The sequence below is a fragment of the Humulus lupulus genome, chromosome 8 (assembly GCF_963169125.1).
Source record: "Humulus lupulus chromosome 8, drHumLupu1.1, whole genome shotgun sequence".
NCBI classification, from domain to species: Eukaryota; Viridiplantae; Streptophyta; class Magnoliopsida; order Rosales; family Cannabaceae; genus Humulus; species Humulus lupulus.
The window spans coordinates 19,642,594-19,714,682 of record NC_084800.1 but is presented as its reverse complement, the minus strand read 5'-3'; the positions used below and the strand labels follow the sequence as shown (position 1 = coordinate 19,714,682).

The window sequence follows — 72,089 nt, the reverse complement described above, 5'->3', positions numbered from 1 at the left end:
ATCAATCAGATTTAGGACAGTGAAACACACTAATACTTGAAACATATTAGTTACTCTATAAAGAAAGATACATTTCCTAAGTTTCCCATTAAAGTTTATACATGAATAAATAAAAGTTAAAAACTGCATTCAAGTATAATCAATCAGATTTATATAGAACTACATGTAAAACTAACTTTTCATCAAAATAAAACTAATGAAAGCATAGGGAAAACAATATCAGATATGACAAACTCCCTGAACATGAACAAAACCCCAAAACCATGAATCACAACTCAAAGCTTAAGGACAATCAAACAAATAAACTAGAATATAGCAATGAAACACATAAACCAGATTACAACAATGAAACATAACTGAAAAACTCTACACAACTCAAAGCCGAAACACACTAATCATCAAAACAGAAATTTGTCAAACCTTATCTCAATAAAACAATAAATAAAGTTTAAATCTGCAAAAGAATCATAAAAACTAGTTTCTTATATACATATATAGATAGCAAACATCAAATAAGATCACTCAAACAAAATGACTAAGGTATTTTTCAATGAAATATTTACAAGTATGTTAGAAAATATGCAAACATGACACAAATCATAAAACACACTCCAATTAGATTAAAAAATCAGATTCAAACACATAAATATCTCATACTTAAAAAACCAGATTACAAATATCATTTATGCTTAAGAAAAATACTTATAATGCAAGACTTTAAAAATAGAGCAAGTGTACTTAGACTAACTAAAACTCACTACCAAATAACAACAAAACAGAGATATATATAAGAGAAAGTGTAAAAAGTCGTCATCATCAATTCTTCATATTACAAAAGACATAAATCCACAAAACAGATTTTAAATATCTTGAAAGAAAAAAATACTTGAAATTTGAATCTTATACTAACATAGCATCACAATCACAGAGGCAAAATAAAGACTAAACCCAACCTAGAAACACATAGGTCTACAACAATGGAGATCTTTATATATTTTAGATTGTTCAACAATGAAAAAAATAAAGCTTCAAAACAATGAAACAAACCTCCAGAACAATAAAACACAACTCAAGCCTCAGAACAACAATGAAAACATAGCTCAAAGCCTCAGAAGTCAGAACAATGAAACACATAAATAGCCAAAACAGAAATGCATCAAAGTCATAAATTTGATCCCTATAAATCCCACACATTTAAATTCGGATAAAATGAATCCAACAAAAACATGTATGTGTTAAAATCAATTAATCTGAAAAATGAATCACAAAAACAAAATATAAATCTAACATTAAAACACAAACATACCGTAAAGCTAAATACACATAACATGATCATAAAGAAAACAACACAAACAACCTCAGAACAATGACTCATCATAAACCCTTCAGATTATTGGGGATTTCATCAGCATTGTCAAAAATATTACCTCAAACAACCAGCCAACCAATCTGAAAAATCTCAAACCCACCAAGGCCACAAATCCAAAAATCTGAAAGCCACAAGCCGAAACTCATATTAAAACTTAGATTTACATATTCAAACTTAACCAAAATAAACCATAATTAGGTTTGAAAACCAAGCAACGAATACAAAAACCTCAAAGCCACCAGCCAACCAATATGAAAACCTCAAACTCGTTCCAAAGCCGCACCTTAATCGCTGCAATCCAAAGCCATAACCCAGCCACTGCAATCCAAAGCCAGGCCCGAGCTCCCTGCCTCAAAAAAAAACCAAAAATGCAATCTAATAAACACATATACACATATACTCAAAACCACACAATAATTAGAATTGGATAAAACAATACCCACCACAAACATAAAGTTAAAAAAAATTAAGGACCAACCACAAATAGAGTCAAAAATCGAAGGTCGTGCAAACAGAGAAAAAATGCAGCAATGGGTGGCTCTAGAGGCGGTGATGGGTGGCTCTGGATGCTGCAATGGGTGGCTTAAGAGGCGTTTGGGATCCGACAAGAGGTTGAAGAAATGAGGTGTCTCAGAGAAGAGAAAAGAGAGGGTTGGCTGAGTGTTTGGAAGAGATGAGAGGAGGTGGCTGGGTTCGTCGATGGGGAGGTGGCGGCTGGGCCCGATGAAGAGGGAGGCGTCTGGGTTCGTCGATGGGGAGGTGGCTAGAAGGGACTGGTTCGTCGATGGGGAGGCGGCTGGGAGGGACTGGTTCGTGACTAAGAAGAGAGAAGAGAAAGAGGGATTTGAGAGATAGATAGTTTTAGGTTTAGGTTTATAAAAGTTATATTTATGTTTTTATTAAATAAAATATATTTATATAATTATATTTATGTTATTTTTTATATATATAAATGTATATGATTATGATTTTATGAAGAAAAAATGAATATTATAATGTTAATGTTGTCCACATCAGCATTAATTTTAATTAAAAAAAAATTAAAACTTTAAATAAAATTGGTGGGAAAAATGAGCTCCAAAAGCTAAAAAAATTTCCCTCCAATATATTCATAGAAAAAACCAGTTACCTACCAATATTATTGGTACAGAAAATATAATTCTGGAAAATTTTAATATTTATCTACCAATAGTGCGTACCATTAAATTTTGGGTAGGTAAAAGTAACTTTACCTACCAATATATATAGGTAGGTAAGAAATTGGTAGGTAAATATCAGATTTCTTGTAGTGAGTGTGAATCAACGTTAACATTCTTTGTCCTCAACTAGACTCTTGTAGGAAGGCAATTAGACACTGCTCGCCACAACACATTTTTGAATTTAGGCGGAATCTTTAGTTTGCACAAATCACGCCACAAGCCAGAATTTCCTTCTTGGGTCTACCGCCCCTACATAACTTGAAGCAATTTGTAAGCACTTTTGACTGTGTACAGACCCGACTCCTCCTTACTCCAATACCAATGATATTTATCCATTCTCTCACTATTAGGGGTTTGAAGAACCAACTGTGTATATGTACTGTCCATCATGTCATTTAGTTTCTACAAGTCCAACTCCCTACGATCAAGAAACATCAATGAGTTAACTGATTTGTTGACCAAAGCATGATGCCTACTAGTAACAAAAGGATTTTCCTCATCAAACAAATGTGGGTCCAACAGTACAGAAGTATCTCAACCAGCTCCAATTGTAACGCCCTGGGTAGCCAAGATCATTATACTGTGTGTTAATAAAGATGCAAGACTTGCTAACCAAGTCATTTAATTAGAAATGTGTTATTGAAACTATAATTGAACTAGGGTTAAAAGAGTTTGGACATAAAAGATGCATTTCATTTAATTAAACATTTCGTACATGGGATCCCAAAAGAAATAAAGTTTAAAGGATAGTTTACAAAAATTCTAGGTTATAAACAAGTACTGGCCACTCTAAGGGAAAACACAGACATTTAGGCTTCTCCTGTCCTGTACCACTCCTCGGTCGTGGCGGCCGATTAGCTGACCATGTACATTCAGCCTGAAAGCTCTCAAACTCAGGATTGGTCCACCTTGCTCTTGCCTTTACCTGCACCACGTAGCACCTGTGAGCCGAGGCCCAGCAAGAAAGCCATAATACAGAGTATAAACACTAAAAAATAGTCAGATATTTCATAAATCACAAACCAGATATACAACAAGTCATACAGCTTACATAAACAGTGATATCAATCTACAAGCCAATAATCAGTTATTCAGATAACAAACTCGTCACAGTCATCAATTAAACAACATTAAACATATCATGCCAAAATCCAGGGTCGGCGCCCTTAGGCCGCACCCTCTGATTATCCCACTGACTCCGGCTCGCTTAGACCGAACTCAGTGATTATGTACTTAACCTCAGCTACCAATGGTCGAGCCGCGCCCTGTGCGCAAATATTGATTCCAGCACTCTTAGGTCGTTTATCACATGTCCCCATGGCATAATACCATCTCATAACATTTCATACAAATATAGGGAGCTCTTAGTCCCAACATAATCACATAACCAGGTGCATTTTCTTACCTTTGATTCTGATAACTTTGATTAGTGAAATCGACCTTCAAGCACGATCCCGTCCGAGCCCTAGCATACACCTAGTCACAACCACAAATTAGAACCATCTCTAAACTTCAATTCCATAACCTAACCTTGAGACCAACCCCGAGCCCTCAGGAAGCCCTAATTCCACCAAACGGGGTGGTGGAATCAAACCCTGAGCCCATGGGCAAAAACCCTAAGAAAACACCAAAAAAATCCACTTCCGAAGGCAGGGTAGCGGTACAGTGCCACAAGGTGGGTGCTACGGCGCTACAAACAGAAGAAAAATCCCCTAGAAAACCCAAGCCTAGCGTTGTAACACCCTAAAGCTAGCGCTACAACACTACTTACAACACCTTTAGCACTCTGAGTTTCACCTTCGAATTTCCTCGAGCCAAAACCCCTCCAAACCTCAACCACACACCAAATTGAGCCTGCCATCCTCTACATCTCATCCCACATAGCCCAACAACATAAAACTTAGCCACATGCACCATCAAACAAAGAAAACAAGACTTGACCTCAAAATTCAGGAACTCATTAGAAAAATCCATAAATAACCCAGCAAGTCAGATGATCAAGCTCAGAATACATTACCTTTAGTGGAGAGTCCAATCCTAGGTTGCCCTTAGTATCCTTCCAGCCTTAAGCTCCTCAATTCTTCAAGCTTAATTCCCTTAACTTCCATCCAAAACTTAAGTTTAGAAATCCATTCCAACAAAACTCAGAAACCTAAGAACAACCTTTAAACTTTACCTTAGTTGGGTGACTAACTCCTGCCAAATCCTCTAGCTTCACCAAGGATCCCAGCCTCAAGCTCCAGCCTAAGCTTTCTCTGAGACTCCAACTCCAAAACTCACAAGAAATGGTGAGGAATAGAGCAAACCGAGTGGAGAAGAAATGGGGGAGATAGATGTTATGTTTTCTCTTCTTTCCTTGTTCTTTTCTTTTCTTTCAGCTTCTACTTCTTTCTAAACATTCCACTAAGTCTATAAAGGCAGAATATCACTTATCCCTTTTTTAAATCAAATGACCATTTTTCCCTCCCGTTAAAACCTAAGCCTTTAAATATTCTAAGGGTATTTTGGTCATTTGTTCCCAATTCCCACTAAATCCTCGAGTGTCCCTAATAATTACCGCTTACATCCCGACACCTAACTAATCACCAATTATTTTCCTCAATGTCAAATAGTCTCCAATACATTTCCCAAATTCCCATAAATACCCCTAGGCTCACCCCGAGCCGGGTATAAATCCCCACCGTGACTTTTTCGCTAAACCACTCACTAGGATCGCCTTGAGTCACAAGCTGCAAATATATCCACATAATAATGTGGTCTCAACATTTTATCACAATTAATTACTTTTATGCCCTCAACGGGCCAAGAATACGAATATGCCATTCTAATCTAATCAGGGCCTACATGCATACTAATACTCATAATCATGCATCTCATATATCCAAATAATCATATAAACATGCTTATCACATAATCATGCATTTAATAATTTAAATAACATATAATCCAGTTATGTCCTCCCGGCATACTAATCAAGGCCCTTAAGCCTTATTAGTGATTTTGGGTCGTTACACCAATGCTCCTGCGTAGACCAAAATTTTGAAGGCCTTTTGCTTAGGGACAAAAAAACCCGGTCAATCGGGGGGGGGGGGGGGGGGGTCGAAGCACCGACCCGACAGGGCGACCTATGATCCAGATATAAGCAGGGCGAAACCGGGGCGGGTCGAGATCCGACCCAAACCGCTAGCAATTGAAGCGGGTCGGATCACGACCCGACCCGGTTGTGATTGTTTTTTTGTTTGTTTGTAATAAAGAATTTTTTTAAAAAACTAATTACTACAACTATTTAGGGTGATCCACGATCCAAATTTTTATATATATATATATATAAAAGGCAAAGTATATTTAAGAGAGATAGAGGAGAAAATTGATGTTTTGCTTTAAAGTATATTAAATTTTATTTTATTTTAGTATGCAAGACCATTTATAAAAAAAAATTTAGGCAACTCATTTATGTATAGTATGACATATTTTTTTTCCATTTATTTTTATATTGTCACATTTAAAAAAAAATAGTCTTTCTTTTATTAAAGAAAAAGAAAAAAAAAACCTTATCGGGTCGGGTCTAACCAGCTCCATCACATTCGGGGCGGGTCTGACCCAACCCGTATCAAAAGCCTTAACGGGGCGGGTTTGGTCGGGGCAGAAGCTTAGCGAGGCGGGGCTGACCTGCCCCATTTACATCCCTACTTTTGCTTCCAATATGCTTCGGCAAACAAAAGCTCGAGTTACTCTCCAACTCAACATCCAAAAATGATCCAACCTTTAAATTTTTTTGCCACCAGTCCCTCTTCTTTCACCATCAACCTCCACCCTTATTTACTAAGCAAAGCAAGATTAAAATCTCTCAATCTCCTAAACCTCATTCCTCTACTCCATTTGTGCTTACTAAAGCTTACTCCAACTCAACCAATGGATTCCTCTATTATTTAATTTAAATTTAAATGTATATATTTTAAACATTTTATAGATTTAATTCTTTTAAGTTATAGCCTCTTTACAGTAATAAAAAGGGGTAAGTAACTATTTGATACCCGTGTTTTTGCAAAGTATCATCTTGGAACCTTGTGTGTACAAATAATGCTCATTTGGTACCCTACATTTTGAAATCGTACATATTTGATACCTTGCATTTTAAAATCGTACATATTTGATACTTTGCATTTTAAAATCGTACATATTTGATACCCAGTATGTAACGACCCAAAATTACTAATAAGGCTTAAGGACCTTGATTAGTGTGTCGGGAGGGCATAATTGGAGGTTATGTGAATCAATAGTGTGAGAATGCATGTTTATGAGTATTGGGTGAGCATGCGGGCCCTGTTCGACTGGTAAGGGCTTAATCATAATTTTGGCCCGTTAGGGCATAAACGTAATTGTGTGTGATAAATTGTTGAGACCACATTATTATGTGGATAGGTAGATATATATATATATATATGTATGTGAAATATGTGAGGACCACATTATTATGTGGATAAATATGCAGCTGGTGACTTGGGGCGATCCTAGGGAGCTAGATAGCAGGAAAGTCACAACGGGGCTTAATGCTGGACTTTGGGCAAGTCAGGGGTACTTTATGTATCGTGTGGTGATTTGGATTATCGGGTGATGAAAATAAATATATGGAGATATATTTAAAGTTAGAATGTTTAGGCGGGAGTACTGGGGAATTTTACTATTTTGCCCTCGGGGACGTTTCCGGTACCCCAAGCTTTGGGATTAGTCTAACAACTTAAGGATATACTTGGAAGACTTAGAAAATACTAGATAGAAATGTAAACTGACCTTTCAGTCTTCTCTTCCTTCTCTCTCTTTCCTCTCCCTCTTAAGGAAGAAAAAACTCTGATTTTGTAGAAGGAAACCAACCAATTTCTGGGAATTGAAGGGGATAAGCCAGAGGATTAGCTCAGGAACTAATCAAGGACTGGAGTAGAGCCAAGGTAAGCATTGATTTTTGCTCTGTGGTTGGGAACTTTAAGAAAAATGGCTGAGTTTTGAATATTTGTGGTTTTGGCATTTAGGGTGGAATTTGAGGCTGGAACTTTGAAGCTAGGTCAGGGAAACTTGAGGAGAGGTGGTTCTGAAGCTAAGGTAAGTTTCAATTTAAAGTTTAATGGTTGAATTCTGGAAATTCCATGGCTGGTTTTGAGTTTGTGGGTTTGAAAATTCAGAAGTTGGAATTGGGATTTTGGTAAGTCTTAGGCTGGATTTTTGGTTGGGTTGTGTTGTCTAAATCATTCTAATGTTGTTATTATTAATTGGTTTTGAGTTGGGGGTTTTGGGATGGTTTAAGGTGAGGTTTAGAGATTGAAAATGGTGGTTTTTTCTGGGTTCGAAGGGTCGGGCCGCGGCATGGTTCTTGGTGAGCCGCGGCCCTTCGAGGTTGTGACATGCTGAGGAAGGAGGGCGGGCCGCGGCATGGTCCAAGCAATGCCGCGGCCCTTACCTGTTTTTGTGCCCATGGAGGGTTCTGTCAGGGGCCATGCCGCGGCATGGATGGCCCATGCCGCGGCGCTTAAGGGATTTTGGGATTTTGAGAATTTAGGCATGGGAATTTAACCTAGGGTGCTCGGGGTTGAGTCTTTTACCATATTTGGTCAAGTTCAATGTTCCGAGGACTAGAACTTGGTTTAGAAGCTCATTTAAGATTGTTAATGGTATCCTTTATCTTGGTTGTGACTAGGTGGTAAGCTAGGGCTCGGGGACTGGATCGCGCTCAAAGAGCATCGCTTATAACTAGCTCGTTTGAAAGCCAAAGGTAAGAAAGCTGCACCTGAGTATGTGGTCAGGTTGGGACTAAGTGTTCCCTATGTTTGTATGCATTGTTATGTGAATGTGATTAACCATGTGGACACGATGGGACTAAGAGCTCCCAACATTTGTATATCATGTCGTGAGATGGTGTCATTATGCCATGGGACATGCGATTACCGGCCTAAGGGTGTCGGAGTCAATATTTGTGCACTGGGGCGCGGCTCGGCCACTGGGAGCTGAGGCAGCTTATTTGTCACTGAGCTCGGTTAAGCTGGCCAGAGTCAGTGAGTATTACACTGGGGGCGGCCCTAATGAGCCGAAGACAGTGTGTTAAATAGAGGGTGGGACTAAGGGCGCCAACCCTGAATGTTATTTGGTGGATATGATAACTTACTGATTATACATATGAATATTGTGTTATGGATATAGTTGGTTGACTGTCTGGATGGCAACTGTTATCACTATTTGGATGAATGTTATGAAATATTGAATTCTTGGTTGAGCTTTGTGAAATATTTGATAAGTGTTGCTGATCTTGCTATGTTATTATGCTTTCTTGCTGGGCCTTGGCTCACGGGTGCTACGTGGTGCAGGTAAAGGCAAGGGTAGGCTGAATCGACCATGAGTTGGAGAGCTCTGGGGGCGAGGTGTACATCGTCAGCTGCTCGGCCGCCACGGTCGAGAAATTGTACAGGAACGGAAACCTAAAATGTATATTTTGCCATTAGAGTGGCTTGAACTATTTGTAATTTCTAGAATTTATTGTAACTAAGACATCTAAACCCTATTTTGAGTCTCCAAGTATTAAACTGTCATTTTTAATGAAAATAGCCTGTTTGTGACCAAAATCTTTTTATTCCTACTCTGATAATGGTATAGAGTCTACACTTTGTCTGAATGACTTGATTAGCAAGTCTTGCACTATTTTAAACACACAGTGTAACGGTCTTGGATATCCAGGGCGTTACACAGTATTTTAAAATTGTACATATTCCGTACTCTAAACTCAAATTTAATTAATAAAATTTTACCAATTTAATGAAATTACTCTCAATCATACGAGCTACAAATTATATATAATTACTGACAGTTTGGTCATATTGACAAAATTTTATCAATTAATATACTACATATCTACGTTTTCAAAATACGCTGGTGGTTTTGAGCAAGAAGTGGCTTCAGTATGAGATGATGACTCACTTGCGTGGAGGGAGAAAGAGGATAGATTATTTTATTACCAAAGAGAACCAAGAGAAAAAGAATAGATGAATATTAGACTATTGTGTCCTACATGGAATAAGTGTAAGAATATTGAACCATTAATAAGAACATGTGTAACTCCACTAATCACCAATTGGTTTTTAGATGGAGCCTCATGACTCTTGTTATGGTATCAAGAGCCAATTCCCTAGCAACACTACAAAAAACCTTACTTTTGCTGGTGCAAATTTGTGCCGACGCAATTTTGCGTCGACAAAGGTCCACGACATACCCCCGTCGATAATGGCACTTTTGCCAACGCAAAACGTAATGCGCTGGCAATGGTATCTTTTGGCGACGAAAAAATGCTCCGGGAAAAATAACGATGCGCCAGTAAAAAAATTTGTCACGTTGTTGTGGAAAACACTTTTAGCGACGCAAAAATGCGCTGGCAAAAGATGACTCTTTTAGTGGCGCAAAATTGCACCGGTAAAAGTTGTGTCTTTTAGTGGCGCGTTTTTGTACTGGGAAAGGTGGATATATGTAGTGAAGATTGAGACTTTTGCCGACATAATTTTGCGTCGGTAAAAGTTTTTTTAAACAAAATTTTTGATAATATTACTAATTTTATTTTCAATATATTAATATTAATTAATAAATTTTGATTTTAATATATTAATAATTATTTAATTTTTTAGTAATATTATTTAATTAGAAATAAAATTAAAATTAAAATTTTATAAATAAAACAAAATTACAACTATTAATATTTATTGTCTCCACCAAACATGAAAATATAAAAGTAGTTTAGTAAATTAAATGTCTAATAAATTAAACTTTAAATAAATAAATAAAAAGCTCTACAAATGAGTCTGCCCGCCTCATCATCCCCGCCCCCGTCAGCATCATCGTCCTCGTCCGGATCCTGTTTTGGTAAGTCGACAGTAAAACCAGGAGCCAATTCACCAACCTGCTTCAACAAAGCACTGAGCAGGACATCTTGACGCCATTGACGACTCTCAAGTTTAGTTGTATACTTCTTTAGGTTCTGATTTTCTAGCATAATGTCCTGAGTTTGCTGCAAAATGGTGTCCACTTCAGGTGGCAATTTCCCGAACATTTGAGAAGTTGACGAAGATGCTGCCCTCTTTGCGTCAATTGCCTTCAACCTAGGCAAACCCCCAAACCCTTTCTTATAACGCGAGAGGGGTCCAAGGACATCCGTGACAATATCCATATCAGACGGGAACTGACCGTCGACATTATCGCCGACACAAGAAGCAGCAGATGATACAGGGGCCGTACTCTGCGATGCTCGATGCTCGGTCATCTCAGTCTGCACAATAAAAAGCACGTATCTCGAATTCCAATATAACATTATTTGAAAACCTAACTTATAAATTTTTAATATAACAACATATAAAATATAACTTTATTATTTATCTGCCAACATCCTATCATTAATGACTGCAGACCAGTGATTGAAAAAAAAATGTAATTAATTTTGTTTCTGTATTAGGGAGCAAGTGGGCTAAAGTAAATTTGGTCATGAAAATCCATATCTAAATCAAAATCATGAAGATGTTGTTGATATATACAGTAAGTGCAGTTAATTCCATTAATGGGGGAATTTACGTCTCTAAACATATACATCAACTATATTTGCATGTTTTTTATTTAGATATGGATTTTCATGACCAAATTTAATTTAGCCCACAAGCTCCCTGATACGGGGACAACATTAGTTACATTCTTTTTTTATCTTAGTCCACAATCATTAATCATAAAAATATCAAACCCAAGCCTGTCATAATCAACTTATCTCTTAAGTTGCCAATATCGCACCACTTTTCCCATCACAACATAACCATGTGATCCACGTATACCATCAATATACCCTTCTCTATAAACATACCAACAGAAGAATAACATGGCACCAATGCCAAACAGCATAACCCAAACTCAGAACTAGAAAACTAACCTGTCATCCCTGAGGAACTGGTCTCGGTCTCAGACTCTGATTGCCATGGAATAAACACTTGAGTTGGAATCCCCCTTTGCTTATGCTCTGTCCCTCGACTTGGGAAATCCCTCTTGAAATGTCCAACCATGCCACAAGCAAAACATGACCTTGCTCGACATTCTCCCAGATGATGCCTCTTGCACCGAGCGCACTCTGGGTAAGGTTTCCAGCTTTTCTTCTTGCTTGCTCCAATAAGTGGAGGTACCACTATCTGGGCTCCATGCTCTCCAGCACTCTGCTGCCCAACTACTATACTCTCAACAGCAAGAGCCTTCTCTACCACCTGAGCATAGGTAGAAACTCCATACACTGGGGAAACTCTAATGCCTTGAGCTATTCCAGAGTTCAATCCTTGAATAAACCTTTCCTTCCGGGCCACATCTGTGGGTACCATGTCTAAGGCAAACTTGGCCAACTCATCAAATTTAGTAACATACTCAATCACTGACGCATTACCCTGAGCAAGACTCAGAAACTCATTCACCTTGGCAGTCTTAGCTGCATCACAATAATACTTCTCATTAAACAGCTGCCTAAATTCTTTCCAGTCCATCACAGCTGTGTCTCGTGTCTGGGATACTACCTCCCACCATGTCCGAGCATCATCCCGCAGTACACATGTAGCACAGATCACCCTATCGTGACCCACCAACCCCATACTATCAAGAATGGAGTTGATCATGCCCATCCATTGCTCAGCTCTGAATGGATCTAGGCCTCCCTCAAAGATTGGAGGATAAAACCCCAGGAATCTTCCACAGAGAAATTCCCATCTATTCTCAACCCTAGGCTGAGCTGAAACTGATGCCACCCCTGGCATAGCAAAGGAAGAGGTACTCCCCGACAGACTCCGCTGTTGCTTCAAATACCTAATCTCTTCTTCCTGCCTCTGCAATCTTAATTGCAAATCTGTAAGCGTCCGCTGAACATTCAAAGATGCAGACGAAGAACTGATACCCTGGCTGTAACTTCCAGCCCCTGTATAACTATCACCAGGCCTCATGATCCGCCTTGACTAAACCTGCTGATTGAATCTGCAGTCAATAACTTAATCCATTAATCACAATAAGCATATCAAGGGATTCTCCCCACGGAATAAATCTTACCACACCACAACCATAAACCACTTGCAGTGCTGCAAACATGCCCATGGCATTCATACATACTCATAACTCCTGCTCTTCCAATACTCAGACCATGCTTCTAACCCCAGCATGCAATAACACAATTATGTATATTCACAGAGCAGGTAACCATATGATCACAGTCATACATACATATATATTCACGGAGCATATAATCATATAGTCAAGAGCCAGGCTCTATCAGAATCTCATGCTCCCTATTACAATGTGCAGGTAAAACATTCACATTTTATTCAAACAGCTATGCACATAGCTACAGAAATAGTTACCATTCCTTGAGTGAAGCTATCTTCAGTGATGAGTGTACATGCCCAGCTTGTCTTCAGGAACCATAAACCTTGGCTCGCTCTGATACCAAGTTGTAACGCCCCAAACTCCAGGGACCGTTACAGTGTGCCTTGTAAACAGTACTAAACTCGCTAATCGAGTCATTTGGCCAAAATCGTGAACTAAGTATGATTAGCGGTTTAGGTATTAAAAACTTTGGTTAAGATGGAACGTCTCACTAGAACGTTTGATACATATACATTGGGATCCCAAAAATATAATTTCAGAGTTTATTACAGAAAAATATTTACAACAAGCCGTTCTAAGCGGCAAAACAGGGTTCAACCCTAGTTCCACTTTAAACCTCGGCCGTGGTGTACGAGCAGCTGCATATGTACACATCATCACCTAAGCTCTCCAACTCAAAGATGGTCCAGCTTCCTCTTGCCTTTACCTGTACCACGTAGCACCCGTGAGCTGAAGCCCAGCAAGAAAACACAATAAAGCGTGACATAGTCTCAACAACGATCATAATAACCATTCAGGACTATTAGTCCAAGCAAATAGGTGACAATAGCCAAAAGTCACAATAATGAGCATCGCTCCTTCTAGCCATGTGACGATAGGGTCACCAGGGCTTAACCGACAAGTGATCCTTTTGTAAGTTTGATTAGAACAGGTGCATGGTGAATGGACACCAACATAACCTTCCTCCCGACCCTAGAGTCGTGCTATGGACAACGTCCCTTGGCCATGTGACAAACAGTCACCGGGGTCATATACCTTGGCCATAAACATCTGGTCATAGACCAGGCAACCGCTTATAATTCTCATTGACCTTCTGGTTGGTCCAGCATTAATACCCCATATGAGTCATTCAATGTCGACCTCGATTAGATCTAATCTTTATTTGGCCCGGCGTTCACAACGCACTGCCACCTCTGACCCTTGGGTCGGTAAAACACGACCAGTGCTCAGCCCGTGGTGAACTTAACTAATAAGTCACAGCTTCACAGAAGGATCTGACACTATTGTCGATTCTGACTAATAAGCCAACGCCATACACAAGTAAGCCATGCCACCAAACATATATCACATGTCCAATATCCATAAACAAGGTATTTAACATGCTTACTAACAGATACTAGTACAATTAGGACCATGCGCAACCACAGAGGCTCAAGCTCTGAACAATATCATACTCAGTATATAAAGCATGTCCTAATCACATGTTTCTTATGCGTCATATGCAATATATACAACAATCCAACATGCACCAATAACAGCCATGCATGCCACGTTTAACAATCAACCAACATGCATCAAGAACAGCCATGCATGTCATACATAATAATCAACAGACATGCATCAATAATAGCCATGCATGTCACAAATACACAGGGTGCAGTTTTCTTACCTCAAAGTCGAGCTAGAACGATTAGAGGAACGACCCTTGAGAATGATCAGCTTTTAGTCCTTTAGCGGTCACCTAGTCATAACCAAATAACCTCCAATTAATGAAAATTACCAAAGATAGGGTCTTAACCTAAACCCCACCCTCGGGACCTCGAAACATGCCCACATAGTGAGTAGATTCGATCCCGGGCCTTAAGGATTGAAACCCCAAGCCAAAAGCCCTTAAAAACACCCAAAACAGGGTTCTGAAGGAGCAGGGCAGCGCTACAGCGCTGCCCTTCTAGCGCCCCAGCGCTCAAGACAGAATCACAAACTGCCCAACTGAGCCCTGTGTAGCGCTATAGCGCCCTCTGATGGGCGCTATAGCGCTACCCCCAGACAGCACCACCCCTGAAACTTCCTTCTTCGACTTCCTCAATTCTAACTCGATTCCAATGCTTCCAAATCCCATTTTTGGTGCCAAATGAACCCAAAAACCATCCCCACATGTCCTAGGGACCACAACCCCAAGAACCCTAGCCAAAACTCCAACCAATTCCCAAGTTTCCAACCCAAAAACCAGCTGAAACTTAACTAAGAAAACAGAGCAAAACCAAGAGTTCTAGTGGCTAGAAACTCACCTTAATCTTGGCAACACACCCTCTTCAATGGTGGAGCATAACCCTAGCTTGGCTAAGCTTGGTTCCTTGGCTCGATTCCTCAAACTGAGCTCGAAAATCCAAAGAGAAAAGAGGAAGAAAATCTATCGGGAGAGAAGGAGGAGAGACTCTGTTTTTGTTACTCTTTTACAGCCTTAATGGCTGATATATATCTCTTAGGGTAAAAAGACCTAAATACCCTTAGGTCTAAAATGAAACCTTAGCAGCCACCAAGGGCAAAACCGTCCTTTCACACCTATTTCATTAATCACAATTAACACCCTCCAATTCCCGCTATTCCTAATATTCCCAAATACTAATAAATCATACTCCATTACCCTTTAATTCCCGATAATGCTCTAATCATTAAATTCACCCCGAGACTCACCCCGAGCCCCGGACTTAAACCCGTTATGACTAGACCGAACACTTACATCTCATGATCGTCTCATGTCGATAGCTCGAACCAACCCACCTTGTTATGTGGGTATATCAATTAATCACAATCATGCACCCAAGATATACAATTATGCCCACAGTGGCCAAATTACCAAAATACCCTCACAATAATAAATTCTCCCATATGCATGCACTCACCGTCATATAATAGTATAATTCACATAAATATGCGTATAACCATGAAATACTATAATAAATCAATCATGGCCCTCCCGGCCTCCTAATCAAGGTCCTAAACCTTATTAGGAAATTTGGGGCATTACAGTGTTGACTCATGCAAACCGTTCACCTATCAACATTAACATTGAAAGTTAGTTTTGGATTGATTAAGTGGGGTTTCGGAAAAGAATTGACTAATATACATACTCTTTCTTTGAACCACTGAGGAAAATCAACTTCTTGTTGAACTTCAAGATTCGAGCCCCCCCCCCCCCCCGTCTTCTTAATTCATCCATATGGTCACTACAACGGACAACAATGTTTTGATTTTTGCCTTTACTCGGTATATAAACCAGACAAATTTATTGAAAAAAGACTAGAAAACACACCTAAGGTACTCCTTAATTTCGGCACAATTGTTCAAGATATACCACTCAACCTTTTGCTTTAACTGTGGATTGAGGAGCATACTTGATTTCTTACCAAATGGATGACCAACAGCCTTATAAATAGAATATTTCTGATTTGGTTGGGATTCAACGCGATCGTCATTCCTCTCAGGTCGATTGAATCGAGTCTCAACCCCACGGAGGTACATTGAGCAAAAGGTTAAGGCCTCGTTGACCACGTAAGCTCTGCGATTGAACCTTCTGGACGTGCACGATTTCTTACATACTGTTTATAAACCGCCATCGAACGTTCAATGGGATACATCCACCTAAAGTGCACGTGACCGCCAAGAATTGCCTCTTTCGGAAGATGCAAAACCAAATGCACCATAATGTCGAAAAATGCTGGAGGAAATATCATTTCCAACTTGCATAAAATGGTGATAATGTCTGTCTCCATCTTCTCAAGGTCTTTCACATTCAAAGTTCGTGAACAAAGTTTTTTGAAAAAACCGCACAACTCAATAATTGGCTTCCGAACTTCAAGAACCAAAAACGACCTAATTGCGGCAGGCAACAACTGCTGAAACAACATGTGGCAATCGTGTGATTTCAGCCCAGTTATCTTGCCATCATTGACATTGACATTCTTCGAAAGGTTTGCAGCAAAACCGTTCGAGAATTCAACTGACTTCACAAATTCACAGAAAACTCGACGCTCCAGGACACTGGGGGTGTAACTGGTGTGCGGTTTCTTCCACTTGTTTCCCAAGACACTGTCGCAAACATTCTTCTCAATGTGCATTATGTCCAAGTTATGCCTCAACAATAATTCCTTCCAATAATCAAGCTTGAAAAATATGATCTTCTTCGACGAATTAAGTTCAATCGGAGCCCTTTTGCGTTTCACACCACCAAATTCTTTGTGTTTCCCAAGATGTCTAATCTGCAAATTCTCTAATTGCTTCAACACATCATCACCAGAGTAATCTTTCGGTGGTGGCCTGAGTTCCTTGTTATCGTCGAATAGTGCTCGTTTGCTCATTCATTCATGATCCATATCAAGAAACCTTCTATGGCCAATGTATGAAATTTTACTTCTAATCCCTACAGAGGGAGTTTCTTCATTGCATGTGGGGCACGCCTTTTACCCTTTTGTGCTTCACCCATACATCATAGCATAAGCTGGGTAGTCGTTAATGGTCCACAAGATTGCTGCACACATATTGAACAAGGTACTATTGTATGCATCTTGTCTCTCGACACCATTCACCCATAACTCCTTCAACTCGTCAAGCAAAGGTCTCATATAGACATCGATATCTTTTCCAGGTGAAGAAGGACTTGGAATTAGAATAGACAACATTAATGATTGTGGTTTCATGCACTTCCACGGCAGCAAGTTGTAAGGGACAAGTATCACAGGCCACATGCTGTAAGAGTTGCTCATGTTCCCAAAAGGATTGAAACCATCTATAGCCAACCCAAGCCTAACATTTTGAGGTTCGGCTGTGAAAGATGGGTACAACTCATCAAGATGCTTCCACGCCTTACTGTCAACGGGGTGCCTCATCACACCATCTTCCTTTGGCCTTTTAGAATAGTGCCATCTCATATCCTCTGCAGTATATCTCGAACTGTACAACATTTTCAATCCCGGCGTCAACAGAAAGTATCGCATGACCATATGAGCCACTTTCTTCCCGTTCCCACGATTATCTTGCCAGCGACACTCACCACAAACCGGACAGAATTCCAAGTTCACATTCTCCTTCCAAAACAGTGCATAGTCATGCTTGTAAGCATTGATGAACTCATATCCCAATCCAATACTCCGCAACTTTGCCTTCGCCTCATAGTTAGACTTAGGTAAAATTGTTCCGTCACGCATAGCGTCGACTAACAATTCCAGCAAACCATCAAAGTAATGATTGCTGCACTTGTTAATAACTTTCAGATGCATCAGCTTCACCAAGAAGTTCAACGCGGAATTCTTTCGGCAACCTGAGTACAGTTCACTTGACATCTCCTTAAATAAATTGTCATACTTGTCGCGATGTTGAACATCATCTTGGGGAGGATCATTATAGTTTCCAGCGGGAACGTCATCTTCAACGTAAACATCCTCCAGGATATCCGCTATCTCATCTCTATCCTGATCTCGTACCACATCTGGTGGTGGCAGTAGCGCCTCTCCATGGTAATGCCACACTTTGTAGGACTCTATGATGCCATTGTTGAATAAATGCATCGAAATTGCATTTATAGGCTGGAACTTAACATTCCCACATTTCTTGCACGGACAGCGAACCAAACCCCGATCGTTCACCTGATTTTTAGCGATCTCGAAGAACTCCTTAACATCATTTCTATACTCCAGAGACCAACGATTCCTCGCACTCATCTAGCTTCTGTCGCTCGCCATCTTTAAGCGAAATAATTCAGAAAAGATTAATAATTGTCTTAAAATGAGGGAAATGATAGTCAAAATATTTCATGACTGTTTGTCTCCCTAACTATCACTAAGTGATAATAATATCTTATCTCAGGAAAAAATAATTATTTATATTTACCAAAGAAAATATAGCTAATTATTAATTATTATAATTTTTTAAATCATTTACTTATTTATTACTTTTATTTTAAAATTAATTTAATTATACATTAATTTCATTTTGTAATTTTTTATTAAATTCTTCAATTTGAATTTGATTATTTACTTAATCAATAACAATTTTATTATATTTATATTTTACTTAATTATATTTTATTAAATCATTTATATTTTTAACTTTTTTCAATTACAAAACATCGAATATTAATGTTAAAATTAATTGTTAATTATTATGATTGGTAATTTTATTTTATTTAAATTATAATTAAAAATTAATTTTTTGATGTATTTTTTAATTATACTTAAACTTTTATTTAATTAATTATTTTACTAACCCTAACATAATTTGGGTAGCATAACGACTATAATTCAAACTATCCCAAAAATTTAAAAACCTACAAATTAAACACATATATAACCAGAATATTCCCAGATCATACAAAAAATATATATACATTAACAAATATATCAATTTACATATATACAAATATTTAACCACAAAAAAACATATACCAAAACTGATTTTTTTATTAATACAAAAAAAAATTATTAAATACATATTTACAAACATATCACATTAATATAAAAAATTTAAAAATATAACATACATTATTAATATGATTTTTTTAAGTTCATACTTTAACTAAAATACATATATCACAAAATACAATATAAGAAATATTAACAAGTAAAAATAAACAAATACATATAAAACATTAAAATAAATAAAAAATACATATTCAAATCTGTTTTTTTAATTTTACAAAAAAAAATTTAATAAATACAAAAAACATATATTATAAAAATAACTTAAAAATAGTAAATGAAAAATAAAAATATTACAGTGGGCAAAGTGGCTCCGCTCCGACTGCTCCGGCAGTGGCTCGAGGACTCCATAGAAACAAAAACAAAAAAATTCAATACATAAATAAAATACAAAACTATATTATAAAACTTACCATAGGAGGCGGCTTAGAGGAGGAGGAGGAGGAGGAGGGCGGCAGTGGTGGGCTCGCGTTGGCGTCGAGGTGGGGCTCGGGTGGGGTGGGGTGGGGTGGGGTGGCTATCGGGGTGGGGTGGGGGCTCGGGTGGGGTGGGGTGCCATCGGGGTGGGTGGGCTCGGGGTGGGCACGAGCTGTCGTCGGGGTGGGGTGGCTATCGAGGTGGGGTGGGGCTCGGGTGGGGTGGGGTGTCGTCGGGGTGGGTGGGCTCGGGGTGGGCACGGGCTGTCGTGGGGGTGGGGTGGGCTAGGGGTGCGGCTGGTGGGGGTGGTGGTGGTGCCATTGAAGAAGGGAAGAAGGGGAAGAGAAAATTGAAAATTGCAAAAATGGGGAAGAAGGCTCGGGCGGCTGTGGTATATCGTTATGACTTTTGCCGGCGCATTTTGTTGCGCTGGCAAAAGTATAAAAATGCGCCGGCAAAAGTCTATCAGAAAACCCTAATGCAAAACGACACCGTTTAAATAAGTATACTTTTGCCGGCGCATTTTGAGACTTTTGCCAGCGCAACGAAACGCACCGGCAAAAGTCTGGCCACCTACCTCCTTAAAAACGTGCATCAAATTAATATTCACGTTGACTTTTGCCAGCGCGTTAATTGAAATGCGTCGGCAAAAGTCTCTCCTTTTTAAATTACCATTTTCTGATAAACTTTTGCCGGTGCAAATGAACGCCGGCAAAGGACCTAGTTTTTGTCAGCGCATTTCACCACTTGCGCCGGTAATAGTCTTTTTTTCCAGCACAATTACGAATTGCGCCGGCAAAAGCCTATTTTCTTGTAGTGCAGGCATTCGATCTACACCGATCTAAAAGAGTGAGTCAAGCCGCACAAGATCTGCATAGTGCAAAAAGACACTTGAAATCTGAGATCCACATAGTGCAAAAAGACACTTGAGATCCAAAAAAAATAAGCGAGCTAAAAAAATGGGCCACTTGTGATCAGGTGATTCAAGATTGGTGAGTGAAAAATCGCCACCATCTTGAGGGGGGATATTAGACTATTGTATCTCACATGGAATAAGTGTAAGAATATTGAACCATTAATAAGAACATGTATAACTCGACTAATCACCAATTGATTTTTAAATGGAGCCTCATAACTCTTGTCAATGAAGATGAATGAAAAGCTCTGTTTTTCCATTAAAAAATACAATGATACAAGAATCGTATTTATATCACAAACTCAGTAAGCTGGCTAATTCTAAACTAATTATAGTTATGACAGCTAAGAATTAAAACTAGCTAACTAATTACAACAAGGTCTAACAATATATCACAGCTCAATAACTAAGATATTCAATATTTATATGAATAAATTTATATAATATTTATGTGTTTTTAGATTAGTTATATTTAGTTGGAGGAGTTTTCTTTTTCGTCAGTAGTATAAATATTTTGTCAGTGCCATAATAATCTGTACATTAATAATTGTTATTTTATTACTCTAAAAATAAAATTAATTAAATTAGTAAATTATATTTGTTAGAAAATATAATAATAAGGTAAATCATTACAACCAATTGACAATACATTAAGTGAGAGAACAAAAAAACATAGGTAAAAGAATTATTATTACATTAATATAGATTGAGTTTTTTATTGAGTAAGGTAGAAGAAGGTTTTCGAATTGTTTCTAAATTGGGTTTTCAATAAAAATTACAAACCAATCAGGGTCCCACAGATTTCAAAATTACATGCAAAAAAACATATAAAATTTGTATTGAATCTTAGGACAATTCTTTTATAGGAGCTTCACTTTAAGCCTTACCGGTAAGGCTCTCAGTGTTTCTCGACCCGTAAACAGTTTTCGACGCGACTTTTTTTTATAACCGTGTATATTGTACCTATTTAGAGCATCCTGCAAACTTTCAGAAAATTCTGAATAATTTACAGTATCGAAAACTAGGTTCAAACATGTTGTTTTCCACGCGCATAAAAAAATTAGTCACGCGTGCAACAACATGTTTGAACCTAGTTTTCGATACCGTAAACTATTCAGAATTTTCTGAAAATTTGCCGAAATGCTCTAAATAGCTACAATATATACGATCATAAAAAAAAGTCGCACCGAAAACTATTCACAGGTTGAAAACATTAAAAGCCCTACCGGCATGGCTTAAAATGAAGCTCCTATAAGAGAATTCCCCTTGAATCTTATACCAATCAAGGTCACAAGCCCTAGTTTTTTTTTTATTTAACTTTTTTAAACTAAGCATAAAATACTTTTGAGGATGTTTGTAGTTCTAGAATGCGTGTAGCTCTACTAAAGAAACGTGTCAAGTTCTAGTGCGAAATTATCTTTTGGCTTTCGCAGAGAAAATGGGTCGAGCAGCTTCGGTAATATACAGATATATCAAGTGTTACAATAATAATTCAGTCTTTGTTTTTTCTTAATAAATTTCCAAAAATATAATAAAAATTACCTCCTAAATGCCACCTTTTCCGATAATATCATATCAAAAATTAATATAGCTAAAAATTATATTTCACATGCAATCAAAAAACCTTAAAATTTTTGCTAAAGAAAAAACCTTAAAATTTGTAAAGCCATCGGTAAGGATTTAAGACCACATCAAATCACTATCAACATTACCGATTAGATATTGGCCACGAATTAGCTTATTTAAGTTGTTTTTAGTTTTTATATTAAAAAAGCACTTTTAAAAGTGTTCAAATAAAAATTAAAAAGTGTTTTTTCAATTTAAAATATCTTTTCTAAGAAGCTAGTATTCTAATTTTTTTTCAAAAATCTTTCTGAGAAGCTATTTTTTAAATTAGAATAATTTTACTATATATAAGTAAATATTTTTTAATTAATATCCAAACATTTAAAAGAATTTTTTATTAAAAAAATTTATATAATAATTATTCAAACAAAAAAATAAATCAAAACTTTAACTTATTTTATACTTTTAGTTATAATCAACCGGAGAAACTTCATCAAACCTATAAAATATTCAGAAATTTTAGTTATTAAATGGTTTCTTAAATCCACATTGAAATCGTTATGGAAATGGTAATGGAGCTATCATTATCAAAAAGCTGTTGTGCACGAGATGACAAATGTTATCTAGAAAAAGAAATATTTACAACATGTGCACGATAAAGATATATAAACCACGCAATTCATGATATAATTATCATTGTGGCATGTCTCCATCAAATACTAAATATTGGTACCATGAACGTTGAACTTATCTCGATTTTTGCCTTCCTAATATTTATGTGGCTGCCTTTTATTCTTACAAAATAATTAAATAGTTAATTTCATATATACTATATGTAATGACCCAAATTTCCTAATAAGACTTAAGGTCTTGATTAGAGGTCAGAATGGTGAATTATGAAATTATATGATATTTATGTGTATTATTATGTGATTATGTGAGTTATATCATAATATGACTTGATATGCATATTTAGGTGTATTAAATATGCATGTGGGAAAGTCACAACGCGACCAATACTTGACTTAGAGTAAGTCAATGAGTATTTTTGGGTATTTAGCACATTACCAGGAAATTGGGTAATGTGAATAAATATTTGATGATAACTTGGGAGTTAGTGAGATCAGAGAGAAATTTTGGGAATTTTGACTATTTTACCCTGGGGACGTTTTCGGGACCCCAAGCATTAGGATTTGTTTGAGGTTATTTAAGCTTGAAGTAACATGTAAGAAATAAAAAAAAATGTTCAGAACGTTCTCTCTCTCCCTTGTTCCCTTTTAGACACCGATCACATTTTCAAAGGAAACTCGAGTTTTAGGACTCGGATTCAAGCAAGGATCGAGGCATAGCGATTCTAGGAAAGATTAGAAGATTTTTAGCCGGAGGATTTAGTTGGGAAACGACTCAATCGGAGATAATCCAATTTTTAAGTTTTAAGCTTTGTATTGGATTTTATGTCTTGATGAGTTTTTGGATGAATTGAAGCTTGGGTTTTATTGGTGTTAGATAATTAGGATGTCTGGGGTTGCTCGGAAGTGCCTGAAGGGAGGAGCTACTTTGGAGCATTCCATCTCCTAGGTTCTTAAAGGTTCTCTCACCCGGAGGACTTCGCACCTAGAGGACTTCGGCCCCGGAGGACCTCTCGCCCGGAGGACCTCTCGCCTGGAGGACCTCTCCCTCGGAGGATCTCTCGCTTGGAGGACCTCTCTCCTGGAGGACCTCTCCCTCGGAGGATCTCTCGCTTGGAGGAACTCTCTCCTGGAGGACCTCGGCCTCGAAGGACCTCTCGCCTGGAGGACCTCAGGCCTGGAGGACAACCTCGGTCTTAGAGGATAACCTCAGGCCTAGAGTACCACCTCAGGCTTGGAGAACGACCTCGGGCCTGGAGAACCTCGGAACCTTTGAGCATTCCTTTTGCACGGTTCCTTCAGATCCTCTTGAGCACTCTTCTTGCTTGGCTCCTAGAGGTCCTCGAAACCTGGAGCATTCTTTTTGCTCGGTTTCGTTCCTAGAGAACCTTGGAACCTAGAGCATTTATTTTGCTTGGTTCTTAGAGGTCCTCGAAACTTGGAGCATTCTTCTTGCTTGGTTCCTAGAGGTCATTAGAACCTTGAGCATTCATTTTTCTTGGTTGCCAGAGATCCTCAGAACCTTAAGTGTTCTTCTTGCTTGGTTCCTAGAGGTCCTCGGAACCTGGACCATTCATCTTGCTCAGTTCCTTGAGGTCCTTGAAACCTTGAGCAATTTTATTGTTTGGTTCGTAGAGGCCCTCGGAACCTGGAGCATTCATCTTGCTCGGTTCTTGAAGAACCTCGGAACCTTTGAGCATTCCTCTTGCTTGGTTCCTTGAGATCCTCGGAACCTTGGCCATTCTTCTTGCTTGGATCCTAGAGGTCCTTGGAACCTTTGATCATTCCTCTTGCTCGATTCCTTGAGGTCCACGAATCTGGAGCATTCTTCTTGCTTGGTTCCTAGAGGTCTTCAGAACCTTGAGAATTCATTTTGCTTGGTTCCTAGAGGTCCTCGGAACCTTTGAGCATTCTTCTTGCTCGATTCCTGAAGAACCTCGAAACCTTTGAGCATTCATCTTGCTCGGTTCCTTGAGGTCCTCGGAACCTTGAGCATTAATCTTGTTTGGTTCCTAGAGGCCCTCAGAACCTGGAGCACTCATCTTGCTCGGTTCCTGGAGAACCTCAGAACCTTTGAGAGTTCCTCTTTCTTGGTTCCTTGAGATCCTCGGAACCATGAGCATTCTTCTTGCTTGGTTCCTAGAGGTCCTCAGAATTTGGAGCATTCTTTATGCTTAGTTCCTAGAGAACCTCGGAACCTGGAGCATTTATTTTGCTTGGTTTCTAGAGGTCCTCGAAACCTGGAGCATTCTTCTCGCATGGTTCTTAGAGGTCCTCAAAACCTTGAGCATTCATTTCTCTTGGTTCCTAGAGATCCTCAGAACCTTTGAGCATTCTTCTTGCTTGGTTCCTAGAGGTCCTCAGAATTTGGAGCATTAGGTTCTAACGACGACATTAAAATTTCGTCGCTAGAGGTGCTTCTAGAGACAGGCGCGCATGTCTCTCCTACTTCGCGCGAAACCAAAATAAAAACCCCCAATTTTTGTTTCCCCTATGTAATTGATACTTTTCCTCTCAGACCCATACCCCAAACCTCAATCTCTCATCTCAGACCCATACCCCAAACCCCAATCTCTTATCTCAGACCCCAAACCCCTCTCTCTCTCCTCTCAGACCCCAAAACTCAAACCCCAACCTCTATAAGTCTCCCTCTCTCTTCTCTCAGACCTTAAACCCCAAACCCCAAACCACTCAAACCCCAAACGACTGAACCCCAAACTCTCGGGCATCCTCTGATCATCCTTTCGAGCAGCGGCATCCTCTGATCATCTCCTCAGGCAGCGGCGTCCTCTCGGGCAACTCCATCGTAGGCGGCGTCCCCAAGCTCTCCGATCATCGTAGGCGACATTCACGACATTCACAGGTATATATATATTGTTAATAACAATAGATCAATGTATATGGAACAAATATATATAGTCACAATTTACAAAGTCCATCTCTTGATCCTAATTTAATTTGTTGTAGAACAGAGCCCCTGAAAAACTCATTATTATGCAATAAGAACCCAAGACATTGATGTGTAAGCGAGATCAAGAATTGTTCGAACTTATTACTACTCCATATAAATTAGCTATATATATATATATGAATTACTCGATTCCTGTAACGCCCTGGTTACCCCAGAACAATTACGGTGAACCGGAAATTTGACCCGCTACCCGAGTCCTTTGGTTGAAAACGTGCTCTAAGTGTGATTAACAGGCTAAGGTGGAAAACCAATAAAAAGGAAATGATATATTTCATTAAGTATATAAACTTCTCATGAGCTATTCAAAACATTTACAAGTTGTTTACAGTACAAAATGGTCACTACTGTTTCCAATTTACAACCCCGCCGACCTAAGCGGAAAAAATAAGGTAAGCCCCCTAGTTCCTCTGAGAACTCCTTGGCCGTGGTGGTCAAGCAGCCGCATATGTACACATTACCACCTAAGATCTCCACTCAAGGCTGGGTGAGCTTTTCTTTCCCTTTACATGCACCACATAGCACCCATGAGCTAAGGCCCAGTAAGAAAACACAATATAGCATGATATAATATCAACAATGATCATAATAATCATTCAGGACGTTCAGTCCAAAACAGATAGGTGACAGTCGCAAAAGTCACTAAGATGGGGACAGTTCCCTTTAGCCATGTGACGATAGGGTCACCAGGGCTTAACAGATAAGTGAACCTTTCACTAGCTTAGACAGGATAGGTGCATGGTGATTAGTCACCAACATAACCTTCCTCATGACTCTAGAGTCCTAACTATGGAACATCGTTCCCTAGCCATGTGACAAACGGTCACCTAGGCCTTTGGCCCTGGCTCTCAGTAACTAGTCTTAGACTAGCCAAGCGCTTATAAGTTCATCGACCTTAGGGTCGGTCTAGCGTTAATGCCTTAGAGTCATTCAACACTGATATCGATTAGATCTAATCTTCATTCAGCCCTGCGTTCAGGACACTTATGCCGTTTCTGACTCTTAGGTCAGTGTCCCTGACTAGTCAGTACCATATACAAGTAAACAATATTTGCTAGCATTTAATATGCAATCCATGTCCACATTTATCAACTAACATGCCTCAATAATAATCATGCATGTCACATACACAAGGTGCAGTTTTCTTACCTCAGATTCGAGCTAGAATGATTAAAAGAACGACCCTTGAGAACGATCAACCTGTAGTCCTTTAGCAGTCACCTAGTCATAACCAAATATAGGATACCATCAATAAAAATGATCAACATAGGTTTCCAAACCAATATCTAGCCTCCGGGACATCAATCCAAACTAATCGAAGTAGTAGGAATGATCCCGAGGCCTAAAACCATGTTCCCGGGGCCAAAACACACAAATGGGCTCGACCCTACTCAAGAGTCGCGGCCCTGGCACCTTGTGTAACGACCCGAATTTGCTAATCAGGCTTAGGGCCTTGATTAGTGTGCCTGGAGGGCAATAAGTGGTTTAATATGCTTATATGTGAATTTATGTGTATATATGATTATGATGCATGTTTAATTGAGTTAAATGTGCATGTGGGCCCCGTCTGGATATTAGGGGCATAAGTGTGATAAATGAGATAAATGTTGTATATGTGTGATATGTATGTACAGCACGATCTGAGACAGTCCTGGGGAGCGGTTAGCCAGAGAGTCACAGCGGGGTTGAGATTTGGACTCGGGGTGAGTCGAGGGGTAATTTGGGTAATAGATGAGTTATGGGATTATCGGGACATAGAAATAAATATTTGGAGATATATTTGAGGATAGAATGTCTAGGCGGGAATATTTGGAAAATTTACCATTTTGCCCTCGGGGACATTTTGGTACCCCGAGCCTTGAGGTAATCCTTTAGACTTAAGTTAATAAAACAAAGGAAGGAATTGTTTAGAAGACTTAGGAACCGACTCACCTTCTCCCAGCTGAAGATAAACCTTATCTCTTTTTCTCTTTCACTCCCTAAGACAAAACTCAAGGAAACTTTGGTGGAAACTAGCTTAAGCAAGGAATTGGGTGAGGAAACTTAGGAGTTTAAAGCTTGAGGATTGAGGATCAACTTCTGGGATTGAGTTCAGCAAGGTAAGCTCTAACTATTGGGATTATGTTGAGAATTGTTACTGATTTGCTAGAGCATGCATGTTAGTTAAGCTTAATCTGTTTTTGGGTATTCTAGTTGGATTTTGGAGCAGATTTCTGGTGGGTTTTAGTGTTGATATTGAGCTGGTATTCATGTGTTATTTATATGGGTTCATTAAGTAGGTTTTGAATGAGTTAGCTTGAGGAAAAGGTAGGGAAGAAGATGGAAAATTCTGGGTTCAGAGGTGAGAGCCGCGGCCCTAGGAGGGGTGCGTCGCGGCCCGTGTGCGCGCGCGGCCATGGGAGGCTGAGAAGCTCATGCACGCCGCGGCCCGTGTGGGGGTCAGTGAGGTGCTAGCCTCTATTTCGAGGCTAGCCACGGCTCTTGTGGGTGGGGTCGCGGCCCTTAGTGCTAGTTTGAGTTTTTAGGGTATTTTAGGCTTGGGAACTCAAAGGGTAAGGCTTGGGATGGATTTTATCACCCGGATTGATGGAATTCAAGGACCCGGAGTTTAGGGTTATGGCTCGAAGTTATTTATTGGATTAGAATTTGATGGATGGATGTTGTTAATGTGTTGTGACTAGGGTTTCGACGAGGCTCACGTTAGAGGACTGTGCTCGGGGCATCGGTGCTCAGAAAGCTCGGAACTCAGGTAAGAGAACCCTTGTTCCCATAGATCTTGTGTGCAGGGCTGAGCCCAATGTGTTTGAATGGAATTGATATGCAGGGTCGAGCCCAATATGTTAGAACTGCAGGGCGTAGCCCTTTAACTGAATATGTTAGAATTCTATATTTGCTTGTTATGCTATGTGTATTATGATGTGAATGGTCGGCTCGAGCCGGGAACGGTGTAGACTGAGAATGGCGAAGGGCCGGGAACAGCATTGGGCACGTTGAGTGCAAGGCCGAGAACGGCAAGGAGCCGGGAGCAGCGTTAAGCACGCGGAGTGCGAGTTTCCAGGGCGAGTCCCTAGAAGGATACCTGGGATATCCTTACGGCATGGTCCGCGAACCCAGGGCTTGGTAAACGCCTGGGACGGCTAGGCCGTATGTGTTTAGCCCATCGATGGCCTGTTTATACGCTTGGTATATGTGTTGCATATGTTATCTGCTTGTGGGTTTTCTTGCTGGGCTTCGGCTCACAGATGCTCTGTGGTGCAGGTAAGGGTAAGGAGAAAGTCAACCAACCATGAGTACAGCAGGTGTGAGGCGGCATGTACATGTTTGGCCAGCCTAGCTGCCACAGCCAAAGGATTTTGAGGGATGTTTGCAATGAATTTAGATTTTGTCGTCTAGCCAACTTAACACAGTTTTATGTTGTAAATATTTCCAAAATGTATTCTGGGATCCCAAGTGTAAAACTTTTATGATTTACTATGAAAGATTACTATCTCTAATGTTTTTTTTTCTTTGTTTACGGCTTAATCACACTGTTTGACCTAAAACCTCGATTAGCGAGTTAAAAGCATGTTTTTTAAACTCACTTAGTAACGGCTCTAAGGAAGTAGAGCGTTACACCTTGGGCCGCAGCCCCCAGCCACCTCTGAAGCAAGGGCCGCGGCGCCCAGCAAAGGCAAACTTGGCCACCTGCTTCTTCGAGCTAGGGCCGCAACACCCAACCCAGAACATGCCCAAACTCGTCCTCCAACATCCCAAAGCCTCCAAAATCATGCCTAAACATTCCCAAATCATCAAATCAAAGTTCCCAAGCTTCCCAATGGCCCAAAACCATCAAAACCCAAGGTTCAATCGAACCAAAAACTCAACGATTCACAAAGTCCAATTCAAAGCTTAGAAACTCTAAAAACACAAAACTTTAAACTTAGATTACCTTTGATTAGGTTATTTCTCGTCAAATCCTTCGGTCAAGAAGCTTCTAATCTTTCCTAGGATCGCTATGACTCGATCCTCGTTTGATTCCGACTCCTAAAATTCAAGATATCTTCGAAAACACTTCGAACGGTATAAATGAGCTAACGAGGAAGAACGAGAGGTTTTCTAACGTACGTTCTATCTGACAAGCTACTTCACGCTTAAGTAACCTCAAATAAAACCTAGTGCGCGGGGTCCCAAAAACCTCCCCGGGGACATTATAGTCAAAACTTCCAGAATTCCATCCTGATCTCAAATACTCCCAATTTATCATCAAATAACATTCCTATTACCCAATAATTGACCTCGTTATGACAAAACCGCTAATCCATTATATAGGACCATCTCATGCCGAATAGCTCGAATATATCTCCATAATAATGGGATCTCATTCACAAACTACAATATGCACCCAATACACAAATTTACCCTTAACGGGCTAAATTATCAAAACAACATTATATTCAAATGTGGACCCACATGTATGCATATAACATCAAATTATAATATAATTCACATAAACATGCATATTATCATTTAATGGCATAATTAAACAAGTATAGCCCTCCTGGCCTACTATTCCCACCATTAAACCATATCGGAGAATTCGAGGCATTACAATTCCCTTGTGATGCCTTATAACATATATATACTTTGCTTTGATTAGTCGTGTAAAATTAATGTTGCTAGACTTTTAACTTGCTAAAATATAATAATATTATTATTAGTTTGATTATACAAATAGTATAAGCCAATTCCTCCCCTTCCGATACTTATTAATACCCAAAATTTAGTTGATGATATTAGTTATTTATAGATTTTATTGTTTGGCAGAAAAGTCGTGTTGAAATTAATCAACTACTCATCACTCTATATTTGTTTGTTTTATTGTTAATATTGTAAACTTAATTTATATATATATATATATTGTTTTGTGAGCAGTATAGTCTCGGCTAGAGGCATAGACTGTGATTTTGTCTAGATCTTTGGCGTATTTTACCATTGTACTGAGAGTGCTTGGGTGTATGGGGTAAACCAGTGTTTTGAGAATTGAATAAGTTCTTGTATGAGCTGATTGGTTCTTGTATAAGTTCTTTCTGTTTGCTTTAAGTTTTTCTTGTTGGTTTTGTGCTCTTGCTTGTTCTGTTTTGTGTGGTAATCTTAATATCAGGATTAAAAAATATATGCTTTTACTTTTTGCTCTGTTTTTTCTATTAAGTGCTCCGAATCTTAAGCTTATTTTATAGATCAAAGAATAGCTTAAGCTCTGTTTTTTTATGTGAAATCTTTGAAATCTCATTACTTGTTTTTTTTATGCAATCAATATTTATGGACTTTGTATCTTGAGGTATTCTTTTGGTTCTTTTATATGTTTAGGATTAATTAGGTGCCCATTTTGTTATTAGTTTGTGTATATGTGTGTTTAAATCAAATTCTTATCCCATTTAGAGTATGATTTATGGTTTATTTTAAAGAGTGTTATTAGTTGGTGTGTTGAGATTTTTAGTTAGAAATGTATACCTGTTTGAACTTGGTTTCTAATCTATTTATAGTATTAATTTAGCTTCAAATTTGATTGTTTCAGATTTATTGATTTGGTGGATTGGTATTTGAGTGTTTCAGACAACTTGACTTGGTGACTTTGAGGTATATTATTATAAATCATGTTGATTAAATCCCCACTAATCTGAAATATTAATGATGACCCATTGTTTTGAGGCTTTTTGTTTGGTTAATTTTGTTGTATATTTAGTATATGATTCATACTTTTGACTTTAATGAATATCTGGTTTGGCAATTTGTGTGTTTCATTCCTTAGGTTTTGAGTTGTATGTATCGATGTTATGGAGTTGTGTTTTTTATCAGAGGCATTGAGTTGTTTTTCCTTGTTCTTTTCCTTGTCACTTTTATGTCTGTGATAGTCTCTTAGTCCGTTTATTACATTTCTATATATTATATAACTCAAAATATGTTAAACACGACCTAATGGTAAGTGTTTAAAGTATTGGATTGTAGATTGTTTGTGTGTTTGTTTGTTATTTTTATATGTAACTATATTAATAGGTTGCTATCATGTTTTTTTTTTTTTTTGTTAGATTTGAATCGGATTCATTGGTTAATTAGACTTAGGATCTATGAAGAATATTTTGGGTTTAATGTCCAAACTTTGTAATAAAAGTGTTCTTGATCTATATTTGATATTACAATTAGTTGTGCATACTTTTTCGAAGAGATAATTATGAATTTGTTGGAGAATTTCTATTTTTCTTCCATATTGTATTACATTGAAATTATCTTCAATAAATTATTTTATTGCCACAAAAATAAATAAAAAACTTAACTATAAAAGTACAGTTGAAATTAAAACAATTTATTTATTTGCTATTTTGTAGAAAAACCCCCTTATGTATTTTACACTAAAGTCTCCAATATTAAAATAAGCATTTATCCCTACTTTCCAAGTAGTTTGCATACATCATACTTGTTTCCATTCAATATTTATGTTAAAAAATATTGATTAATAAAAAATGCTCATTTACTGCCGTAGAAAGATAATTGGTTTAACAAGTTCATTAAACAAATTCTTAAAATAGAAAGCAAAAAAATAATAATCCATCTCAAACGTTAATGAATGAATTAAATTATACAATAAATAATAACCATAAGATTTATGTTATTCATTTTGTGGTTTTCTCTTGCATAAATCTTTTATAAATGGTCAATATGCATAAACTTATAAAAAATTTCCTAAATTTAATAACCAATAAAACAAATAAAGTAATAATTAATAAAATAAATATAATAAAAAAAATAATTAAATCAAATAAAAGTAATTACTAAATAATATTTAAAATTAAAATTAAATTGATTATTAATTACTCACTTAATTTATTAATTAATAAACTTTAATCTAATAAGTTATTGATAATTTATTTGTAAAACAGATAATTCATTGAAAAAATAATAAGACATCATAATACAATATTTAATTTGTTTGTTTTTCTTTCGTAATAGATAATTATTACCAAAGATAGGATAGATTGTTTTTATCATATAGTGATAAATTATTTTATTATTTGTACTCACGAAAAAGCCATAGCCCCATTCGGAGAGGGTGAGTCAGTATAGTGAATATTATAGTGATGATTGAGTTGTAATTTATAGTAAGAAAATGAGAATGATAATGATAATGAATATTATAGTGATGATTAAGTTGTAATTTTTACATTCAAAGATTTTATTATATGCACACATATATATCATTATATTTAAATTTATTAGATTTGTCTTCTGCGGTAATGCGACATCACAGAGGTGATGGCGAGGCAGATCCTCCTCGAGATCCAACACATATAGAGGCTGACTGTGAGAGAGGTAATTCATGCACTATCTATTGTTTTTATTCATAAATTAACCTTATAACTATAGATGTATAATTTAATATTATGCACTTGTAAAATAATAGTGCCTGTAATAAAAAGGTGTGGCATCAACAAAGGGATATCAACCCGAGAGGCTAGAGCTGCCTTAGGTAGACCATTACCCCTCGAGTGGGGTGTTCGAGGAAAGACGTACAAGGAAATTGGTGAATATTCCCACCATTTGTCTCAGGAGATCGGCCTTCTCATTCGACAATATGTCGATCCCGACTACGATCAATGGGATAAAGTACCGAAGGAAGTTAGGGATCGAATATTTCCTCGTTTACAGGCAATTTATTTCTTACTTTTTGTATTTTATTGAATTTAATATTAAATTTGACTAATTAACTTAATTTATTTTAATTTAGGATGATTTATTCAATATTGGTCTCACTCACTATGGGGCAGAGCACCGAAGTGACATTCATCTCGGCTTTCAACGATCTTGTGCTGATCGTTACTTAGAATAGAAGAATGATTTATCTACTCACATAAAGAAGCATGGTCGGAGACATGCTCCTGATGGTTTGGTAGGAGAAAAATGGAAGAAGGCACTTGATTATTTTGATCGGCCTGAAGTGAAGGTAAAATTTCTTTTTAATTTAGTTTTGTTAATATAACATATATATAATTAACACAATGTCATTTTGTAGATGCGCTCTGAGATTAACGCTGCGAATCGAGAAAAACAAAAACAAAATTGCTTCCAAGGATCTCAGTCTATGCCAACTCTTCGTTATAAGAAGGTATTTTTTTCTTGTTAAATTTAAAAAAAAAATCATATATTTTTATTAACTTTCTCAATAATTTTTGTATATTAGCGCGATATGCAAACTGGCCATCTCTCAGGCGTTCCAGAAACTTGGATGGATACCAAATATAAAGAAGGGAGAGGTTGGGTCAGTCAAGTAGCGCGTGATAACTATGTAAGTAATTGTATATATTTTATATTTTTCTTACTTTGCTTGTAAATCTGTAATAGTTATATTAAAAATTCAATAATACAGGAAAAGTTGATGGAGGTACGTCAAACTCAACAGACACAATCTTCTACGACCACCTCCAGTGCAAGTACTGCCACAATAGAGGTGGACGACATTGCCCTTGTTGAGACAATCCTTGGACGCCGTCGGGGCCATCAGACAGGACTTGGTCGTAGGATTAGCTCAAGGGCGGAAACTGACTGACACACTTCAACCACCGCACTTCAACCACCGTCACCACCCCCTACTGCACAAGAGATGCGGGATGTGCTCCAACGTCTCTGAATCGTTGAGGAGTACATGGCTAGGCTTGGTGGAGCCTCAGGTTCTGGATCTTCTTAGCCAAGTGATGGTCAAGATCCGACACTTCCTACTCAATAGGATTACTTTATGTATTTTGACTGCTGGAGAACATTATTTATGACTTTTACTTTATGTAATTTGATTTTAGGAAAATATTATTTATGACATTCTACTTTATTTAGACTTGACTTTATTTTATTAGAACATTAATTATATATATAATTTTATGATTATTAAATTTAATTAGATTTATTTATCTTTCAAGAAAAAAGATCAAATAAATATATAATAACTATAGAAAAAAAAAAAGCAAATTAAATAAAAAATAAAGGAAAAAAAAGTGAGAATGCGGCCCTTTAGCGACATCTGAGGGGTTCTAGCAACGACATTTTCCGGAAGTCGTCGCTAGAGCAAATGCAAATACGATAATATGAAGCCCTTCAGCGACGAAATCTACGGGGCTCCAGCAACAACATTTGTCGTCACTAGAGGCTTTACCGACGACATTTCCAGAGTCGTCGCTAATAAAAAACAATTAGTAATTGGACTTTAGCGACAACATATAGCGACAGTGTGTACATAAAAGAAGAAGATTGGTGGGGTTACAATGCCCCGTTACATGGTAGCTGGTATTGGAGGAAGGTCGTAGCAATCAAAGGCAAAGTGAAGACTCTTGTGGACTTAGCTCTGTTCACTCAAGGAAGGTATAAGATTGCAGAGGGATACAAGCTTCTATGTCCTGTACATGATCGGGTTAATTGGAGCAAGGAAGTTTGGGGGAGATTGAATACCCCAAAGCATAATTTCGTGCTATGGCTTGCTATCCAAGACAGGTTGAAAACTAAAGCAAGGTTGTATCGGTTTAATGTCCTCTCTGATGCTAGATGTCAGTTTTGCACAGTGAAAGATGAAACAATTGCTCACTTATTCTTTGAATGTCCATTTTCTAGTGAGTGTCTTCAACAGATTAAGAGCTGGGTTCGCTGGGGGATTTCTTCTTGCCAGCTTCCTAGCATTATGAGGTTGATTGGAAGAATGAAGGCAACAATGTTCAGGAAAATGGCTCTTTCAGCTATTATTGCTGCACTGGTGTATCATTTATGGAGAGCCAGAAATGAAAGAATTTGGCTAACCTCCCTTGACAATCCAAAAAGCATTGTACAGAAAATTAAAGTAGCTAGTAAGAATAGAATTCAAAGTGTCTGGCCAAAAAAAGTTTCTACAAAGGACTTAGAATGGTATACTGTATCATAAATATAGTGTAATCAATGTACAGATCAAAGAAGTATGCTTTCAGGCCCCTTTGGTGGGTACTGTTTGTTTGTAGATGGTTATTGGAGTAATGAAATTCACTGCTGATTTACCAAAAAAAAAAGCATATAACAACAACAATCTCCCTTCTAGCGACGAAAAAAGTCGTCGCTAGTACCCTTTTTTCCTGTATTGGTAGCTCTACTAAAGAAACGTGTCAAGTTCTAGTGCGAAATTATCTTTTGGCTTTTGCAGAGAAAATGGGTCGAGCAGCTTCGGTAATATACAGATTTATCAAGTGTTACAATAATAATTCAGTCTTTGTTTTTTCTTAATAAATTTCCAAAAATATAATAAAAATTACCTCCTAAATGCCACCTTTTCCGATAATATCATAACAAAAATTAATATAGCTAAAAATTATATTTCACATGCAATCAAAAAACCTTAAAATTTTTGCTAAAGAAAAAACCTTAAAATTTGTAAAGCCATCGGTAAGGATTTAAGACCACATCAAATCACTATCAACATTACCGATTAGATATTGGCCACGAATTAGTTTATTTAAGTTGTTTTTAGTTTTTATATTAAAAAAGCACTTTTAAAAGTGTTCAAATAAAAATTAAAAAGTGTTTTTTCAATTTAAAATATCTTTTCTAAGAAGCTAGTATTCTAATTTTTTTTTCAAAAATCTTTCTGAGAAGCTATTTTTTAAATTAGAATAATTTTACTATATATAAGTAAATATTTTTTAATTAATATCCAAACATTTAAAAGAATTTTTTATTAAAAAAATTTATATAATAATTATTCAAACAAAAAAATAAATCAAAACTTTAACTTATTTTATACTTTTAGTTATAATCAACCGGAGAAACTTCACCAAACCTATAAAATATTCAGAAATTTTAGTTATTAAATGGTTTCTTAAATCCACATTGAAATCGTTATGGAAATGGTAATGGAGCTATCATTATCAAAAAGTTGCTGTGCACGAGATGACAAATGTTATCTAGAAAAAGAAATATTTACAACATGTGCACGATAAAGATATATAAACCACGCAATTCATGATATAATTATCATTGTGGCATGTCTCCATCAAATACTAAATATTGGTACCATGAACGTTGAACTTATCTCGATTTTTGCCTTCCTAATATTTATGTGGCTGCCTTTTATTCTTACAAAATAATTAAATAGTTAATTTCATATATACTAAATACAATGGAGTCTAAAATCTAAATACAAATGTAGTCCATAATTTGCAAGATCAATGACATTTTTGGAATAAAAATCAACTATCGCTAATAACCTATCGCTCTTATATTCCTCTAATAAAATGCTGTCATTTGTCAATTGTTATTCTACTTTACCTGAGTAACACAACTCTCTTAGTTCTGTTTGTGTCAATTTTGTTTAAAGTATTTAATCATATTTAATTAATTTTTAATTAAAGAAAAATTATGCCATTAATTATTTAAATATATATTACTTTATTAAAATTATATTGCGATAATTTGTTTGCTTTTTAGCAAGTCATGTTCAAAAAGTTTATAATTTTGCATATATGTGACATTCGATTACTTTTATATAATTTTGTTACATAAAATAATTTTCCATTTTTTTATGATAATCTGATTTTTATAGTAAATTTATGCAACAAATTTTATTTTGTATAATTTGTTATCCAAGACTTTTATATTTTTTTACACCAATAATCGTTAATAAATTTTAAAAAAAAACTTGAGTCTAAAATTTTCTCCTGTTATAATATTAATGAAATTATTTATTAAACAAAAGGTTTAAAATGTTATAGAATATAAGTATATCAATACCGTCATTTATAAAAAATATATATACTATTTTAGTCACCAAAATTTATGCGAAATTCTACTTTTTTGTCTCTAAATTCTTACAATTTTATAAAATTATGTTTTGATGTTATAATTTATTTTATAAAAATATTTGAACATTTTCTTTTAGTCAAATTATTTTTTAATGACTATAATAACATCAATTTATAAACTTTAATATATTTTTAAAAAATTATAATTTTTTATTGCTCATACAAAATATTTTAAAAATAATTATTTAAATTTAAAAAGAATTTTAAGATTATAAATTGAATGAAAAAACAAAAAAAAAATTAACAGAATTATACAAAATTAATAGATGTCACTTATAAACAAAATAATTTTTGGGTTATTATACATTTTTGGACTCTGTTTTTTTTTTCTGATTTCTTGTTTGGATCATGTGTTTTAAAAAAATTCATTTTTGGACTTTATATTTTGTAAAATGGTTCAAATAGACCCATAAACTCAATTTTGATGAAAAAAAATTAAATATGACAACACAACTTTTAAGCATAATGATTTTTTTTTGTTCTGAATTGTTAGTTTAGTGAATTATTTGTGATTTTATTAGCATGAGAAAACTTTGACCGAAATTGAGTTTAGGGTTCCATTTGAACAATTTTACAAAATATAACATCAAAAAATAATTTGTCAAAATACAAAATCTAAACTAGACAAAACACAAAGTACAAAAAAAATATATATAAACCTAATTTTTTTTAATATATATGTGTATATTACACCTACATGAGATGACTTTAATTTTAATAAATTATATATTTAAATAATTAATGACATAATTTTTCTTCAACAAAAAAAATCAATTATATGTTATTAGTTACTCCAAAAGAAATTAAGACAAACAGTTGTGCTTGTGCACCTAAAGTAGAATAATACTGGGTAGCGACAAGTTATTCGCGATAGTGGACTTTTATTCCTCTTCCAAAATGTCTAAACATGCATTTACTAGACAATGCTTTTATTCTGTGACCAAAGGAGATAGGGAACTGTGGTTGGCCCCATCCGTGCCCTACCATTTTTATGGTACGTACGAGGCATTGGGGCTCAAAACCAGACGTACTTACAGGTGGCCTGCGTCGGCAGCTGAAACGCTGGGCCTATTGCACGAGACTTCATTGGAAACCATGTAAACTTGATTGGTGTCTAGGAGCCGGATTGACCACAGGTGACGTCGTAACGTGCGTCCGCGTCGACCTATATACTCTGTAAGCACGAACTAAATGCTGCAAGAAATCGACGGTTAACTCTGAACCCCCCACTCCAATTTCGTTGGGTAAGATTTTGATATATTATCCAAACAATTGGCCAAGCTAGCTTCCTCTCTTAATTATTCTATATCACATCACTAATAACACTACCGACCAGATATTATACATAAGTTCAGAATTCTAGTTAATAAACAATGTTTTCTCAAATCCACATTTAAATCGTTATCGAAATGGAACTATCATTATGAAAAAAAGTTGTTGTACATGTACATGAGAATTGAGATGACATATATATGTTATCTAGAATGAAAAACATTTACAAAATGTGCACTATATTTTGACAGAGTCAATATTTTATTTTATTTTTGTTGGAGCCACTGTCATTATCAAATACTGTATACAAACGTAAAACCCAATTTGTTTTCTTTTCATGAATGATAGTAGTCAACTTCAAATGACTATATTGGTACCATGAACGCTGAACTTATCTAGACTTTTGCCTTCCTAATATTTATGGAGTTGCCTTCTATAGTTATAAAATAATTAATTTCATATTCTATATATACCACTAGTACTCACCATATTCAAGCACACCAATACGCCACCATAGTTTCCAATTAGGTCATATTCTCTCTCAAAGTTACCCTAAAAGAAAAAGAAGATCGTGCACAAAATTAATGGGTTGTGAAAGTATGATGAAGATCACCTCTTTCACTAGCCTTAGACTATCCCCATCCTCTAATAATTTGATCATGGGGAGGGCAGGGAAGGCATCGGTAGCGATTGGCTGTGCTTTTAGTAATAAACCCTTTAAATTCATAGTTAGGTCTTCGAAAACTAGTTCATTAATAATTGAAAGGCATGCTGAGATGAAAAGCTTAATAAATATTGGTAATGATAATGGTAAATTTGGGAGGTTCGGGGGTAAGTTCGTCCCAGAGACATTAATGACTTGCTTGAACGATCTTGAAGCCGAATTCCGGTCCGTTTTGCAGAATCCTCAGTTTCAGGTTTGTATTATGTCAATTTATTTTACATATATTTATAGGAAAATCTTATATGCATGACACAATTATATATATATATATAAATATATACTTCTCTTAATTTGTTAATTATTATTAATAATGTTAGGCTGAACTTGAGACGGCGCTGAGAGACTATGTTGGGCGAGAGACGCCTCTGTACTTCGCAGAGCGGCTTACAGAGCACTACAAGCGCAGTAATGGGGAAGGGCCAGAGATATATCTAAAGAGGGAAGATCTTTGCCATGGTGGAGCACACAAGATGAACAACGCCATTGCGCAGGCAATGATTGCCCGCCGCATGGGCAGAACAAGCGTAGTCGCGGCCACCGGTGCCGGTCAGCACGGCGTTGCAACCGCCGCTTCCTGTGCCAAACTCTCTTTGGAGTGTACCATCTTCATGGGATCCAAAGATATCGAAAAACAGTCTTCTAATGTTCTATTGATGAAGCTGCTAGGTGCTCAGGTATATATATATATATACCATCTTCATGGGATCTAAACATTACAATTGCATGGATAAAGATAATAAATCTAGTTAAAATCCAAAATCCTAGGAGAGACACAGGAAACCACGCGTTCAAATATTTCAACCAGCAGGAAAGAAATATTTGAAATGATAGTATATGTGGTGATGGTTAATTGAATTTTTGTGGCTAATTGTATTGGTATGATTATAAATATAGGTGAAATCAGTGGAGGGAAATTTCAAGGATGCGTCATCGGAGGCCATAAGGCACTGGGCCAATAACCTTGAAACCAGCTATTACCTTTCGGGAACTGTGGTGGGACCTCATCCTTGTCCGACCATGGTGCGAGAGTTTCAATCGGTGATTGGCAAAGAAACCAGGAAGCAAGCAATGGAGAAATGGGGCTCCAAACCAGACGTTCTGGTGGCCTGCGTTGGCAGTGGATCTAATGCTTTGGGCCTATTCCACGAGTTCATCGGAGACCAAGATGTGAGGTTGATTGGTGTCGAAGGAGCCGGATTTGGGCTTGACAAAGGGCCGCACTCGGCCACCTTGACCAGAGGAGACGTCGGCGTCTATCACGGAGCCATGAGCTACTTGTTGCAAGACAACTACGGTCAAATTCTCAACCCCCACTCCATTGCCGTTGGGTAATAATAACTTTTATATCCAAACAACTGATCTAGCTTGCTGTCATAATTATTCTGATGCAGAACCATATCATATCAATCATTTTGATTCATTAATAACATGACAATCAAATCTTTTTCCATGTAATAATTTTATTTCATCTGTTTAATCTTATCCTTAACTCTAAGAAGAACCACCCAAAATATGCATCAAAACATTCCTAACTTAATCAATTACATTTATTATAAAGTGAATATTATTATTTTAAAAAGCACAACACATAACTGTGTTTAACATTTAAGTATAGATTTTAAGTTCATATATTATTATTTTAAACTTTATTTATTTATTTACTTTTGCATGAACAAAGAAGAAAAAAAAATTACCCTTTCAAAAGTTGTAATGATCTCATTTTTTTAATATTTAATTATACCTATCTGATGAACATTAATTGTACGTGTTCCAAACAATATAATAGAGTTTTTAGTGCCAATGTATTATATGTTTTTTAGTCAACTTGAGTTGAGACATGCATTTCATGCTAAGTTTTTATATATAAAAAATAAAAGTAGTTTACATATGATGATTTCTTTTTGACAAGTGATATATGATGATTGATGAAATAGAAAGATTGAAAAATGCAGGTTAGAGTACCCGGGAGTTAGTCCAGAACTGAGTTTTCTCAAAGACAGTAGACGAGCTGAATTTTACGCGGCCACTGATGAAGAAGCTCTAGATGGTACGTACGTAATAAATAAACATATGAAAAACAAGAATCAAATTTAGACAAACATTTGGTCAACTGCTTTAGTAGTTTTTTAAACAGTTTTTTGTTTTTTTAAATGAAAATACTTTTTATTGGTTAAGTTTTTGTTTTATCTATTTTAATAATAGTAACTTTAAAAAATAAAAAGCTTTAAAGTATAATTTTAAACTTAAACTTTAACTTTTTTTGTGTCTTTCATCTTACTATTTTTTTTAATAGCCTGTAACTCTGGTGGGCATCGTTAGGAAAGAAGTTTGTCTGTTAGTAGGGTCAAGTGATAAAGTATATTGGTATTTGTTAGAATAAAACAAATAACGTTGCTTTGTTGGTGAAAGTTGCTATGTTATTTTTTTTTAATTTATCTTTCTTTTTTTGATTGGTGAGATTTATTTAAAAAATAGTGATGAATCACTTAAGCTACTTTTGGTGTAGCCTGTTCCTCTTATTTCCATATTCCCTCATCCTTCACTATTCTCCCTCATCAATTATTTTCTCACATCCTAATCTCTATGGTTCTTCTCTCATCCTCATCCAAATATTTTTGTTCATACAAAAAATTAAATAAAACAAAAATAAGAAAGAAAAAAAATTGTAATTTTTTGGTTGTTTATATTTGTTATCGAAGGCCTACATTATTAGGCTAACAATTAATTATTAAGATTTGAAATATAATTATGTATGTTTGTATTTTGTGCAGCCTACCGTTTATTGTGTCGATTGGAAGGAATATTTCCAGCGTTAGAAGCATCTCATGCATTAGCAATTCTAAGTAAAATATGCCCCACTTTACCCCATGCCACAAAGGTCGTTGTTAATTGCAGTGGTCGAGGAGACAAAGATGCAGCTGTCGTCTTCAACTCCGTCCCAACCTAACTATAGTCCCATCCGATAACTAAGCGGTAGAGGTTTTAGGATTGCTTAATACTAAAAAAAATATCTTAGAGCAGTGCCACTATGTGAAAACAAGGATTATGCAATCTGCTCGTTTTCTTAGCTTTCTCAATGATCTATCAACGGAAACGATCATGTCATGTTAGAGTCGTTCAAACAAAACATATGACTCTTACGCAGGTAAGGACAACTACTTTAAATATCATAACCAAATTCAGCTAATCCACTACCGATAGGGTAGAAAAGATTGTGTGGTTCATGACATCTAATGTGTTTCCTTCACCATCTAAGCATCCTACTTTACAGTAAAATCATCGACATGATGACTAAATTGCATGTATGGATCTTAGTTTTTAATTGTGATTGATACGGGAGAAAAGTATTTAACATGAATCACAATTTTCGACAATTAACATGTGAAAACTTACGACAGGTAAGCACAACACATTCAATGAAAAAATTTAATTTCATAATTATCTAATAAGGCCGATTGCGCATTTTGTATTTCTAGCAAATTTTATTACAAAAAATATTAATTAAATATTGACAATAATTTTTATAATAAAAGCACAAACTATGACCAATATCTTATTACACATTTTCCATAGTATATGCCCCGAAAGAATTCATAATAATAACAACAATGAAATTCACAAAAAATTATCAAAATCACGAAAGGCATATATATAACAAAATTATGGAATGATAAACAAATAAAAACTGGCCTTGTATGAGATTAAATTAATTAACGATAAATTTATCACAATTCTCACAATTTTATGAATAACAAAATTGACATGCTTAGACTCACGATAGGTGAGTACATAAGCACTCAATTAATTATTCACTAACATAATTATATTATCAAAAATGTCAATCATCTATCAAATAATTTTTATGCCATGAATATAATTATGTCTTCATCCAATGAAATAAATAAAAAATAAAATTGTGAGAGAAAAAAAAAATTAATTCAAATTAATTATGTGATTATGCGTCAATTAACAATTTAAATTGATCAAACCCAAAATATAATCACACAATCAAATGAGAAAAATTAAAATGAGCAAAATGGTGAAAATTTGGTCCAAAATGGAATCTTCACGCGCCCCCACGCGCCCAAAAAAGTTTTAAAAAAATTTTGCTGAAAAATGCCCAAAAACGACATGTAGTTTTTCAGCAAATTACATGTAGTTTGTCAGAAAACGACATAAATCATAAAAAACGACAGCACTTCCGAAAATGACAAAAAAAACAAAAAACGACACTAAATCATAAAAACGACGACACGTCGTTTTGAGGTTGACTTCAACCTCCAGCGGGTCTGTTCCACCCGTTTCGAACCCAAATTCTGACCCCGTTGGATTTTAGCCACCAGAGCTCCGATTTTGATGTCGTTTGAGGGGTTTTTCTCCATTTTTCATACTCTTTCTATTTCCAGTACCCATTCAAACTTATAAACATCTGAAACCTGTAGATCTAATAGCCATTTTCGGCCATTAACAAGCTTTGAAAAAGCTTGGGTTTTGGGTGTTTTCAACGTAAACGAAACGGAAAATACAATCTAAAATATTGATAAACTCAATACTTATCCTCCAATCTGATTTTATCTACCAATAATATATAATTTCGATTTTTTTTTTTTTTTTTGTAAATCAGATTTGAAAAAAAAAATTATTCTAATAAGCCATAAAATCAAATGACCTGTCTCTGATACCAATTGTTATAATTAATACACAATGAGCACTAAATAAAAATAATCAATATCAAATCATGCTCATGAATTTCCATGATCAAACATTTTATTTAGGGCATTAATATAATAATATACGTACCTCCAATTATCGCCTTGATCTCTAATAATCATATTGATTACACTTCTTTGATCTACACATATAAAGAAAAGGAGAGCTTGGGAGTAATGAACACTACTATATCATTCTCTCTACACCATAGCTACACTCATTCCACCTTAATCATCAATCAAGAGCACAACCCTTTATATAAGGAATTATGGGCCAATTGGGCTTACATGCCCAATGTGAGAGAATTAGTTGTCTTGGCCCAATGGGCTGACCAAAGACGTTTTAGAGTGTGTCCATGGGCCCCGAGCATGTTAGTACGTTATGTCCATCCCATTATGGCCCGATGGTAATATCATGCATTACCGATTATATAGTTATCATTACATGCTAATACCGACACTGTGTGAGCAACACTTAATTATGTTAGTCCATATAAAATATTCTAACATCCAGAGATTTCTAGTCTCTGAGAGCTCATTTCTTCTCAATCTTTGTATTGCTCTGTTTCTTCACTTCCACTCTAGCTAGTGTTGGGCCCTATAAAAGAAAGCATAAACTAGTGTATAATTACAAGTCATGATGATAACATGTTTAACTAGTGAAATATTATAATAAGTGTTCCTTAATATATTAATTCTAGCCACAAATTAGTCATGTTTGGACTCCCAAAATGCTGCCACATAAATGAAAAGAAAAACAAATTGATATTGCACTAGAAACACAAGGTAACATTCGATGGAAGTATGAAAATCCATCAAAATATTATGAGCATATAATTTTATCATGCCAGCTCTTAAAAACAAAAAGGTAAATAAATTTAGGTTACATTATCCTGAGTCCTTTGCTAGAAACTAAAGTGATAAAAATAAGGCTCTCATAAAAAACAAGTTATAAGGATGACTGGATAAGGCTCTTCCTCCATTATTGGGCGATAACTAAAATCTGTACGAACGAGCTCTATCCCATTGGAACCTCCTCCTGAAACTATCTATCACTTTATCGATCGTCTACATGCAAAAAGATGCCTTTATGCAGTAGTAACTATAATGTAAATAATTCCAATAAAAAAAACTATAATATAAGTAATTGCAAAAGGAAAAAAATATCCCTCTCTCAACACAATCAATCGAATACTCCAGGTCTCAGGGGGCCTTTGCTTTGCCATGTTTCAAAGGATCTGATACACCCTCGCCACCAAACAATTTTGGCATTAGTCAATCACACCCACAGCCTATACGTGTGAGAAGACTCTAGCTAGGTGGCTGGAATGATATACAATCATACAAACAATCACTACAAGAAATTGACTTTTACCTGCAAAGTTTTTAGTTGCAAAATATTATTGCTAGCAATGAATTATATTTTGCTACAAAATTGTGGTAGCAAAATCATTTAGTTGCAAAATCTAAAAATATAAGACCAAATATGTTTGTAGCAAATTATTATTTTTAGCTTCCAATTTTCTTTAGGTAGCTAAATCTACTGGGACCAAAATATAAAATTGATAGTTTTATGTATTATTGGCTACCATTTTGTTTTGGTAGCAAAATTATAAAAAAAACTAGCTACTAATTTTTTGGTAGCAAAAAATAAACTTACTTTACTTAATTTTAAAAGCTTTTGCTACTATTTATTTAGCAAAAAAGTATTTTGACCATTAATATTATTATGCTATTAAATTGTTGGTAGCTAATAATATACAATGTAAAGCATTAAAGAAACTTAATAAATTGTATTTTTTTTAAATATTTATAATAATTATATATATTTTTTGGAAGAATATGATAATAATTGTACATATATATAATTAAATATTTGAAAGTTGTGTGTATAAGGATATGTCTATACATCATACATATAATAGATCAAATATATAAATTATTAATCTTTCCCCAAAAAAATTAATCTTCATTGTTTTACCATTAATATAAATAGATATAACCTAATATGAACTATATATATGCAATAGTCCTTATATTAAGATGATAAATACATACAAAATATTGTATATACAAATATATTTACTCCACGTTGTAACCGACTCTCACACACATTTTGTCTCACCACTATCCCTATTACTACAAGTATCTAACAATATATATGTATATATTTGTATATAATGAATCAAATAAGACTTGTTCATTTAGAAAGAAAAAAAAATAGAACTGCTCTCCTATATTTCATTTTCTTCTTTTGTCTCTCTCCATATATATATAAACGTGTGAAGTTTGCTTTGTATCTATACTATTCGAAAAGGTGATGTACAGATATTCAATTGGTTTATATTTAGACATATGTATGTATAAATACATTATTCTTCTTGTTCATTACTTGAGTTGAGAACTTGAATGAAAATTACCGTTACATCAATTATTCTTCTTGAGTTATTCATATTTTTTTTTATTACATAATATCGATATATTAATATGTTTTTTGTGAGTATTTGTTTTCTTATTACACTACAAGAAAAAGAGTCTACAGCGACAACTGTTGTCGTCACTATAGATCAAGAAGTCGTCGCAGTAGTGGTTTACTACAACGACGACGTGTCGGTCGTAGTAGAAAATCTTTTTTTTCGATTTGACTAGGATATTGCGACGACATGTCGTCGCTGTTGGTGGTTACAAAATTTAAAAATTTTGAATTTCAAAAGCTTCTACAGCGACGACATGTGGTTGTTGTAGGTCCGTCGACTACCCCATCTACAACGACGCCATGTCGTCGCTGAAGAGTGTGTGGGTTTATATGCCTTCAGCGATGACATGGCATCGTTGTAGTGTCCCTAAAACTTAAATTTTCGTATTCAGCGTGCACCCTACGACGACGGCATTGTCGCTGTAGGTATACAATTTTTTTAAAATATTTAATTAATTATATTGATTAAAATTTATTTAATAAAATATTAAATAAATAAAACCAAGTTATTTAATTAAATAATAAAACTATTTTAACAATATCCATAGTCTCCAAAATGTAAGATAACAAAACATAAGTAGTATTGTCTCCAAAATAAAACAAAAAAACAACATAAAATATTAATAATTTAAAAATAGTAATATAATAAAACTAAATGTCATCAAAATCAATTTGAAAGTCATTATCGTCGGGCAATTGTGGTGGCTGTGGTGGTTGTGGCTGCTGTGGTTGTTGTGGTTGAAAGCTTGCCATTATGGACTGTATCATATTCATGTCCAAGTTGAATGGCTAAAATTGTGGAGCTTGGATGTTTGGATTTGTTGCTTGCAAAAATTGTTACATTTGCTGGAAGTTGTTGTTTTGGGTCATAAAAGGCTTAACTGAAGTGTTGAATCATGAACTGGAAAGTCTCAGGTGATATCGTTGAAGGGCCAACTGTGGTGGACGGAAACAGTGATGCCTCTGATTGTGAAGAGGATATGGTGGTGCTTGAGGCAAAGGTACTAGTGCCCTTCAACTTCCGTCCAATACCTCAATTGTGGCCACGACGTTGACCAAGTACCTTTGAGACGACTTGTGTCACATTGACAGTGGCACTCCCTGCTTCAGATTCAAATTGAGATTGAGATTGGGATTGTGTCTGGACTTCTTGCTGCAAGGTATCCTGTAGTTTAGAAACAAGACAATTAATATATACTATAATTGAATAATATACACATATACAAAACTTAGAAAGTTACTTACATATGCATCCTTAGCATTCGTGTTCACTCATCCACGTGTGGGATGATTGTGCATGTCATGGAACGTATCTATTGACCACGATTTTTGCCAACGACGAGTAGACGTCAAAACTACAATGAACCTTCAAGAGAAAAATACGACACAGATAATTTTATAGTGGTTCAGCCCCAATTTATTGGTAATAGCCTAATCCACTTAGAGTTGTGATATATATCCTACACTTAAGATCAGATGAACTTGAACCAACTGAGTTTCTTAAGTGTAAGTAGGAAAATACATAGTTTCTCTCTCTAAACTTTCTTAGAAAAATGCCCCAAGAATACCCCAAGTAACAGTCCCAAAGTCTCCAAACTAGAGAGTTTTTCTCAGTCTAAAAAGATCAGATCCCCAAAATGATGCCATGAGCCCTTTATTTATAGGCTCATGGATCGTAAATCAGATATTCCCTTGGACCGGGTCATTTCTGTTACTCTCACAATATTTAATTAATAATAACATATAAAATACAACAATATGCGACTTCTTTGGGATAAACTGAGAGATTCCCGCGTAGGTACGACTAATTCTAGCCGAAGTCGTTACTGGAACTTTGCTTGCATAATGATGATCTGTCTAGTCGGCCAACTTCACTCCTTGAAGAAAGACTGGTCGGCCAAAACACTCGACTGGTCGGCCATGCACTCCACCGGTCGGCCAAATACTTCACTGGTCGTCCATGCACTCCACCAGTCGACCAAACACCTAACTGGTCGGCCATGCACTCCACCAGTCGACCAAATACTTCACCGGTCGGCCATGTACTCCACCGGTCGGCCAAACACCTCACTAGTCGGCCATAGAGCTGTAAATATGGGCCGGGCTTTTGAGCACGGCACGAAACCGGCACAAGCACGACACGGCACGAAAAAATATGGGCCTGGGCCAGGCACGACACGAATTGAGAATTGGCACGGCACGACATGGGCCTGAGTACGGCACGGCACGACAAGCCCGAAGGCACTACACGAAAGCACGAACAAACTAGCCCGAAAGCACGACACGATAAAAAACCCGATATTTTGACATTAATAATCATAATAAATTTTTATTTGTCAATTATTAATAAATTAAAATGATAATAGAAGTCTTATTTTTCTCAATGTTTATATTTTTATAATTATATTAATTTATTTTAAGATTTGTTAGTTAATTTTTTTAGCATTTATTAGTAGGTATTAAAATTCTAATAATTATCTTTGATATAATTTTGTGTAAAATATTGTTAAAAAGTATATAAAAATATCTAAAATTATAATTTAAACAAATAAATGTATTTGGTTTGGTGGTAAGTCCATTGATAACTCTACAAAATAGAGTTATTTTACCATATTTTATATGATAATTGTTGCTTAATTCTTGAGTTTTTAATTAACTTATTAAGTTTTTATGTAATTTTTAATTTATTAGTCTTACTGTAGTTATCTAGATTTTTATATGTTTTTATAGATATTTTATTATAATACGTTGTAGTTTAATTATATGAAATTTGTATTGTTAAGATAGCAGTTAAAAATGTAATTCTTTTGAACTTAAATGCTTTATTAAATTAAGTTATAATCAATATTTTCAAATAATTAATATTATTTATTTATAATTGAAAATATTTGATTGTTATGTAATTTATTTTTATCTTGTAGGAATTATATTGCATTTTTGGAAAAAAAGAAGTAAAGAAATCAAAAGTGGTATTTGTGAAGAAAGAAAAAATGGCATTGGCATTTTCCCAATTGGGCCTGCCACCTTAGGCCCACGTGCACCTCCAAGCAGCTCCCCCAACACTTCTCAGCCGTGACCCTAGCTTGCTGCCTTCATCACATATCACATGGCTGAAGCTCAATTATGCCCAACATTTGCCACCTGCACACTTGAGTCTTCTCCTTCAGCATTCGGTCAGCACCCAAGGCCACCATATGCCATCAGCTCCCAATATGACATGAGCATTACCAACCAGCCCAATTGGGCCTCCAAACCACACACCTGCCAGGCCCATTCGGCCCAGTCACAGCCCAGCCGAAACCACTTGCCACCAACACCATCAGCCACCTCTTGAGCCCATCATTTTGCATTTTGTCCCCTATGACAAAATTGCCAACTTTTTACCCTTTTATCTACACATTTTCACCACAACATCATCATTACACCCTATATTTTACCTCTACATATCATATTTATTTTATTTAATTAATTTAAATTGATTATTTTAACAATCTCATTTTGGCTATAAATATGGTATTTCAAGACCATTTGAGTGTGCTTAATTTTTGGTTACCATATTTTTTTCTCCCATTTTCTCTCTATCATTCTCTCTTCCATTTGGGTTTTTCAAGAGCATTTTGCAAGTATGTATGTCATTTATTTCGTAATTTCTACTCTAGTTATGTGCTTCTAATCTTTTTCATAAGATTATTAAGATCATGATGAAGCAACTTGTAACTAGGTAATATTTATGTTGTATGTTAATTTCCTTTGTAATGCAACAAGTTTATGGTTTTTTCTTCTTCATATATTTCTTTCATCTTAAATATCTTGTATTTTAGATTGTTAGAACATATTTACACTTTATTCTTCATTAGTGCATAAACATAATATTCTTTCTGTAAGATGTGTCATTAAATTGTACACATCCATGCTTAGAACAAAAATATTATGTTTTGCCTCATAAATAATGTTCATTGATTTATTTGTTATTTCATTAGATTGATTTACACTAAATGCTTTGAAATTATAATTTTGGAAAAGTGAAGAAAAATCCTATCTTTTTATAAGAAATTTGTGCTTAAAATTATAAATCTTTTTGGAAAATGATAGTTTGAATTATTTTAACTATCACTAAAACTTGGGAATCAATATACTAATAAATATTATTAAACTTACATTTTGTGGATTCTAGTATCTTAATAATCTTTTCTTTTAACACTTATTGTCAACTCAGTATTGCTATATTTTTATTCTCTTAAATAGCTTTATTTTTCAATATTTTATTTTATGTTCATACTATTAAAACTCATCAATCTTTGGAGCTAGGTTAGAATTTATTACTTTTGATTTAAAATAGTTTTCTTTTTTATTTTAGACAACTCATTTGGGTTCGATCTCGTGCTTACACGAAAACTATTCTATAAATACGATTCGTGCGCTTGCGAGTATAAATATTTAAAACATACCCGTTTTGGGTCCATCATCCATTGATGGTTTAAGAGGAGGTGGAGGGTTCGATTCTTCATCCTCACATTTTTTGGCAAAAATAAAGTGGGCCCAAATTTGGGCCCGAATATAGAAAGTGGGCCGGCCCGAATAAGGAAAGTGGGCCGACCCAACTTGGGCCCGACACGGCACAACATGGGCTAGGCCCATGGGCCGTGCTGGGCCTACTCTTTCAAAAATGGGCCGGCCTGGCCCGGCACTAATTGAATATGGGTCGGGCTCGGCCCGGCCCGGCCCAAATTTATCGGAGACACGAAAATGTGGGCCGGGTCGGGCCGGCCCACATTTACAGCTCTAGTCGGCCATGCATTCCACCGGTCTAACATGACACATCTCTGGTCTAACATGGCACTTCTCTGGTCTAACATGACACATCTCTGGTCTAACATGGCACATCTCTGGTCTAACATGACACATCTCTTGTCTAGCAAAACACTTGACTGGTCTGCCAAAATAATTGACTGGTCAGTCAAAACGTTTGACTGGCCAGTCAAAAATCTTTACCGGTCGGACAGAAATTCTATCAGATCGGTCAGATCACTTTATCACAACTCCGAAGAGCCAACACATTTATTGACTATTAATGTGCCATTTAATGACCATACATTGCCACTTGTCACTTCTTATTGCCACGTCATCGAACTGAAATTTTGGGGATAACAGTATCGATAATGTTGGACAGTTCCTTAGTCTGAAGATTCATCTTTAGAAAACAAAATCTCAGTTAAATATTGAAATTATTATTAAGATAACTTAAAATATTTCAAATTATCTATATATTTTTATTTACCTTCTTAAATCGAGCAAAAGCATAAAAAGTCGATCCATGGAGACTTGGATACTTCTATTTTGCTCTGTTGGCAGCATTTGCCTTTGAGCGTGCCATGAACTGTGGAGTGGTGAAAAAGTCAACCAACTTCTGCCAACTTTTGTTGTCAATGTCCTTCGATGGATTCTTTCTGACTGTCTCGATATCATCATACCATTCATGTTCATCGAAGTGTCTTTTCTTGCGACATTTTCTATCCTTGTAGCGATCCTGAAACTCTCACTCAATCCCAGTCTCTATCAGTCGCCACTCAGGGAGAGCTCCGGAAAGAACAAAAAATTCCTTAAAAAAAATGGTGAGATTTTTTAAATTATATAAAAAAAATTACATGTGAATAAGTAGATAAATTTACCTCAATCTTTTGCATCAATCCAATCTTGTGCTCATCCGGAACACTCTGATACGAGTCATAATATAACGGGACATGGTAACCAATAAGGTTACCAATAAGTCTCGTGAACAATGTCCTAAAATCACCAACTACTTTGTAGGTTCCCGCCTTCAGATCAAATTGTAGAGCCAACGGACCTTTATTGTTGTTGATAAGCTACTACAAATTTTTAGATCGAAACCGACCTCTTCTTTTTGCGGCAAATGTTGTATATGCTAATTAAACAATACAATTAAATTGAATAAAATAATAACAAATTATCATTTATTGCTAAAAGATAGACTAATTATAGTATATTAGGATCTGCTCCATCACCGCCATGAGACGAGCAATAGCAGCAGACATTACTTTGCAGTTTAAATAATTATTAACTTAAATTCAATTATAGTTGGAGGTTAATTACATAACTTAAATAATTTTGGTAATGTAGTTGAAACTCTTGAAAAACAAACATTGTTGATAAAAGTCATATATTGATTGAAAAGTCTTGAAATTAAAACATACACATTAAACATACAAATATGAATATGCATAAGAAAATATTATTCCTCATCAATGTCGATTCCTACATCATCATCTGTACTTTCTAAACCATCTTCACTAATTTTGTCATCATCATCGTCATTGATGAAATCATCATCCACATTCTGAATAGATCGAGACGTTTCCCCAATTATGCTGGTGTGACTAGGTCGATCCAAATGCATAATCTCCAACTCTCCTAATTGCACAGTGAGTACAAAATTTGATGAAGTGCTATCATGCACGACATCAACCTCGTTATCATTATCGATACTTGGATGATCACAGATCTTTCGATGATTGACTTCTTCTACTACCTTCCAATTTTTGTTTCTTGAAGGATCTTCCAAGTAGAAAACTTTTTTTGCTTGAGTGGCAAGAATAAACTAATCATTCTTGTACCATTCAGAATTAATCATGATACTAGTTATGTTATTCTCAGTCACATTTCGACCCTTGCTTGCATCGGTGTTGAACCATTGGCATTGAAACAATACTACCGAGTAACCATGGGAATAGCATAACTCTACAATCTCCTCAAGTTGGCCATAGAAAGTGAAACCATCGATTCTTGGCATCGAAACTCCACTACTTTGAGTGGTACATCTTTCGTCATGACTATGGACCAAAAACTTCACACTGTTAACAATGCAAGCCGTGTAGGAGTATGCATTCTGATTGGACCCATTTGTTAAAGTAAATAATTCATCAGTACACTCAGTTGACTGTACTTGCCGCAAATCACACATCTATAGAGTATGACGCAAAAAAAGAAAACACAATGAGATGAGTATTAATCGATATGAATTTCATAAGAATTCTACAGTTTCGATAATTTACCTTCAATTTAAACCAAATAGGGAAATCTTTTTGAAGATCTATGTTTGAATTTTCTCGAAGGCATTCACTGTATAGCACAAGGATTAAGGTAAGATAACAGTTTGTCATGAATTAAATTTAATGAATTCATATATGTGTTGAGCTACTTACTCTATATATGGTTGGATTTCAGGGCAATTGTTGAGTACAAACCACTTCGCTTCTTTTCGATGAAGATAGTCAAGGGATATGATTTTATTTTTGCTACTTGGACGACATTGTGATTCAAATATTAACAACATCCTTTTGGGAATAACAATATTCGAATTTCTTTCCGGACGATTAAATTTATTCTGTATGCCCTAAAGGTATTGCGAACAAAAAGTCAAAGCTTCATCAGCAACATAACCTTCTACTATATAACCTTCAGGGCTCGCCTTATTCCTGACATAATTTTTCAACTTTTTTTTATATCGCTCAAATGGATACATCCACCTCATGTAAATTGGTCCTCCGATGATAGATTATTGCGGTAAATGAAGAAATAAATGAACCATTATGTCAAAAAAAGGCTGGAGGAAAAATTAACTCTAACTTGCACAAAATTTGTATCACTTGATCTTCTGCATTCTCCATGTCCTTAACAACCAATGTACGAGCACAAATTTTCTTAAAAAAATTGCAAAGCTCAATGATTGTCTTTTAAATAGACTTATCCAATGTAATGCCCCAAAATCCCTAATGCGGTTTAATAGTTGGATTAGTAGGCCGGGAAGGCCATAACTGATTTATTAAGCCATTAAATTATTATATGCATGTTTATGTGAATTATATTATAAAATGATGTTAAATGCATGCATGCGGGTCCACATTTCATCTTAGGGGCATTTTGGTAATTTGGTCCGTTGAGGGCGTAATTGTATATTTGTATGCATGTTGGTGAACTATTGATAAGGCCACATTATAATGTGGATTTGTTCGAGTCATTCGGCATGAGACGATCTTTGAGTGCAAGTTAGCGGTTTAGTCATAACGGGATTAAGTTTGGGGCTCGGGGTGAGCCCCGAGGTATTTTGGTGATTAGAGCGTTGCCGGGAAGAATTAAAGGGTTATGGGATATGAATTATTGGTATTTGAGAATATCTAGAATAATGGGAATTGGAGGGCGTTAATTATGATTAACGAAATAGGCGGGAAAGGACGATTTTACCCTTGAGAGCTTTTAGAAAACTTAATTTGACCTAGGGGCAAGAAGGTCTTTTCACCATATGATATATTTTAGCCATTGAAGGCTGTAGAAGTTGGCCAAAACAGAGCATAGAAAACATTCCTCCCGTACCTCTTTTCTTCTCCTTTTTCCTTTGGATTTTTGAGCTGATCTTCAGGATTCAAGCTAGGGAAGTGGATCTTGAGGGCTTAGGATTGTGTTCCACCATTGAAGAGGATCCTAAACTGACCTTAAGGTAAGGTTCTAGCCATTAAAACTCTGGTTTTCCATGTTTTTGGTTTGGTTTTCAGCTTGGTTTTCTAAATTGGTTAAAGGGAATTGATGGGAGTTTTTGGCCAGGGTTACTTGGGTTGTGATGCATAGGACATATGTAGATGGTTTTTGGGTTCAATTGGGACTTAAAATGAGGTTTGGAAGCTTTTGGTTCAATTTGGAAATGGTGGAGTTCAAAGGGGAAAGTTTCAGGGCATTTCTGGCTGAGTGTAGCGCTACAGCGCCCACAAGTGGGCGCTACAGTGCTACTCAGGGGGGTCTTCAATGCTTAGGGCGCTGGGGCACTAGGAGGGTAGCGCTACAATGCTACCCTATTTCCTCAGATTCCTGCTTTGGGCATTTTTAAGGGTTTTTGGCTCGGGGTTTCAATTCTTAAGGCTCGGGATCGAATCTACACATCGTTTGGGTACAATTCGGGGTCCCGGGAGTGAGGTTTAGGTCAAGACCCTATTATTGTGGATTTTCAATAATGGAGGTTATAATTGGTTATGATTAGGTAACCGCTAAGGAATCAAAAGGTCGATCGTTCTAAAGGGTCGTTCTTTTACTATTTCTCGCTCAAACCAGAGGTAAGAAAACTGCACCCTATATGTGACATGCATGGTTATAATTGTGGCATGTTGAGTGTTTAAATATGGATAGTGATTGCATACCAAATACTTAGCAAATCTTTCTTACTTGTGAATGGCACTGACTTACTAGTCAGAATCGGCAATGGTGTCAGAACTAGCTGTGAAGCTGTGACTTACTAGTCAAGTTCAACAGTAGTTTTGAGCACTGATCGTATGTTACTGACCTATGAGTCAGGAGCGGCATAAGCATCATGAACGCAGAGCCGATAAAGATTAGATCTAATCGACATCTGCATTGAATGACTCATCATGAGCATTAATGCTAGACCGACCCCAAGTTCGATGAAAAACTAAAAGCGATTGCCTAGTTCTATGACTAGTTACTCAGGGCCAGGACCAGAAGGCCCAGGTGACTCCATCGTCACATGGCTAAGGGTACGAAACCCACATTAGTGACTCCATGGTCACTCGGTTGGTTTACATTGGTGACTTGCTCATTAGTCACTTAACCTGTTTAAGCTAGTGACTCGATCACTTATTTGTAATGGGTGCGGAATCCCACATTAGTGACTTTTACAACTGTCACTCCCCTATTTAGGGCTATAAGTCCTGGATGATTATTATGATCATCATTTGATATTATATTCATGCAGTATTGAGTTTTCTTGTTGGGCTTTGGCTCATGGGTGCTATGTGGTGCAGGTAAAGGAAAAGAAAAGCTCACCCAGCCTTGAGTGGAGAGCTTAGGTGGTGATGTGTACATATGCGATCGCTTAACCACCATGACCAAAGAGTTTCTCAGAGGAACTAGGGGTTAACCCTATTTTTGCCGCTTAGGTCAGCGGGTTGTAATTTTTATACTATAATGACCATTTTAGATTGTAAATAACTTGTAAACGTTTTTATGGACCCATGAACAGTTTAACGTTTTAAATAAAATTTATCATTTCCTTTTGATTGGTTTTTCACCTTAACATATTAATAACACCTAGATGCACGTTTATAACCAAAGAACTCGATTAGCGAGTCAAGCACGATTCAAAGTTCACAGTAACTGTCTTGGAGTAACCAGGGCGTTACATCCAAGTAACCTTGAACTCCTACCGGCAACAGACGTTGCATAAGAATGTGACAATCATGGAATTTCAACCCAACAATGTTGCCATCATTGTCAGTTACTTTCTTGGAGAAATTTGAACCGAAGTCATCAGGAAGTCTAACTCCATTTACGAACTGACAAAAAAATTGTCTATCATCTGGTGTTAAAGAGAACATAGGATGTGGTTTGATCAACGTCATACCGTCTTCTTGAGGTGCAACTCTTCTCGAATAACCCAATTCTTCAAGTCTACACGTGTGTTGGTGGTGTCTTTAGATTTCTCATTCATAAGAAAAGTACCGAGTAAACTCTCGCAAATATTTTTCTCTACATGCATCACATCTAAATTGTGCTTCAGTTCAAGTTCGGACCATTTTTCTTTCGGATCTCGCTTTCTTTTCACACCCTTGAAACTGACATGTTTACCCGGAAAACGATCTGGAACATGCGCTAATTGTTCGAGTATGTCTTGATTACTGAATTTTTTTGGAGGATGTCCTTTTTCATAATTCCCATCAAATAAGCGACTATTCCTCCACTTATAAGTACAAGATAAGAGTCTTCTATGACCAACATTCTCCATGAAGGAGTGTCTTCGTTGCATGAAGGACGTGTCATATATCCTTGGCCACTCCAACAAGACAAACTACTACGGGCCGGAAAATCAATGTTGCACACATTTTGAATACACTGTTCGCTGCAACATCTCTAGTTTGAACTCTTTCATCCCACAACTCCTTCAATTCGTCTACCACAGGCCTCAAAAAGACATCCATGTCCTTCCCAGGCTATTTCGAATCGGGAATCAATAAGGTTGGCATGAATGATGATTCTTTCATGCACAACCAATGAGGCATATTGTACGTGTAGAATATTACCGGCCACATGATGTAAGATAGACTCATGTTATCAATTGGATTAAAACCATCAGTAGCCAAACCTAATCAAACGATATGGGTTCTTTGGAAAAATTTGGATATCTAGAATCAAATTGTTTCCAAGCACCCCCATCAACAGGATGGTGCATTACACCATCTTCTTTTGACTGTCCCATAATATTACAAGTCATATCATTTGTTGTATGCCTTGAACCTTAAAGATGCTTCAGCCTAGGAGTCAAAGGGTAGTACCGCAACACTTTGTGTTGACTTTTTTCCCCTTTGTGTCTTTGTCAACCCATCGGCTCTCACCACATACATGACAACTCTGTTTTTGGGAATTCTCCTTCTAGTTGAAACAACAGTCGTACTTGTAAGCACGAATTGAATGATAACCTAACCCTAATTTTCTCATTTTTTTTCTTAAACTTATAGAATGAAGCCTAAATCTTATTCTCCTTTGAGAATGCAAATTTCATAAACTTCAAAAGTTCATCAAATGAACTATTTGTCCATTTATTCATAACATTCATGTGCATCATCTTCACCAAGAAGTTCAAGGAAGACAACCAAGTACAAACATGATATAACTCAGCTTCGACCTCTTGAAATAGGTCATCAAATTGATTTTCCGCATTATTGCCACCACCATCTGAAATTCCTTCATTTACGCCTTCTTTGTTAGTGTCTTATTCACCAATAACATCATTGATGATGTCAATCATCTCATCATTCACTAGAGCCTCGTCGTTCATTACTGGAGGCATATCAACTTCACCGTGGTAGGTCCACTTCACGTATCACTGCAGAAACTCATATCTGTGTATGTAAGCCTCCACCATATTCAGTTTCTGATTCAGCATATTGACACACTGAACACATGGGCATCTGACTTCTCCTGAAGCATTCACATGATACTTGGCCATTTGTATAAATGCTTGAAGACCATTCCAAAACTCATCAAAGTTACGTCGTCTATTAGTTATCAAACTCTTGTCAATCGTCATAACTGATAAAAGTGAAAAATCAAATATCACAATGTGATAATTGTACGGGCAAAAATCCCAATTGGATCTCGGCCCAATTCAATGAACCCATAAACTACGGATGATGAACACTAGGTAGTCTGTACAAGTCACTCCCTTCGTGGACTGCATAAGAGAACCCAATGGCCCAAATTATAGAATATGCCTTAGTTAAATTGCAATATATATGGTCTGTACAACCAACCATACAAGCCCACTTGATTATGGGCTGCACAGCCCACAACAATTCTTTAGACATACTTAGGCCTGCGATATGGTCCAAGGGGTGGTAAGCCCAAATGCATGAGGGCTTATTCGGATTACATGGTCAGCTCACAAAAGTGGGCTGGACAGCCCATTAAGACTAAGTCTAGCCTCATAACGGTTATGCACACGACTCGTGGACTACACTACTCCAAGGCGGTTGCAACTATTTCCACTATTCTAGGTCGTGGATCGTGATCCCCGAGAAAGTGGGCGTACAACCCACAACGATAGGCGAACACATTTGAATCATAGAACAGAATGACTATTCTACCCTCCAACTGAACTACGATGGGGTTTGATCCCTTATATAAGGGTACGTAGGCAACTTGAGGGGGATCTGGAACTCTGAACAGAGAATACACCCTAAACTCAAGCTCAATCCCAAACTTTTCATTCACTCACCGCCCAAACCACCGTCTATTGTCTCCACAACCAACACGAAAAGGTTACTCACGACTGTTGGCGGTCCCGTCACTTTTTTACCCTCAACAATAATCATAAAAAACTACATTTATTTGCTAATAATTTTATGAAATCCTATTATGAAGAAATTATTAAATTTTATGACTATATATTATCAAATTTTAGGAATATATATTATTGTTAATTATGAATGTATTATAAAGTTTCATTATATAATCAAATATTTAATTATAATTATTATTATGTTATTTAATAATTATCAAATTCTTAATATAACTTTTATTTTTTTTAAAACAACAATAAAATTTTATTATTTTAATCTTAACTTAGTTACCTATTTTATCTACACATATAATCAACTTTTATGAATATATTATAAAAGTAATTAAATAAATAAATATTTAATTACAAATCTATTAACTTACCATTAAAGATTATTATTTTAATTTCAACTTATTTTATAAAAAAATATTGATAATGTTTTATAATTATAAAATTATTATTTAATTTACACTTTATAATTTTTTAATTAATTTTTATTAATTGATTTAAAATTTATTAATTAAAAAATTTAATCACACTAACTTTAAAACTATGTTGTAATGTTTAGTTTTTCTAAATCTACGAAAATTTCGGCAGCATAACGGCTGTAATTTAACCTATCCTAAAATTTAAAATCTGCATAAAAACATATAAACGAGTCACAGAGCATACATAAATTTTAATACAATCATTTAAATTGACAAATAAACAACAAAAACTAATTATAAACATATTCCCAAATCAACATATTATTTATCTAACCTAACATATATATAATTAAATAAAACATAATACAAACATCTAATATGGATTTATCTAACCTATAGCATAGAATACCCAATACAATGAAATATCATCTGAATTAATTTTTTTTATATCCTAATATTTAATTTTATTATAATAAAATATTAAACAACTATGAAACTTCTTTAAGTCAAATTAACTTTTCTATTATCAAAATTAAACTAAATTAGCATATACATTAATCTATGAAAAAAAATCAACAACATAAACAATCAACATTTCCTTATAAAAAACATATACACATAAACACATTTACATTAATTTATATACACATGCATATATATAAAAAAATAAACATATACATATATAACCCAACAAAAAATAAAGTAAAGATAAATAAAAATGCATATATACCTCTATTAATGGTCCAACTCTCTCTAAATGCAAATCTGAAATTAAAAATAAAAAATTAACACTAACCATATTAATCAATTAGATAATTACCAAACAAATGATCAATTACCAAAACATAAAATCAATACCCAATAGCAAGAGGATGATCCAACCAACATAGAGGCAGCACACTAACAATCCTTGCACTATCTGAAAATAAAAATAAAAAAACTATCATAAACTATTTTTACCATATACAAAAATCAAACAAATATTGACAAAAAATATATTTTAATGAACAAAATACAAACTAAAGAGTGATAAATACACATACTTGAAGATATAGGACCAAAAATTGGCCTGAAAATCGCCTAAAGGGTGCTGGGCGGCAGAAATGGTGAAAATGGTCTCTGGTTTTTCAGTTTGTGAGAAAATGGGGGAAAGAAAGGGGCTCGGGTTGGGGTTAATGACGATGGACTCTATAGCAACGACATGTCGTCGCTATGGGTAATGACCAGTCTTCGTTGATATCAAACGTGTTGTTTCACTCAAACGGTAAGACACTACAGCGACGACATGTCGTCACTATATGATAGTAAATAGCACACAAATCCACTCGCGTGCTACGTGTCTACTCTACAGCGATGACTATAGGCAGTGAAAATTTGACTTAAATTTTTTGGCAGTTAACTATCCCATGTTTTTTTGGACCCTATTGCGACAACATGTCGTCGCTATAGAGTACAAAATAACTGACCAGTTGATTGAAATAGACTCTACAGCGATGACAAGTCGTCGTTATAGGGGGTGCAAATAGGCAACCGACTCTGGGCGGTTAAGTTTCCTCCCTATACAAATGTGTTTTGACAAATTTCTTTTTGAACCCTATGTTTTGTAAAATGGTTCAAATAGACCCCTAAATCCAATTTCGATGAAGGATAAATTGAATATAACAACACAGTTATTAGGAAAAATGATTTTGTTTTTGTTTTAAATTGTTAGTTTGGTGAATTATTTGTAATTCTAGCTCAGAAAAATTTGACCAAAATCGAATTTAGGGTTCTATTTGAACCATTTTACAATACACAGGATCCAAAAAGTCATTTGTCAAAATACAAGGTCCAAACGGGTAATTAGACAAAACACATGGTCCAAAAAGATATAAACCATATTAAATATGAGTAATCACTCACCACTCTTATGGTAACTGGTTACCCTTCTTATGGCAGAAGGTTACTCATCTTAGAGTAACTGGTTACCCCTCATGGTACATGTTATTTAACCAAGCTCTAGGATTTTTTTTTACATAACTGTCAAAGATCAATCAAGTAATTGGTTACCTTACCCAGATTTAAAAAAAGAAACGAACAATTTAAAAAAAAAAGAAAAAATATTTATAATAAATAAAAAATAATAATAAACACAATTATTATCACACAAAAAAATTGCAAAACAATAAAATAGTATAAAAAATAAGCTAAAAAAATAATAATCAAATTACAAACATACACTTCCAAATTAATAAAACTTGACTAAAAGTAAAATTATGGCTTAAACCAACTTTTATACAAAAATATGGAAAAATAAACTCAGTGAAAATTCTTAAAAAAAAAAAGAAAATCATAGATTAACTTCTTTTAAAAAAGACATATTTTTGCAAACCTATTAAAAATCACATATAAAATGTAATTTTCTAATCTCATGAATTGTTGAACTTTAACTTTCTGTTTGTTTTTCAAGAAAGCCCATAGAGGCATTTTGTTTTGGGCTTTTGTTCACTAAGTCTAATAGGCTTAAATTAAGGGGATTTTTCAAAAATATGGCTTTTTAGCCATCAGTGTGCAAAAATATGGGAGTTAAACTTTCTTTAATTTGTATGGAAAAATTTAATTAAGAAAAACTTAATTTATGGGAAAACTAATCCCATATTGAAAATCAAAACAAATGAGCAAAAAGATGGGTACTATAGTAATTAACATAGTCCATCCTCTCTTTCATTTTGGTACTGTGGTAATTAACAATACGTTGACATTTTCAGAATCTCATTCCACTTCACTGTTCTCAGGCAAAGAGAGCCCATTTCTTTCAATTCTCTGTTACTTTTAATCTTCTCCTTCATCGCACTTTTATGGCGGACCACTCCGACGACTCGCCTCTCATCCCACCTTCTCCGATCACTGATCCCAACAAGATCGACCTTGAGGCAGGCCCCGGCGAACAAATCCAGTGCCGAATTTGTCTTGAAACAGACGGTGATTTTTCTTTTTGCTGCCAAATATTTTTTCTGTGTCCTCTTCTTCTATTCAATTTGTTTTAAGTCTCTCCCTTTCTCATTTTGGTGTTCTTGAAATTTGATACTTAATCGGAATAATAGGTGCTTGAAAGAATAGCTGATGTAGATTTAAGGGAAAGTGTAGTATACAATTTTATTGGTGCTGCTGGTTTGTTTGGGTAGTGCTGATGAAGAATTAGTCAACTAAGCCAATTTATTGGGTCTGCTTTGGCTGCGGAAACAACTAAGCTGAACCAGTTCATGTGACTTTTGAAAAAAAAATTGTTTTTTATGTAATAGTTGAATTGAGGCTCCTAGAGTGGAGAAAAGGATTTAGTCCTTTTTTCTATCTTTCTTTTAGGGATGATATGTGGAGTAAAGCTATTTAGGTTGTAATTAGTGTTTGTATTTATTTCTCAGGTAGGGACTTTATAGCTCCTTGTAAGTGCAAGGGCACATCAAAGTACGTGCACTGGGAATGTTTGGATCATTGGGGTATGTATGCAAATACTATTTTTTCACTCTTAAATAAAAAATTATGGAGCGTAATATGATAATCATGTGAATGTGATGCTTTTTATGCATATGGTTTGTTGCTTAGTTTTACAAAGTAATGACATATAAATGCAAGGACAGGCCACAATAAAGTTACAAATTTAAAGGATGCTAACACGTTTTTTGTGTGTAGGGTTTTGCGCGTAGGGGATGGGGGTTTCTGGTGGTTGTCGGAGGCGAGGGAAGAGGTTGGTTCGTGGTCAGATCTGATTTTTTTTTCTGTCTTGAGATCTGTGGTAACTGGTTACCTTCACGTTGTTTGTTTGTATATTTTAGGAGGTAACTGGTTACCTTCACATTCTAATGTGTGTATATTTCTGGGTTCTATATGGTAACTGGTTACCTAGGTTATTAAATCATACTTACTCTTCTTCTTTTTTTCCTTCAAATGTGATGTTTTTTTTTTCATTTCTAATATGAGTGACTCGTCAACCTCTTATGATAACTGGTTACCCCTCTTATGGCAGTAAGTTACTAATCGCATTGTAACTGGTTACCCCTCCTGATACATGTTATTTAACCTCTAAGATTATTTTTTACATAAATGTGAAAAAACACAAACAAGTAACTGGTTACCCCTTTAGATAAATGTTATTTAAGCTAGCTGTAGGATTTTTTTTACATAACTTTGAAAAATTAATTAAGTAACTGGTTACCTTACCCAAGTTTTTAAAAAAAAACGTACAACCTAAAAAAAAAGGAAAAAAAATGTTTACAATAAATAAAAATAATAATAAACACAATTCATATTACAAAAAAAAATATATATATTTGCAAAACAACCATGGAAAAATTTAATATAAAAATAGTTATATAAAATTAATATAAAAAATAATAATCAAATAAGCTAAAAAAAATAATCAAATTACAAACACACTCTTTCAAATCCAAAAAACTTGATTAAGAGTGAAAATATGGCATAAACAAACTTTTATACAAAAATATGGGAAACTAAACCCATAAAAGTGAAATTAAAACAAAAAAAGCCATAAATTAACTTTTCTTGAAAAAAAGTCATATTTTTGCACAATCTATTAAAATTCCCATATAATATGTAATTTTCACTTAAATTAAAGTGCTCTATGAAATGCTATGCCATAACAGAATTATCCTTTATGATTTAATTCACTGAACAATAATTGGAATATGCTGATGGTTACGAGCAAGAAGGCGACTGACTTGTGGAAGGAGTAAGAATAAAGTTTTATATTTTTTTATTCTTTTGTTTGTCTGAGCACTGTACACTCGTCTCCAAAATACTAAAACTTATCTTGTATTTCACAAGTTAGTATAAAGAAAAAACAGTATTAAGTTTTCCAGTTTAAAGAAAACACTTGTCTTCTATTGCATGATTATTTTGTGCAGAAAATGTATAGTGGTTGGTTGAGTTTTTAAGCTTAAAAGTAATTTCAAATTTTGATTAGATACACATGTATTTTAGGTTTTTACTCTAAAAAATATTTTGAGAAGAAATCTAATTTTTGTAGCTTCTTGAATATATGTTTTTTAGAAGTCCAAAGCTTAAAGCCAAGATCTGGCCAACCAAAATCTAGATAGATCAAGTATAATAATGCCAAATTTCGTTTTTTTTTTAATTAAATAAAAATCCCAAAAATTTAATAAAAATGACCTCCCAAATGCCTCCTTTTTCAAACTCTTAAAATATATCTAGACCAGAAAACCTTAAAATTTGAAAAGTCGTCTAAGGATTTATTAGGACCACACCGCACCACTAACAAATTTATTACCACCTATATAGACATTATATAAGTTCAGAAATTCTAGTCAATGAATGCATGGTTTCTTAAATCCACGTTGAAATCGTTGTGGAACTATCATTATTAAAAATTGACATGACAAATGTTATCTAGAAAGAAAAACATTTACACACGCAATTCATGAAATTATTATCAAATTAGATTTTGTCAGTTATTATTTTTTCTTTCTTATCCTTTGTGGCAGTCACTATTACAATCAAATGAGAAATTTGATGCTAAAATATATATATATATATATAAAAATAAAGTAAATGGTATCATGTGTTGTATTGAATTATATTTTGGTATTTTATGTTTATAATAATGATTATTTTGTGTTATCTATTTACAATTCGTACTAATTCGGTACCATATACTAAAATGTGGTCAACTCATATTTCAAATATGATCATATTATCTCTTTTTTTAATGATTTATTTGATTTTCTTTTGTTTTAGTTATTTTAAAATGATTCAAAAATATTTTTTAAATTAATAAAATAAAAATTGTTTTATAAAATAAATCAATAAATGTAAATTTTTAATAAAAAATAATATAAATTAATTTTAAAATAAAACTATTTTAATTAGTTAAATAAACATAAATATTTTTAATTTGAAATATAAATTAAAAAAACTAAAACCAATACTTTTAAATTAATTAACTTAAACTAAAATTCTAATAATTTTTTTAAGTTTTAATTAAACTATTTTTGTTTGAATTTATTTTAAATTTTGGCTTTTAAGTTTAGGGTGTTGATTTTAATTTTTTTGGTTTAAGTTTAGGGCTTAGATTTAATTTTTAATTTTTGTTTATTTAAATTATTTCAAAGTTTTAATTATACTTTTTTTTTTTGTTTTATTAATTAAGAAAACATTTTAAAATAACAAAAAGAAAAAGAAAATCAAATTAATCATAAAAAAGATGGACAATATGGTCATATTTGAAATATGAGTTAACCAAATTACAGCAGATGGTATCAAATCGGTACGAATTGCAAATAAAGGGCACTGAATGATTATTATTATAAACATATGGCACCAAGTGTGTATTTTGATAAAACACGGTATACCAAATGAGTATTTACCTATTATATTAACACTTAAATACTAATTTTATTTTTTCAACGTTATATTTTCTTAACATTCTTTAGGGGTATTTGATATGAGGTTTGAGTTTGTGGGAGTAGAGCTATATGAGGTTTAGATTAAGGGAATGTGAAACTCAAGTGTTTAAAGGGATTAAGATTACCCTCAAATCAAGCCAAAAAACGAGACCCACTGGGAAACACAAACCCCTAAGCTATTAAAAATAATTTACCAAACATGGGTTAGAATTGACATTCTCATTCCCACCAAACCAAACCATCATACCAAATACCCCATAGGATAATATACTTAGTGAATGTGCATCACATACTTTTTTGTTGTAAAATAATTTACAGAATGAGCAGCGAAAAACGATTTATGACCCAATTAATTACAAAAAACCTAACTGAATCATAAATCGCTTTCGGCTGAGAAAATTATTTTTCAACACAAAGAACATATACAAAATAAAGTTTGGAACCTAAGTGATTGTAACGTCCCAAATTACCTAATAAGGCTTAGGGCCTTTGATTAGGGGGTCAGGATGGCAAATTATGGAAATTATGTGATCATGTGATATATATGTGTATCATTATATGATTATGTGAATTATATTATAATATGATTTGATATGCATGTTTAGGTGTATTTAATATGCATGTGAGCCCGTTTCTGATTAAAAAGGGTAATATTCATAATTTGGCTTGTTATGGGTATATTTGGCATATATGTGATATATGTGTGAAACCATATCATTATGTTGATATATTTGGGTTACTCGGCACAAGGTGATCCTAGGGAGCAAGCTAGTGGGGAAGTCACAACGGGACCAATACTTGACTCGGTGAGAGTCAAGGGGTATTTTGGGTATTTAGTACATTACCGGGATTAGGTAATGGAGAAATAAAATGGCAATTATTTGAGGATATTAGAAATAACGGGAATTGTAAGACGTTAATTATGATAAACGGAATAAGTGGCAAATGACAAGTTTGCCCTTGTGGCATAAGAAGGCAAGGCTAAAGGGCAAGGGGCATATGGGTCATTTTGAGCCAAAATTAGTGACTTAGTCACTCTTTCACTCAGCTGTAGGAAACCCAAAACAGAGCATTAGCCCTCTCCCTTTCTCTTTCTCACCTGTTGCTTTCTTTCTCTCTAAGTTCTCTTGTTGTGCTTTGGAGGTTCTTGGGAATTTTGGAAGCTAAGGCTTGGTAATTGAAGGCTTGAGGTCTAGAGTTTGATTAGCTGCAGCTAGGAGGTTGAATTTTACAGGTGAGGTAAGCTTCAATCTCTGTTTTGATTCAATTGATTTTTGGTATTTATAGTGTTCTTGAGCTTGAAGTTCAAGGTATTGGATTAGTGATTTGGTGGAGGTTTATGAGTGAGATAAACTTGGGTTTTGATGGTGTTTATGTGCTCATAATGTTTGGGGGATTTAATTATGGTTTTGGGAATTGATTGGGATGATTTTTGGAAAGGTTTTGGCTGAGGAAAAACAAGGATTTCTGGGTTCGCGGGGTCGCGTCGCGACCCTGTTCTTGGACGCCACGGCCCGTGTGAACCCAGGGCGCAAAGGCGGTTCGGTCTGGGAGGCATGTCGTGGCCCTCATGGGCATGTCACTAGGGATCACCAGGTAGCTCTTTCGCTCTATAGGGATCGGGGGGGCATAGCACAATTCTTCTTGGAGGAGGGTTAGTTTGCCCGGGTGACTGATCCTGCCATAATGTACTCCTACCTATAGCATCGGCAACCGAAGCCGAGCATATATACAACGATCTTTATGCGTGAATAGCTAGGAGGAAAGAAAGGGCGGTAGATGATAATGAAAAAGGGTTTTAGACAAGGGGCTTTCTATTTGGGAGGCATGCTACAGCCCTTAGGGACAAGTCGCAACTCGCCTGGGCAGCTTTAGCCACCTTAGGTTTTTAGTGACGGGAACTCAAACCTAAGGGCTCGAGATCGATCCTACTACCCAATTTAGTAGAGTTCGACATCCCGGAGTCTAGGACTCGGTCCATAAACCTTTATTCGCTCATTATTGATGGGTTTCTATATTATGGTTGTGACTAGGTTATAGCTAAGGGCTCGGAATCAGGATCGTGCTCGAGGGGCGTTCATCGGTAACCTGTGCTTGGAATAAAGGTAAGAAAACTATACCCAGTATGTAATACATGTGATTATGGCTTGGGCCAAATTGTTAAACAGGAATATGAATAGGGCATGGGCGCCGCCTAAGAATGTGCATGATTATGATTATGCTTGTGATTGTTGATTAAGCATGCTAAATGCTTTGTATCTTGATATTTGATGTATGATATATGCTAGTCTGCATTATCTTATTGAGAAAGGCTTGACTTATTAGTCAAGGACGACAATAGCGCTGAGCGCTGGTCGTAAAGCATTGACTTATCAGTCAAGGACGACAATAGCGTTGAGCGTAGGTCATAAAGCATTGACTTATCAGTCAAGGACGACAATAGCGCTAAGTGCTGGTCATTAAGCATTGACTTATCAGTCAAGGATGACAATAACGCTGAGCGCTGGTCGTAAAGCATTAACTTATCAGCCAAGGCCGGCAATAGCATGCTGAGTGCGATATGGTTATGTTTAACCAAGAGCGTATCATACGCTTGACCGACCTATTGGTCGTGGAAAATTATAGCGGCAGGTACGCTAGATCATCCCCAAGGCTTTTTATATAGAGGATAGGGCAATGGGCCCCGAGGTGACTTATTAGTCCCATATCCTAGGGTTGGGCCCTAGACTACTTATAAGTTAAGAACGACATTAGCACGCTAAGTGCGGGTTGTAAATCATTGACTTATCAGCCAAGGACAACAATAGCGCGCTGAGCACTGATCGATATGGTTTAGTCTAACCAAGAGCGCATCATACGCTTGTCCGACTTATTGGTCGTAGAAAACGAAAGCGATAGGTACGCTAGGCCAGCTCCAAGGCTAGTCAAATAAAGGATATGGCAAAGGGACCCGGGGTGACTTATGAGTCCCATATCCTAGGGCGCGAAACCTCAGTATGATTTATTAATCATGTATTTGGGCGCTGAGCCCCAGCATGATTCCATAATCATGTAATTTGGGCATTGGACCTCGATATGATTCATTGATCATTTATCTTGGGCCATTGGCTCCATTTGACGCTGTAGCCATTTATATGAGTGGTATGCATGCACAAGTAGGGTTATAACTGCTAGGCATGCTTATTATGATTTGGTAACATGTTATTAATTGTTTATGAGCATGTTTAAGTTTTCTTGCTGAGCCTTGGCTCACTGGTGCTATATGGTGCAGGTAAGGGGAAAAGAAAGTTGGACCATCCTTTAGTGGGAGAGCTTAGGTGACGATGTGTACATATGCGACTGCTCGACCACCACGGCTGAGGTTTGACAAAGGAACTAGGGTCAAACCTATTTTGCCGCTTAGGTTGGCTGGTTGTGACTGTTTCATTGTAATTAACCTTTTTAAATATATTTTGGGAACACATGTATGAAGTAAACGTTTTAATGAAACGATGGTACCTTTGACTAAAAAATTTAACCATAAACTGTTAATCACGTTTAGTTACACGGTTATGGCCAAATAATTCGTTTAGCCAGTTTAGCACTATTTAAAATACACAGTGTAACGGTCCCTGAGTAGTAGGGCGTTACAGTGATACTTTTCAGAAAAATTGGGAACTTGTGCCAATATAAACCCATTATTAGATTAATAATTATTAAGATTTGATTTAGAAAAGAGTGAAAAAAAAAGTAATATAGTTATATATGTTGAGTAATTAGTGGCGAAAACACTTAAGTTTTTCTAAATTAGCATTTTAATACCTAAGTCTTTTTTCTTACGGCAAAAATATATTCCATCACTATTTTTTGACAGTCGTAGTACCTCACCATTAACTGCCACTTAGACTGTAAAATGTCGATTTTTGATTGGGCCGCATCATTTAAAATTGGCTATTTAGGATTTTCACCCCCCGAACTATTACCACTACCGTATCGTGCCCCCTAATTTTTTCAGGCCGTTAAAAATTCCCCCTGAAATATTCATAGTGATGTAAAGTAGGACTTTCGTTAACTTTCAACAATGTAGCTAAAAGAATGCTGACGTGACTCTTTACTCGATGATGTGGCTCGGCCACGTCAGCGCTACATGTGTAATTTTAAATTAAAAAATATATTATCTAATTAATAAATTAAATAATAAAAAATAGAATTAATAAATTAAACCATATTTTATACATAAAAAAAATAAAAACCAAATTTAAAAACAATAAAATTAAATAGAATTCAGTTATTTTTTTTTATTTTTTCTTATTATTTTTCTCTTCAATAACATGAACCCAGATATGCCTTTTGAACCCAGATCCCTCACAAATGGCACCAAGCCCATTCTCACCGACAATTTTCCTTCCAATCACACCCTTACTTCTCCCCACGAGCTTCTTCAACACCTCTACACACAAACCAGGTTTGAAGTCATCTCCCAAGGTTTCCTTCATTTGTGGCAAATCTGAAACTCCATTGGATTCGCAGAGGTTGGTTGAGTCGAGATCGGGGGTGGCAATGCTGGGTTGCAGATGAGATCAGAGACATCTGAATCTGGCGGGAACTGAACGGCTAGGTCGAGGTCAGTGACAGCTGGGTCATTAACGAGGACTGGCTGGGTCGAGGTCATTGACGGTGATGTAGCTCCTTGAGTGAGGATGAGGGTTGGCGATGGAGATGAGGCAAAGGCCAGATCTAGGATTTTTTTTTTGCTATTTTGTTCGTGGGAAAATGAATGAATGTGAAAGAAAGCAAACCTGTTGTGATTTGTGATTTGTGATTTTGGTGTTATCGATTTCTCTAATTGGGACTTTGATTATGTGATTTTAAGAAGATCTAATTATATTTAAGTAATGTTTATAATTTTAGTTTTATTTAAGTTTACTTTTTAATATAATTTAGTTTTAGTTATAAATGTGAAAATTAGATTTTAATTTTTCAATTATTTTTGTAAATCTGGTTTTACTTTTTCTAATATATAAAATATGGTTTAATTTAATAATTTTATTTTTTTAATATTTAATTCATTAATTTTTAATAATATAATAGATTTTTAAATTTTTAAATTATTTTTAATTTAAAATTACACGACACATCAGCAAGTAAAGAGCTACGTCAATATTCTGTTAGCCACAAGTGTTAAAAGTTAACGGAAGTCCTTCTTTACATTACTGTGAATATTTCGGGAGGAATTTTTAACGGCCTGAAAAAATTAGGGGGTACGATACGATAGTGGTAATAGCTCGGGGGGTAAAAATCCTAAATAGCCTTTAAAATTATCCCAGTCATTAATAAGCTTGCCATATCATGCCAAATTACTTTCTTTAAATCCTTGTCACCAATTAATTAACAAAATTTTAATTATAAATCATAATTTTTTAAAACAATTTAAAATACAGGTTTTGATTAAAAATCATTGAAGTTTATTTTGTTTCCTTTCCTTCTTTCTCTTCAGTGATAACTCTCAATCAATTTTCTCGAACCCTTTGTTCTTCTTGTTCTCCATATTTGATGCACTTAATGTCTCTATGATATTCACAACTGGTGAATGGTTGTAGGCCAAATAATTCAAAAGAATAAATAGCATTTTTGCTCCACAAACTATGACCACTATATGATTGTGCCCCCGAATTATTCGCGATGTTAAAAACTCCCCCCAAACTATAC

General features: G+C 35.5%; 1 protein-coding gene and 1 long non-coding RNA gene across 2 annotated transcripts; both read left to right on the top strand.

Annotated features, from left to right (window-relative positions):
* The first annotated feature begins 39,275 nt into the window (after positions 1 to 39,275).
* Positions 39,276 to 42,887, top strand: LOC133795487 (tryptophan synthase beta chain 1-like). Its single transcript, XM_062232936.1, has 5 exons — positions 39,276 to 39,706; positions 39,831 to 40,187; positions 40,408 to 40,841; positions 41,466 to 41,560; positions 42,285 to 42,887. Exons 1-5 carry the CDS (start codon positions 39,374 to 39,376, stop codon positions 42,458 to 42,460), a joined length of 1,395 nt encoding a protein of 464 aa, XP_062088920.1. The 5' UTR covers positions 39,276 to 39,373; the 3' UTR covers positions 42,461 to 42,887.
* A 19,799-nt stretch (positions 42,888 to 62,686) lies between these two features.
* On the top strand, positions 62,687 to 63,907 carry LOC133795463 (uncharacterized). The gene is made up of 3 exons (XR_009875368.1): positions 62,687 to 62,943; positions 63,384 to 63,458; positions 63,652 to 63,907. It is a non-coding gene; the product is annotated as an uncharacterized LOC133795463 (long non-coding RNA).
* Positions 63,908 to 72,089: the final 8,182 nt, after the last annotated feature.

Bases quoted from the DNA above. Each gene is read 5' to 3' on its own strand.
- LOC133795487 (XM_062232936.1), top strand. From the start codon at position 39,374: ATGGGTTGTGAAAGTATGATGAAGATCACCTCTTTCACTAGCCTTAGA. The intron at 39,707-39,830 runs GTTTGTATTATG...TAATAATGTTAG, and splicing joins TGCAGAATCCTCAGTTTCAG to GCTGAACTTGAGACGGCGCT. The intron at 40,842-41,465 runs GTAATAATAACT...TGAAAAATGCAG, and splicing joins CCCCACTCCATTGCCGTTGG to GTTAGAGTACCCGGGAGTTA.